Raw genomic sequence first — 70,261 nt, 5'->3', positions numbered from 1 at the left:
AGTGTGAGTTGGGGGGGTCTCCCCATGCTAGTGGTCACTTCACCCCACAGCCTCCCCTCACAGGCAGCTGCCCTCCCACCCCCCTGCCTGAGCAGGCAGACCGTGGAGTCAGCCCACACAGCCCCATCACACTCGCTTCTTTCTGAGCTTGCTGTAAATGGCTCTCTGTAACACGAGCTGCATTTCTGCCATAGTCCTCTCCAGAGTGCATCTGTATTTACACTGGGGCTTTCATTAGCAATCTGGCCCTTGCATTGCCAGCAGCCTGCAGCCCTCGCTTTTCTCTCCTGCCCACATGCTCTGTGAGTGAGACCAGCACCCTGGCACCGCTGTGCCCGAGGAGAGGCAGGTGACTGGCAGCTGGAGGAATCCCTGAGCCAGCTCCTATCTGGAAGAAGTGCCTTGTCATGTTGCCTCTCGCCTGTCATTCTGCAGCAACAGGGGAGCTGCCTGCAGAGACTCCCCAAAGCATGGCTCGCTGATCCCTGAGCCGATGCGGGGACAAGCTGGTTTTGCTTTGGATTATCACTGGCTCTGCATGTTATATTCTTCCTGCTGCTCTCATACCATTGCTGCTGCACCTGGCTTCCAGCTGCAGTGAGCCGAGCCCATGATCTGGGGGGACTGCATCTGGCAAGGTAGGAGCTGATCCCTTCCATTTGCTCTGCTAAAAGTAATGTGGCCAGTCCTGCCCCTGCCTGGAGAGCATGCTTCCATTAGTAGTGTGTATGTGGTTCTATTTTGCATTGTTCTGTAGCTCTGATGAACAGTGAGTATGCTGCTCAGGCTGTAGCCTCTATTACATGGAAATAAAATTCATATATTCATTTTCTTTTTACCTACACACTGGAAAATCAAACTGTGGCTCCCTTTCTACTCCAGGATGGTGTGCTGGTGCTCCAGAGCCTGTCTTCTCTGTTCTCGTGCAGCATCCTGTGCATGTTCTGCACGTTATGTCACCTGCTTCTGCAGGAGATGTGAAAGTAGGGAGCAGTCTGAATGTGTCTTGGGAGAAAGGGGAGGGAGAAGAAACTCACAGAAGACAAAAATTAAGGAAGTTCAATAGGCACAGAAGTGGCTTTAGAGAAGTTATTTTTACCTCAGAAAATCAGACAGGGGAAGAGCCTCCTTTCCCTGGATAGTCTCAAAAGGGTTGGGTTTTTTTTTTTTTCCTTCAGTGCCTTTGGGCAAGCTGTTTTGATATGGAAAAGCCTGAGGCTGCTGTTGTCCCTAGGGTTGAAGGAGAGTCAGTCTTGTTAGTCTGGTGCCTTCCTTCCAGTGAACCTCACTGGTATCTAATGCTCCACCTTCCACCGCCACTGCACACCTTTACTGGAACTGTATAGGGAAAAGACGTGATGACCAAGACGCCCTGCTCCTGATGGATTTCCCTGGAGTAGCCAAGGACATAAAAATAGGAGGGCAGCAGCACTTTCTTCTGACCTAGCTGGTCTTTAGGCACAACAGTTCCCTTTTTAGTCCACAGCAGCTGGGATGTGCCTGCCCCTGTGCACACAGCCGTCCATCATCCCCAAGCTTGCTGTACCTGGGCTTCCCTCCCACGTAGATGAGAGTCTCCTAAACAGGACAGACAAGGATATCAAGCCTTCTGCAGGTGGTGGTTCACTTCTGAGAACTAGGCCAAACAAACCATGTTTCAGGGCTCCCCTATATTCCTAGTTGCTAGGCTGTGAGGAGGGAGGGGGGTCCTCTAGCTTTCCCTCCATAGCATACCCTGCTGTGCTGCCAGTGGGTGTATAAATAGTGCCCACAGTATACTATTTTGGTGACAAGCTCTTCCCAGGATTCATCCAAAGAGTTATGTGAGCAAGTGTTAAAAATAACACCAAGCCCTGCCCAAATGCTGGCATCATTTCATTCAAAGTGTTGGGAATCTTCCATAGAGAGCAGCCTTGGACCCTTGGGAGGGAGCAGCAGGAGGGGGTCTGGCAGGGCTCCCCATGTTTTCCTCTTCTTGCTGCCCTGCTGACCACAGAGGACGCTGGCCCTCGGGTTCAGCAGATGTGCTGGTCACGAAGAGGATGTGAAACTTTCACTTCTAATTAGGTTATTTGCTACTGAGCTTTCCCTGTGTGTTCTGAGTATTATCGCTAGGTCTAATGAGAGGCACATGAATTCCAGGAGGGGTTAACCTGAGCTTTAATCTAGCCTGCTGCCAGGTCCCTGCCAGTGGCCAGAGCTAGCTGCTTCTCTAAAAAGTTATGGGCTGTAGCAATGGCATATGGAGGGATTCTGGCCCTGTCTTAGGTTTATCCCAAGGACTGGTAGCTGGAGATAAGTTTAATTGTGGAAGGCATATCAAATCTGTATGTTGAATTAATAGCTATAGGTCTAGACATTCTTGCTATCCATATAAACACAAAAGTTATTCCAAAATTCTCCCCTTTTCATGGTGTGGTCAGTGCCTATAACTGAAAACTGGACCACACAGCAGAGATTGCTGTGGAGCCATGCTCCTTGGGCTGTGTAGCCAGTGCAGGATGCACCATCCCACTGTGGAGCTGGAAGCTGCAGTTTGTTTCCCTCAGGCTGGGTTTCGCCTGGTGTTGGTCAAGTCCTATGCTAGGTATGCAGTTCAGCTGCTCTCGTGCTGCTGCAGCTTCAGCCCCTGCTGTGTGCTGCAATTCAGGAGACCCCACTAGAAAGCAGCAGACCCCAGAGTACTTGTGTTCAGTGTATGGGGCCTAGAGCTCACAGAAAGGCTTCTCGGAGGGCTCATGCTCATAGAAGCCCCATCTGAAGACAGAGATGATCCTTCCTGCAGGTAGATGATGTGGCTCCACTCTTGCCTGGTCTAACATGGGATGAAGGAGAAGTTACCCTGTGGGACTGGCGCACCCATTGCTGTTACATGGCTTAATACAGAGCCTTGCACACAGAAGAATAGGAAAAGAGCCAAGATGTCTCCTGTCTGCGAACTTGGGGAGAATGCTTGGGCTTACCTAGTTGCTTAGAGTTGAAAGCAGCAGTGTCATGGGCAGGGGAGACCACACTTCTCTTTCAGATGCTGGGGTTCAGGACTACAGCATTAATCCCCCTCTGTAGCTCCTTGGCCTCCACCTTTGCGCCCCCAGATACGTCTGCGCTAGTTTCTGGCTTTGTACAGGGAGGGCCAGATGCTTCTGCAATCTCCGAGTACTTTACTTTCAGAAGGGCTGGATTTATTTTGAGCTGATACAGAAAGTTGCTGTGAAAGCAGCAGATGTGCAAAAATTGCTAAAAAGGTCACAAGCCCTGTTTGGTGCTTCATGCTTCACCTTCTCTGATAATGGGATTCCTAATTCTGGCAGATGTTCCCAGGGATGGAGAGCAGGTCCTCTTAGAACATCATGACTGAGAGTTTTCTCTGGCCGTTGCCCTGAGAATGAGTGAGAGCAGAGCAGGCACTCATCTTCTGGCTTGGACTGTTGCACGTCACATGCTCAGCCCTTGCTAGCCTTCCTCCCTATCTCACCATTTAGCTGGTCTTCTCTTTTCCTTGCTGTGTGTTGAGGGGCACACGCAGGGTTTGTGCACAGGACAGAGTACTTTCTTAAGTGTGTATTGAAAGCACAGACTTCAGAATTGTCCAGAGATGGAAACATGTCATGGAGATGAAAAGCATGTTTCTGGTTTTCCAGGAACTTGCTCTGGGCAATCAGTCCTTCATCCGGGGCTTCCTGCTCCTTCCTGCTCCTTCCCGCTCCTTTCCCATGTCCAGCCAACAAAGGAGCTCTCTGAGTCATCATCGTTGCTGCTTATTAGGCCTGAGCCAAGGCTCTGTGTATCATCATACATTACAGAGCTTCTGAGGGCTCTTTCAGGGCTCTTTCCACCCTGGCATGCTCTTGTTCCCCTGATCGGAATGTGTCTGGGGTGCATGGGGACACATGACCTTGTTTGTTGCCTTTGAGCACCTCTTCACTGGATGTTTCTCAAGAGTCTTCTGTGTGGTGCCAGAGCCCCAGACCATGGTTTCCAGCTGTTCCTGAAGTGCTGAGATGTCTCCACGGGGAGCCCCAAAGAGCAGTGTGTCCCAGCGCTTTCATCTGCTTCATATGAGGTTGAGCCCTGTTTCAGTCTGTCCAGCACAATCTAAGCTTGGCGTGTTTGTCAGGCATCTCCTGTGACCTGCTTTGACTTTGTGGCCTGCCTCTGCCAGCTTTTATTTTCTATTTTAAAGAACATGGCAGGATTTTCTCCCACGCACGGATCCCCTTTATCCCTACAGCATTTCCTTCACTGTGGGTCTTTCTCCAACCTGAGCAAAATTGTTGCAGGCAGTCAGCAGGCACGTACTTCCCAGTTTTCCCTCTGTATGCCTGCCTCCGTACGGGATGGCTGCCTGTTGGCTGAACATGTCTTTTGGAGGAGGTAGACCTTGCACAACTGGCTGCACGGCAGCTAGGTGCTGCAGATCAGACTCTTTGTGCCAATTAAGCATACACCAATAAGCACATACAGCCAAAAGGTTGTTTAATCATGGGCTGACCTGACATGGAGACTTCGAGTACAGCTGACTGATGATCCAGGACAGCCTGCTCTATTAGATGGGAAGAGGTTAATAATAACCAGAGAGAAACTTAGAAGGGTTCTCAGCTGTGGTCAAGGATCATCTTCAACAAGACTGAATTAATGAGAAAAAGTTTCTTCACTGTGGTGGGTGAAAGGAGGATGAATCCACTGGCTGAAAGCTGGTGCTAAGCATATTCCATTTAGGAAGAAAAAAAAAAAGGAGTCTGCTTTTAACAGCCAGGTGGATTAGCTACCAGATCAGCTGGCATGGGATGCTTTTCCACTCTCAGGCTGTTCCTGTAGAGTGTCTTGGCTGTGTCTTTACAGGAGTGTGTTTCTGCTTCTCTGGGTATTCTGCCTCACAAACTAAACTGCTCTGAGCTTTTAATCCTGCATTAGAGGCTTCCAGCTCCTCTGAGTCAAACAGAAATCATACAAGAATAAGACCTCCAGAAGCTATATAATTACATCTCCCTGACTCAGGCATAGTGGACTCGGGCTATGCCATTCCTTTTGTTTCTTCATCTCTCTAGAAGCTCGCAGTGACTGGGACATTATCTGCTGCATCCTGCTTCTTTGATCCCTCTATCCGTATCTCCTGATGCCATGGCACTCTGGGTTGGCCAAGACCCTAAGATGGGCATCTCTTCAGCAGCAAAGCCAGAAAAATAAATTTCCAATTTCTGACACTAAGGGCCTGTGAAAATTAATAGGAATGCATGCCTCTAAATAAGTAAAGCAAAGAGCTGTTAAAACAGACAAGGCCATGCCAAGTGTTAAGAAAACCAGTCTTACCTCCTGACTACTGTGCTTTTTTGGTGGAATAATGAACGGCTAGTCTTGTCTGTTACACCTTATGTCTAACCTAAACTTCCCTGGCTGCCCTTCAGGGAGCTTATTCCTGTTGTTGAGGATATGGAGAACAGCTTATTCACTTGCCCTTGGCAGCAGCCTTTTACACATTTCAGAATGGCTTTCATGTACCTCCTAGTTTTCTACAGAGAACTAACCCGCTTGCTTTGCAATTTAGTCCTTCCTGGTTTTCCTTGCTGTCTTTGAACTCACACCAGTTTGTCCATATAGAACATGTCCGTGAGGCATGTGCCAGCGTTGGGCAGAGAGGAAGGATTACTCCACATCTTGCATATGACATGCCTATTCATACAGCCCTACATACTGTTTGCCTGCTTCGGAGCAAAATGCCCCTATTACTCAAGTTCAGCCTGTGATCTACGGTAACCACAGATCCCTTCTGAATGAGCAGGTCACGCGTGATGATTATGGGTGGGGATGTGCAATCTGTGCTGTGTGAGGTGTCATGGTGATGATTATAATTTATGTCACTTTGCTGTTTATGTATAGACCTTACCCCTTCAGCTAACAGTATCGGTACTGTAGACAATACAGGTGACAAGTAAAAAACTGCTCCATCTGAGAGCCAGCAGGTTAAATGCAGAAGTGGTGAAGTGGTAAACAGGGTCTCCAGGATTTAATTACAAGCCTGCATTACAGAGGCTTTTTAGCAGAAGTTTTCAGTAGTCCTGTTTCCTCTCCCCTTTGCAGGTTTTCTAGGTGCCTACTGGGATGTGGGTGCTCAGGAGCACAGGCAGTCTCTTGGGTGGCACTGGAGTCCTGCCAATATTGTGCTGTAGCATTGGTGCTAGTGGGTGGGTTTTCAGTGTCCCTTCAATAGTCCCTTTTAATCATAGAGTGCTTTGCAGAAGCACAAGCTGTCTAGACATTGCTTTATTTGCCACTAAAACATAGCCAGCTGGGGCAGGTAACACTGCAGAGCAGCACTGCATGTCCAGTTTGGGTGGTAAATGGAGAAACTTAGAGGAAAAAAATAAGTGTAAACAACCATAATTAATATCACATGTCTCTAATAAATCAGCTGTTGGTTATGAGCTCCCTGGGCTTCAGCTGCAAAGGTGGGAGTGTTTGAGAACAGGGAGGTCTGCTAGGAACTTGCTTTGTGGTGAGTTGACAAATCTCACTGCTTGACTTTTGCTGTTGCTCTGAGCAGTGATGGCAGGTAAGTGCTTTGGCATGCACAGAGGGAGGTGAATGTGGGTTTTTCTGTGTGAAATCCAGAGCAGTTTTCATACTTGCCTTGGAAAGTATGAAACTGCGTGAAATCCAGAGCAGTTTGCCTTGGAAAACTGGAATATTTATGACTCAGTACTGAAGCAGGAGGGCAGGAGGCTTTTTCCATTCTTGGATGTGGCCTCTCTTGTGTCCAACAGTGGTGTTTTTCTTCTCGTCTGCTTGCCCCTTTTCTGCTACATCCCTTCCATTGCAGTCTCCATGAGCTGAGGCTTGTTTGCAGTGCAGTCACCCTCACTTTCAGTCAGCCAGGCAATGCCCCTGGAGTGAGAAGGGAATGTCACTTTGGTATACATCATGGGAACCATAAGCAGTCACCTTCCTTGAGCAGTGCGTGCTGTGTACACAGCAGTCTGTGGTTGTGCTTAGTATCTAGACAGTGAACCATTTCAGGGCTGCAGATTCAGCTCAGCCCTGCAGCTTTTTGGCTGCTTAGTTGGAAATACATAATTTTTATTTGAGGTCAGAATACAAACTGGTGAATACAGCAGAACTGCGGCTGCTAAATTCACCAGCTCCAATATACTATATAATGTGGCAATTTAAGGCTTTCCTCATGGCAGTGGGGAACTATTAAGTTATGGTGAAACTAATGATTTAGGTAAATTGTGCTGTAGAGGCAGCATTGATCCCATTTTGAAAAATATTTTTAATAGGAGTGAAGCCAGTAACACCTTAATATCTGCTGTTACCATGGGCTGCTCAGAGCAATTGGTTGGTGGATTAGAAGGCATTATCTTTTTTGTAATAATACCCTTTCTGCTCCTTTTGCCAAGGCTTTGGTGAAAGAGTTTATATTCCCACTCAGCTTATCATCAATATTTGAGTGAGTGCTTGAAGAAAGAAGGTTGGTGTTAGAGTTGAGCTCCTGCCTCAAACACTCTGAAATCTCGGGCTGGATCAGCTATGTCCAGGCTTCACTTTAATTCGAGGTCTTCTGTACAGCTTTATGAGTTTGGTTTATCAGACTGAAGCCGAGGCTTCAGGCATGATTCAGTAGATGCTGTGTTGTTTCTGTCCTGATTTCCCTCTGCCCAAAAATGTTCAGCTACTGCTTCGTGCTATTGCTTGGGCAGAACTAAGTATTAGGGCTAAAAGTTGGGCACTGGAGTTGCAGGATCAGCTCTCCCTTTCCCACAGCCTTCCAAGTGATTCACATCTCCTTGCTGCTCCAGACTCCTGCGTGTAAAATTTTGGTAGCAGCACTTTCCTAGAAAAAGAGTATGAATATACTGGAATCCTGGGCTGGAAGGGACTGGAGGCAGACGGCTGGTTGTGGGCTGGGTTTGGTTTCCCTGTAGATGTCTCTGTATTGTAGGGGTATGTGGAGCCCTGCCCAGCCCTGTGGGGAGCCTTGCCAGCACTAGCCCTATCTGGTACTTGTGACTTTTTATGGAGCTTGCGAAAGCCTCTCTTCTTGGGCAGTGAGGCATCAGCTGCTAGCATTAGGAAAGATTTGACCTTAATACAGGAAGGTGGAAATCAAGATAGTGATAAGGAAGAAGCAACCACCTTGCCCAATATGATTTTTCCAAAAGTGGTTGCAGGTGGTCAGCTAGGAGGGGGAGCAGGGCAGGCAGGTTTCATATCCTAATAATTTATTTTTTCCAGGAGATTTGCTACGTCTATTATATTTATCTGTTCAGTAAGCTGAAATGGATCTCTCAAGTGCTTGTCCTGCCTCCCTGTGAACCCATGTGGACTTCTTCCATCCATAATACCTTTTGAGAACTGAGAAGCAGTAAACAGACTAGAGGAAGATAACTGGAATGTTGAAAGAGGAACTACTGGTCTGAAGAGAAGTTGTTTTTGTAGAGTAGCCTCAATATGGAACCTATTCAATATGTCAAATAGTGCTCTGAGCATTAAAAAGTAAGATTTTACTAGTGATGTTTCCTAAAGACACAAAGCTAGGAAGCATCATCAGAGGCAGTTCAGGGTTATTCAGCAGGAAGAGCTTGGATGTCCTTAAGGGGTAATACAGATGGGAACTGGATAGTTCAAAATTGCATAGTTGTATGCATGAGAAATGAGCAAAAAGTTCAGCTCCAGCTGGGAGCTCACTGGGGAAAGTGAGAGAGACGGGGGAAAACCCAGGGTCTACCTGTGATGTGCAGGATAACTATGAGCAGCTAGTATGAGGCAGCTATGAAAAACATAAATGTCATCTAATGTTACACGTTGGACAAAATATTTGTAGCAGAGATGGGGAAATTTTAGTGTATTAAGGTGTCCTGGTTTCAGCTGGGATAGAGTTAACTGTCTTCCTAGTAGCTGGTACAGCGCTATGTTTTGAGTTCAGTATGCGAAGAATGTTGATAACGCTGATGTTTTCAGTTGTTGCTCAGTAGTGTTTAGTCTAAAGTCAAGGATTTTTTCAGCTTCTCATGCCCAGCCAGCGAGAAAGCTGGAGGGGCACAAGAAGTTGTCACAGGACACAGCCAGGGCACCTGACCCAAAGCGGCCAACAGGGTATTCCAGACCATGGGACGTCCCTTCTAGTATAGGAACTGGGAAGTGGGGCAGGGAATCGCCGTTCAGGGACCAGCTGGGTGTCGGTCAGTGGGAGGTGAGCAGTTGCCCTGCGCATCATTTGTACATTCCAATCCTTCTATTACTACTGTTGTCATTTTATTAGTGTTATCATTATCATTATTAGTTTCTTCTTTTCTGTTCTATTAAACCGTTCTTATCTCAACCCACAAGTTTTACTTCTTTTCCTGATTTTCTCCCCCATCCCACTGGGGAGGGGGGGAGTGAGTGAGCGGCTGCGTGGTGCTTCGTTGCTGGCTGGGGTTAAACCACAACATAAGGCATGGTGAGACCTTGCTTGGAAAACTGTGTACATTTCCAGTCTCTCTCTGAAGGCTGTATGCAAACTGGGTCAGGTCCAGAGAAGGGATACTGGTATCAAAGAAATGAAGAGCCTGCCTAATGTGAAGTGATTAAAGAACTCAGATGATGTAACTTTAAACACAGACTGGATAAATGCTGACGTTAAAGCTCATTTTTGGAACATAAGTGAATAGGGGTGAGCTGTGCATGGATAAAGATAAGCTGGAAATTTAGAGGATGTAATTAAACATCAGAGGAATTTATTTGGGGAATTAATTCTGTTGGAAAACAGTTAGCAAACAACAAGGAATGTCCAATTATTTTTTTTTTAAAAAACAGCAACAGCTTTCTCTTCTCAAGCCATTTTCTTCTATGGAGGAGTGACTCCTGCCTTGGGTTGCTGGTCCAGAAGACATCAGTACTGCTGCTCTGGGCAGTGGGCAGGGCTTGTTGGGGCAAGATCATCATGGGGGGCTGGTGAATCCTGCTGTTTCAAACATGTCTGCAACTGGCATAACCCCACAGACTCTTGTGCCTCTGTCCTCAGATCCCCTCAGAAGGCAGGCTTAGTGGGGGGGATCAGTTAGTGAGCCCCTGGGGAAATGTGAGGACTGAGGGCAGGCATTGCCACTAAGCTAATGTGTGCTTTCCTCAATCTTCTTTGATTCTGACCCGTCATTCAAAAATTCCCATATTTGCTCCCACCAAGCAGAAAAGTTGTCAAGCGCGTGTTGGTAACGATCAGCCTGTATTGATCTCTGTGTGTTTGAGAGAGGGATGTTGATTGACCTTGAAAGGCAGAGTTGGCAGGGATGGGGAATGATTTTGGTTTTTCTTTCTCGGGATTTTTATAAAGTTTTCAGCACCTCCTGCTTTCCTGATGGCCTCTGTGTTCTGGTGCCCCCTGCTCTAGTCGAGCAGGACCGTGCTCTTAGTTCAGCTCTGACCGATGTCCCTCTCTCTGGCATTCCTGAACCGGTCTCAGCAGTGGTGGATGGGCTTGCCGTGTCTTGAGGATTCAGATTTCTACCTTGAGCAATCAGTGAGTGAGGGGGAGAGGCACTGAATGTCTCCCACCTTGCTTCTGAGTGGTCCAGCACATGGGAAAGAGTGATGATGTCCACCCCTCCTGTGGCCGTGCTACAGATGGGGTCATGATGAGCCAGAAGCTGTAGCCTAGGCATGTTTGTGTTGTTTCACCTGCAGATAGCAAGGCACAGATTGTCTGCTGTGATGATGAGCTTGCTGTTGCTTGTACCGCTTTCTGTTTGCTTGAGAGGCATGGGCATGCTGCAGGCAGTGAGGGCTAGGTCAAAATATCCATCCTTGAGGAGGAGACTGGGTTATAGCCATGAGCTGCGGTGGAGAGGCGGCAGCCCTGGGGCTGTCTGGCTGTTGTGAGGGTGGGTGGGTTGTGCATCACGCCTGACACTGAGGAGTGAGTACAGACCTGTTTCTGTCTGGTGCTTGGTGTCAGAGCAACAGCCCAGGCAGCCAGCTGGGATCTGGGGCTGAGCTGTTTCCAGTTCACGGATCACCAGAGCAGATTTGCAGCAAATAGCCTGGGCTGCTGGTGGGTGATTTTGCTGTACAACTGCAGCAAAAGTGGAAAGGTTTCTTCCTTCTTCTATGTGGGGGCGTGCTGACCTTAGCAGCCAATTCCTGCATGGTATGTGAAGGCAGGAGCCCAAGGCCAAGACAGAAATATGTTTGGCTTTTTTCCGCCTAGATGATCTACTTGTGTCCTGGTTGTTGTCAGCAAGCGCTCCAGGTATGCACGCTGCTTGTGTCCAGTGTGAGTGCAGCGTATGGGGCTCCCCCAAAGTGGTGAGCTCTGCTGCAGCCCGGCGCTGGGAATGGGATGTGCCTCCTTACTGGAATTCACAGGTGGGAGAACGTGTTGTGCGTTGAATTCTCACACCCTTGGAGCAAGGGGGAAGGAGGCGACATGACAAAAACCTTGCCTGACACCCGGCATGCCTGTGAGTAATGAGACTGACGTTGCTTGATAAGCAATTTTCTCCTGCCAAGCTGCACACCGCAGTGCTGGGATGTGTGGGAAGCACCTGTCCCTACCTCTCCAGGCCAAGCAGAGCAGGCACCCCTGTTATTGTAGGGGCAGGCATGTTCTGGCACCTCCATCTCCCTCATCTTGCTTCTCTGAGGAGCACAGTCGCTGGCCTGCAGTATCCCTGCTCCCCTCCATGCATGAGACTGTGGAGTCAACATGCTCTGCTTCTTGCACCGACTCATCCTTGTGATCAAAGAGACGTCATCTCCTAGAAGACAGTCCCCAGGAAAGAGCTTTCTTCTTCCTCATTAGTGCCTGTAATCTCTTACTACCTATGGAGCTTTGGGACAGCCCATCAGTTTTTAGTGCTGTTGCTGAGAGGGGCAGATCCTGGGAGGGAGATGCAGCAAAGGGGTGGTTGCTGCAGTGGTGCAAGGCTGCATGAGCTTGGGGTGGGGGGAGCGGGAGGAACGTGACTTGGGGAGGAGGATACAAATATTTATGTTGGGAACAGATAATGTAAATAGGCATGTTTCTCTGGGACCCCGTTGTCTGCTGCATTGCTCTAATTTTTAACAAAACGGCCCCCTGACTCCATCCGCTCTGGTGTGCGTGTCTGCTACCCAAGCCAGGCATTGCTGTCAGTGAATTGGTTAATGCCAGTGTCCTGTGGGGGGGACAGGGATGCAGGCAAGCACTCAGCCTGCCAGCATTTATACCTCCTGGCGTCAGTGTTGGCAATGCTCGTGGAGGACTGGGGAGGGCACCGAAATAGTTTCCATTCTCCTCTCTGCTGTGGGAACCAGTCTCCTGGGTAACAAACGCTCCTTGTTCTGCACAGAGCTCCACAGCTGAGACTCTCTGTCTCCTTCCTCGCTGCTGCTCCCCGGCTGTCCCAGCTGAACAGGCCAGAGACGTCTGCTTGAGCCTGCCTTAATTAATGCTGACAATACAATGGGACTGGCCGTACGGGGGTCCAGGGGCTGCACGCTAATGGGAGTACAGTAAATAGTCTCATTTACTGCAGCTCGGGTGGAGCAGAACCCAGCAGGACTAGCTTTCTGCTTGCTGTAATGGCCAGGCGTGGAGGAGGTACATCCCTCTCTCCTGCATCCTCCCTGGGGCTTGTCCCTGGTGCTTGAACAGGACCAGGTGGTGGTGTGGGTCCGAGCATCCAAGGAAAGGCAGGCAGTGGGCTGGGGAGCGTGAAGTACCACGGATGGGGCAGATGGATCGGCCCCTTCGCGAGGACCTGCGGAGCCTGAGGTTTGGGCTGGGCTGAGGGATCATGCCCCAGTGTTTTGGAGGTGAGTAGCAGAGCCGTGTGGATGGCGGCTCCAGTGCATTGCGGATGGGCTGCACAGCCCACAGCCAGCCCAAGGCCCTTTCTCTTTTTTGGCTGGAAGGGTCTCTCTGCACCGGGGGAGCGAGCCCTGGACTCCTGCCTCTGGAGCCCTTGGTGGGAGCCACCCACCAGCCACTGGGTTTTTAGTCAGAAATCTGATTTGTATGTTACCTGAAGAGATACTTCAAAGGTTTCTAGTGGTCTGGGATCCAAGACAATTGGCAGCCACTTCCAGTAATGGGTCTAGTATTCTTCTGGCATAGCTTTTTATGTTGGCCTCTCCAGAGGCAGAAGCTTCTGCAAAGTGTTGTATTGTCTGGGCTGTTGTATTTGGTTTATTTGGTTGCTGCTTTGGGTCCATCGTGGCATAGAGCAAAAAGTACTCGGGCATGTGACGGCTCTTCATTTCTTTGAATTATGTGTCTGTGTGACATTTTTACCTCTTCTCTGACTTACCCACTCCCCATGGAGCCTCGGTTTAGGCAATGGGGTTTGGTTTGGGCTCCACTTTCTGAGCTCTGCTTAACTCATCACAGGGCAGGGTCTGTAGGAGCGTGGCTAGCTGATAAAGTGCAGTAAGATGAGTGGTCCCTCTGGGATGGTTGTCTGAAGGCAGCTGCTTCAGCACTAGAAACATCTCCCCTGGCACAGCCTGGAGCATGACTGAGTTTCTGGGGTGTGTGGTCGTGCCCAGACTGTGGTAGAAAAACAAAAGTAGCCACAGGGGTCCCTTGGCAAAGCTACCTGTGCCCTGTCAGGAACTGCACTGACTTGCCTATGGAGCAGGTTGCAGCTCAGCTGCCTCTGGTGAGAGAGGGTGATGGAAAAATCCTTTCACATGGCCCCAGGATAGCAAGAGAGCCTGGGCTTTTGCAGGTGGTGATCCCTTGTTTTTCAGGAAGGAGGGTCTGCCATGGATTGCTTTGCAGAGATGCTGGGATTTAGTCCAGGTGATGGGCAGCAATTTAATCACAAGCTGTAAGTTAACAGTTGCTGGGATCTTGATTTGAGATTCCCTGTGACAGCAGGGACTTCAGCCATCCTGTCCCTGCCAGGTGTGTTTGGCCCCAGGGGAAGTGCTGGTGGTTGCTTCTCGCTCCGGGGGTGGCTGCATTTCAGGGGTGCTGTGTAGATACTGTTGGTGAAGCTCTTTAGGACAAGGCACTACAGAAATGTGAAAGAAGCTTCAAGAAGCTTCTTGTAGTTTTCCTGATCTCTCGGTAATAAGTCCTCCCATCCTTCTGTGCGTTGCTTTGCAGACTAGCATTTTATCTCCAAGGGCTCTGGCTGCCATTGTCAATGGTAGGAGCACAGCACTCCAGGTCCTTTTGCTTTCCTTTGCAAAGGCAGGAGAAGAGATCAGGTAGCTTGCAACCACACAGCGTCTGAAACCCAAGCTCATCACAGAAAATGATGCTGCAGCTCTGTTTTGTGGCATGGGTTTTAGTCTTTTTATTTCTCCTCATGCTACCTTGCTCATTTCTCAGTTCCTGTAAGAATCAATCCTCCATCTTCCAGCTCGACTTATCTCCCCTCCTCTCCTTCTCCACTCCCTCCCATCCCCTGCCTTGTCTGAGGTCCCGCAGGGAGTGATTGCAAGCCGGAGCGGCGGTGCTGTGGGCATGCTTGCTCCTTCACACGCAGCAACGTCACAGCAGCAGGAGCAGCAGCAGGAGCATTGGAGATGTGATTGCGCAGACCCTCTGCATTGCCAGGGATGCAGCTGTGAAAAAAAAAAAAAAAAAAAAAATTTGACTCTGTGTTTCCCACAGCATCCTGGTGAGAGAGGACAGAGCCCGCTGGAATCTGAGTGCTCAGCAGTGCCGGAGCAGTGTGTGTGCAGTGAGAGGAGACAGGGAACGGAGGATCTGTGGAAAGGTGAGATGGAGAAATGATCGGGGTGGGCGTTAGTCGTACTGATGGTTTTCAGGCTGTTTGTTGTCCTGCAAAGTGGCTGGTTTGTTTTTGTAGAGATTGCCAGCTACCCAGTGAAGCTTAAAAGATTTTAGGATTGCTTTGTCTCTTCAGAGGCTGCGTTGCTTTGGAGCTGCTGTGATTATAATGGATGTAAGCGAGTGGAGGCTAGTGTTGCTGCGCAGAATGCGTGTTTGTCTGTCGTAGCTATGAAATAGCGGTTGTCATGTCCGGGACTGGTTGTGCAGAGGCGAGCCGTGCTTCACCCCGGCAATGCCGCACAGCTCTCCATTGTGCCTGCCGTGACAGCCAAGCCCACACGGATTGTTTTGGTCCCGCCAGCTACCATGCTCTCTGTGCATCCCTGGTGGTGATGCTGCTGTGCAGCTCAAAAGCTGTTTTGACAGACAGCGCTTCCATGAAAAGCCAGAAACAAAGGACGCAGACAGAGGAGAGGCTGCTGTCAGTGTGGCTTTTGGCTTTTTTTTTTTTCTTTTTCCCTAAATACTGGTAAATCAATTGCTCAAAAGGCATTAGGATAAAACATTGTGGCAGGTAAAACCCTGATCTTCTGCTAAGAGATACATGGGCTCTGTGCAGGAGGTAGTTCTTTGTGTTGCCCAGGGTGTGTCTGTGCTGGCTGTGTAAATGGATGCTTTCTCCCCACCTCTTTTCACAGATCAGATGAGAAAGGTTGTCTAAGAATGGAGGAATTACTACTTTTAATTACTGAAATGAGGGGTCCAGGCTGGGTACCAGTTACTAGAGCTTAATTACATGGTCTTGTTATAGCCAAATCCCTCTTTTCCCTCCCTGCCTTCCCTCTTCCCTCCCCCACGCTCTGCACAAATCCTTCCATCAAATTGCCTCTGCAAACACAAAGGGAGAAGGGCTTGAACAAAGAGAAGGGTATATGTAGGATAGGGGTGTAGATGCTGGAGAGACGATGTTCAGGATGACAGTCAGTGAGAACAATAAGGCAAAGGTATGAAAGAATGAGGTATCAGTATGTGTGGTACAGTGATGTGGCTGTAGGGGAATGTACACACAGCAATGTAGTAGCAAAAGGGATAAGCAAATAGCAGGTGCAGTGTTTTGAGGTTGTGGAAGATGCTGAGCATGTGGGGTTGCAATTGCAGGTGTTTTAGGGGAATGTGGTGTTAATGGGAGTTACATTAGCACTGTCTGTTGAGGAACAGATCATACAGGGTTCAGACTGATGGGTGTCGTAAAGGCGTATGGAGTATGGGGGAAATAAAGATCTGATTTTTTACCTCCAGTCACCTACAGCCTCATATACCGGTGTTGCTGAAGAGCGAGCTTGGCAGATCTAACCTATTAACAAAAGCTTTCTGCAGTTTTCCAGTGACCCAAGAATAATTCAGATAAAGCATCTTTAGGCCTTTCAGGAGCAACAGGATGGTAGGAAAAATGTAGATAAAATGGTAAATGTTTGGCAGAGCTGTAGAGGAACCATGAAGCAGAAGAGGCAGGTGTGAGGGGCATTGCAGAGCTGGAGGAACAGGGGGTTGTCGGTCAGAGATCAGTGGTGGAGGGCACAGAGGAGGAAATTCAGGGCTGTCATTGTCAGGGAATGTAAATGTGTCATTTGTACTGTCATTCTCCAGCCTCTCACTGTGTTCCCTGGGATGGTCAGTGCTGTGTGCAGCCCCAAGGGGTTGGTGGAGGTGGGAGCGATCCTCAGCACAGCCTTTTCTGCAGCGGTTTTCTGAAGGAACCATTTTGCTCTGCAGGTTCTCAGTTGGTTGCTCCCCCTCTATCCCTATGGAGTGGCAAGGCTCTCTGGCCTTTACACCTGGTGGAGAAGGTAAACCCAGAGTTTCAGTGCAGCGTGCCAGGGGGAAAGGAGAGGGCTTCCAGCAAAACCACAGAGCAGAGTGCATTCTGCTCGCAGCTCTGTGACAATGCCCTGGAAGCACCATAGGGCTTCCTGAACTGCAGCTCCTTCTCATCCCTATGTTGCCCTGGGACCTGGGAACTGTGTCTCCAGGTCTCCGTCCCATTCCACCCGATGGTAGCGGGGAGTGGGATATGCTCCTGTAGGTGTGTACCAGACCGTGTTTGTGGTGCTGGTGCAGAACAGGCTCCTGCAGAAGCTTGGAGGGGTGGGCGGTAACAATAGCGTGTGTGTGTGTTAGTAGGTACATTGTGGGCCAGAGGACAGGACGTGCAACAGGACATACCTATGCAGGATACACATACTTGTATTGGGGTGTGGAAGAAAAATTGTGTATAGTTTGTCTGTACAATGCTTGCCTAAAGGAAAAGGAGGTGATGCAGCCTTCTTCGCTGTGTGGGATGGGAATGCTCCCCAGAACATACAGGCTGTGCCTAGCTAGTAGGTGCCACTCTTACAAGAGCATCTGTTAAGCAGTGAGAGTGCACAGATAATCTCTGCCTTGAGATGCTTAAAAGATGGGCAAGAGCTTCTGGCGACTGGAGCTGACCGAAATGATTCACAGGAAGGAGATCTAATCGCTGCTGTGTGTCTTCCTTGCTGCATTGATGCAGAACGCTGGAGATAAAGTGCAGCTGGATCTCTAGATCCAAGGGACGTGGACCTGCATTGCAGAAAGTGCAGGTGGCCCAGGAGAACATGCCGTGGACTTGGGAATGGCCTGCCCATGGCTCCATTACTGCCTCTCAGGTGTCTGAGGCTGTGATAGCAAGCAAAGAAAGAATTCTCTGTCCCAGAGATCTTCATTTTCTTCCAGTCTCAATGCCAGTCAAGATCTCACTCTGGTATTATTGCTGATAGCCAGACAGTAGCCCACCTTTTGCAATCCCGTTTTCTGCTTTGCCCCATTTTTCATTCATTTCCCAGTCTTATTATTCTTTTCCAATGTTTTCTGAAGCCTTATGTAGTACTAAGGGCAGGTTGATAGCTAACATGGGTCACTTTCCTTCCTCTTTCAGAACAGGTACAGACTTTATTATTTGCCAGCCACACAGCATCCCCTCCTTTCTCTCTTTCCCCACAGGTGTTTTTTATCAAAAGCCCTGTTGCTAGCTGCGATCATGCAACTATTCTTGCATTGTTCTGGGGTCAAGAATATCTTGTCCCTCTGACTTGAGTGCATTCATCTTCTTGAATTTGTTTCCACTTCAAAAGATCATTTCCTTTTCTGCACCCTCTTTCCTCTGTATTATCTAACCTGTCATGGCCACAGCTTCAGTATTCTTGCCAAAATGGCACCAAAAATGCTGTTTTACTTACCTCTAATACACTTCTCGGTGTGGTTATTTATTCAGGTTGGTCAGGAGCCCTGCTCTTCTAATTTCCTCACCTTGCTTGGTGATTCCATTTTTTTAAATTTTTTTTTTACTTACAGTGTACATTCAAAGTCTTTTCTGCAGTACTTCTCCAAGGTCTTTGTTCTTGTTAGCTTTATAACTGTTTTCCCTGATACACCAGAGATCTGCTCTTTAAAAATTAAAAAGGTTTCATTACAGAGCTGTTTGCTTTTTACCCTTGTCTTTAATATAAGCTGGGTCAGCTTGAGATATTCTGTCCAAAGCCACTTCTGTATTGTAGATGCTGGGTGATAACTCATCTCAGTAGGCACAGTTCTGATGGTTAAACCCAAGAAAAGCAAACAAAGTGAGACATGTGGAGGTCTGTGCAGGTGGTTGAGCGGCAGAGGATCAGAGGTGGAGGTGCCTCCTTGTCAGCTGTGAAATCACAGGACAGTACTGTACAAGAAGATTTTTGTCCCCGTGTTTGTGGAAGCCATTGAAATCCGACTGGTAGTGGGAAAGCTCACTTGTCTTCTACCTTGCTGCTTTGTGGGAAGAGTTCTGATGTGGATAAAGTGCTTCTGGCAGTTCAGTCTTTAAGTCCAAAAGAGCCAGAAGTTCACCCCGTTCCAGAGCTATGTGAAAGGCAGCAGGATAAGGTTTGAAGGAGCTGAGAGATCTCAGCTGGCAGGGGGTGAAATCCATAGCAATGATCAATGACAGATGTGTTGGTAACCAGCCTTAGCAGGGATTTGTCATGTTATCTGCTGAGCAGGTTCCCTGCGTGCCCTAGTGCTCATCTGAAAGTTGGTTACTCTCCAAAGGGAAAGAAATGGGCTGTCAAAACGGCTCTAGTCCCTGATTCTGCTCCAGTTTTCTCTCTTGATGAGAATTATTTTAATGTTCATTTACTGAAGGAAATGGGTCAAAGCGGGGACGTACCAGTTAAGATGAGTACAAAAGCAGGGTCATCCACAAACTCTTCCTCTCCCCACTGCAGTTGTGTTGCAGCCTCAGGGTCACGTAGACAATGGGTTTTTTTCTATCCATCAGACACATGCAACTGTTTCTTACTGGGCAAGGCTGCTAGTGGTTATATCAGCAGTTAGGAGAAAAAAAAAAAAAAAAAAAAAAAGACTGCAGTTCCTAACTGTTTTCAATGTGAGGGAGATGGAGGGCAGAGCTGTAATGTAGGTGAGTGGCTGTAATGTAGGTGATGGCAACTTCTGGCTCAGGCTCACCCTCTGAGTTGAAACTCTTGGGACAGAGAGCATGTGTTGGTCTTTGTGCAGTGGTGAGGGTGTGGGGCTGGCAGTACCTTTGAGTAATAAATAATAAATATTTGAGTGATGGCAGCAATGCTTTTTACTGACATTTGGCAAGTAATGGGAAACTGACACTACCACCAAACTCTCTCTCTCTCTGCTCCAGCATAAGATGCTTTCTGGAAGTAGAGAGCAAGTGTCACTGCCCTGTTGTTGTGCTTTTTGGGCAAGTGGCACAGACATCTCAGAGTGATGAGAGCTAGCAGTTCCTTCTGACAAGAGGGGATTTTCTCTTCTGGGAGTTACAGGAAAAAAAAATTGCAGCCTGTAGGGAAGACCTTGGCAAACATACAGCAGATTTTCACCTGACACTTCCTTTGGACCCACTGTTAACCTCAGACTAGACAGTGCTCTGTTCTTGGGAAGCGTGGGACACATGGAAAAGGAATGGGTACTGGACTCGGAGAGTCTTCCTTCCTCTTGGTTCCGATATGTGCAAGACACTCACCTGAGCATCTGTGGCTCTGGCAAACACTCAGGAGCTCTCCTGCATACCAGTGCCAGAAAAAAACCTGCATACAGTTGCAGGAAAATGAGTTTCTCACAAGAACTCAAGTTGTGATGTGAGATTTGAGCTGATGAGCTGCACAACAGTGATGCAGTCAACCCTGGGGAAGATCTGTGGTCCTGAGTGTTGGCTAACACAGACTCAGTTCAGCAACAGTTAGATAATCTCTGTCAGCTCCCGCTGACCCTCAGGGAATGGGCTTTTTGGGTGTTACTCTTCAATGGAGCAGGGAGTCCTTGCTCCTTACATAGTTAGACTAATCTCATCAGCTTAACTCCAGAACTGCACCTTATTCTTTGTAAACTGGCACCAGCTGCCATCACTTCTGGAAAAGTGTGAGCTAAATGCTCTCAGTGGGCAGGCTCTTCTCTGTTCTGCTCTGCCTGCATTGGTGCAGGACCAACTGCATGCTTACTTAGCCTCCTTTTGCCTAGTAGGTCCAATTGACCTGAATTGTTTAGCAGGCCACCTTCTTTTGGTCCTTCTCTGGGGTTCCGGTGGTGAAGAGCAGGGACGTGTGCCTCATGCTGCACTGTCATGTGTCTTCGGTGTAAGCTCAGATAGCATGGCTGTCCTTACAGATGTCCTTCTCAGCAGGGAGAATGACCTGTCTGGACCATTGTGCTAGTGCAATTTTCTGTTCTTTGTAGTGAGGCTAGTTCCAGTGTCTGCTTGCATGGCATTTTTCCCTATAGTCCCACCTTCAGACCTTTTCCAGTAACTCAGGTGGCAGATTTATAAGCCCACATATGAGAAAATCCAGTGGGAGGTATAAATAATTCATATCTCTGGTCCCAAAATATTGTTGGCCCACACAGCATATCATCCTTGGCTTTGCCTAATTCATTCTAATGATTGATACCCAGAGTGACACATCTGCCCTGGGGTTTGGCTTACTCTGGTTGACCTCTCCTTCACCACTTGTTAGTATATGAGTTGTTGTGGCTTCTAAGGGATTTCCTGCCCGAATGTGGCTTATTGCAGGCAGTGATTGTAGCTTGACCCTTCAGAAGAACAGCAAAAGGATTTCAGCATGCATCTATGCTTAGCCATTTTCTACTGGCAACAAGCTGTTCTCTCTTGTCCGCAGTCAGTGGCACCTAACCTAATGTACTGCTGAGATTTATCCTCCAGCTGCAGGTCATAGTACTTGAAATGACCATTGAGGAGAGCATCTTCCTTACCAGATGTCTCCTCCTGCCTTCAGCTCCATGTCATATGCCTCATTTTCATTTCTGCAGGCACTTGCTATTTATAAAGCACTCTGTATTTATAAAGCACTCTGAAGGTGGTGACTACTTCTTATTCAGTAAGCCTGACAGCCTTTTTATTCCCATGTGCTTCCCTTCTTTGTTTCCTCTTAGACTGGCTGTTTTTGAGGGAGGGCTGGGTCAGCGGAGAGGTGAGGCTGCGTGGAGCACAGGGAGACTTCAGACATCCCTAGAGGTCTCTAGACCGTAGTGCAGCAGGGCTAGCCAGTTCATGGCACAATAACAGAGGAGGAGAGGAGGAACTGCCAGAAACAGGTCTGTCGCAGCGCTAACAAGCAACGGCACGAGGGTGGGTAATGCACAAATGTGGCAATGCTCTAGTGACATGTCATTCAGTTTATGTTTGGCCATATCTTGTTGAGACAATGCTAGTAGTTGTTGATCGATTGGGGTTTCTAATACCTCTGCTTCTGTTGGTGACTTTGCATAAGCTTCAGAGACCCCAAAGAATGTCTCCATCTCCGTGAGCCTGATCTCTTCCAGGGTGTGTGCTGCTGACATGATTTGGTACTGCAGGATGGAGAAACACCCCAAACTGAAGCAATGCGTTTGTATTTGTCCTGGAGGCACTGAGGGGTGGTTCCCCTCTGTACCAGAGCATGTTCAACAGCCAGTATTTTGGTCTAATGCTTTGTTGTCTGCTTTCCCCTTGGCACAACTTGAGGTTGAAAAGGAAAACCACAACATCTTGGCCTGCCCATCAAAATGGAAGGGTAATCTTTTTTCATGGAAGCAAGCCACCAGACCTACTGTTTTAATGAGGCAAATTCACCAGGGAAGATATCCTTCAGCCCAGACCTTAGTCAGACATTGAGGACCCTCTTATCTCTTGCGGGACCACAAAGAGAATTTGCATGGGGATGTGGGAAACCTCTATCCACAAGCCTACACCAAGAATTTGTGCAATTTGAGGGAGCAAACCTGCCTAAACCCATACTCCACAGACAGGGAAAAGAAATTCCTTTCCTCAGAGAACAGATATGTAAGAAAAATTCCCTGGTTTCTTCTAGGCTAGTCTTGTTGTAAACCTTGATTTTTTGGGCTTGATGCTAAGTTATGTAAATGTGTGTAACAGAAGATAGTCACAAAAGTACACTTTGTCAGGTTCCAAATCATTAAACTGATTAAATTGATTCCAACTCATTAAAAAGATGTCATTAAACTGCAAAAAGTACTTGGATGCCACCCTGGTCATAACAGACTATATTTGGTGAGCGTCTACATATGAATGTTAAGGTACTGTCATGGTTTAACCCCAGCCAACACCTAAGCACCACGCCGCCACTCACTCTCCCCCCTCCCGGTGGGATGGGGGAGAGAAATGGGGAAAAAAAGCAAAACTCCTGGGTTGAAATAAAGACAGTTTAATAGGACAGAAAGGAAGAAAATAATAATAATAATAATAATAGAATTGGAATATACAGAACAAGTGATGCACAATGCAATTGCTCACCACTCACTGACCGATGCCCAGTTAGTTCCTGAGCAGTGATTCCCCCCCAGGCCAACTCCCCCCAGTTCATATACTGGGCATGACATCACATGGTATGAAATACCCCTTTGGCTAGTTTTGGTCAGCTGTCCTGGCTCTGTCCCTTCCCAGCTTCTTGTGACCCTCCAGTCTTCTTGCTAGCTGGGCATGAGAAGCTGAAAAATCCTTGACTTGTTGGTAAGTAGTGTTTACACTAACTGAAAACGTCAGTGTGTTATCAACATTATTCTCATACTAAATCAAAAATATAACACTATACCAGCTACTAGAAAGAAAATTAATTCTATCCCAGCCAAAACCAGGACAGGTGCATAAGAAATGGAATGGTAAATTATGGTACAGAGTCTTCTAATGTTGATACAGAAAGCAGGAACATCCCCCCGTTGATTGGGAAACTGTGTGCAATTAGTCACCTCAGCTCAGAACCATGACTGCAGAGTTGGAGGGAACTGAGAGACTGCCCAGAAAACTACAAAGTCCTGGAAAACTCTCGTAAGTGGAGAGACTGAAGAAATGGGAATTATTTGTGTTAAATGGGAAACTGTAGGGTTAGTGACACGAAATAATGAACAGCCTAGAGAAAGATGATAATGATTTATGAGGTGTCCTGCTTGTAACGTCAAAGTATTCCAGGAAATGAAGGGGGATTATTTGAAACTGGTAATAGGAATAAGTTTCACATACTGTGATTAATTAGTCCACAAATCTTGCTGTCAAACTTCAAAGCCCAGCAATATTCCCAAATGGCTTGGCATTTGTGTGAGTAAGACTACTCAGTGTATTTATAGTACATGTTCAGAAGTTGCAGAGTTTTGAAAACTCCTGGGCCTCAACTCAACCATCTCGGTGCAAGGGCTTAGGAGAGGCAAATTCTTCCTCACCGCTTGTTGCAGGTACTTGTTCTTTTCTCTGATGCATCTGGTACAGAAAGGACACGAGCTTCAAGAAGGGAGGTGTCCTAATGTGAGCATGTCCTAGCTGGGAAGATCTGGGAGCCTACAGTCTTAAGGTGTCTCCTCAGCCCTCTCAAACATCCTTGAAGTGATTAAAAGCAGAGTGGTCATCCCTCCAGTAGACTTGGTGTGTCCCCTGGGACTCTGACCTGCTCTTCCAGTACAGAGCCAAGGATCATCCCTGTTCGCCCTCCTTTTTTCTCCTAGCGAAAAGGTTTATGCATCCTCTGCAGCCCAGCAAGACTTTCCTCAGCAGAAGACCTTGGTTAATCCAGGGTTATCAGATTTAGTTAGTTAGACCCTTAATGCTCTGTTGAGCCCAGTCATTGCAAGCCTAATTAGCACATGAGCTGTCTTGTGGAGTGATATCCTAAAATAAACTGTCCCGAATAGAGCTTTACAAGCTGAGTTTGGTTTGGGTTGCCAGCACCTGCAAGGGATAAGTTTCTCCTCTCAGAATAAAAGTATGTGTAATCATTAGCAGAGCCTGGTCTGCTTCATAAGTATTTTATTAAGGTTCTGGCTTGCCTTTTGTTGCATGGAAAATACTCTGTTACGTAAATTGATGCTGCGGTTTCATCCAGATCCTCTTGAGTTCTGCCTTGCCGCCAGCTATGTGAACATACATCAGGATGACACTTGGAGAGATGTTGGCGACCAGACCAAGGATCTGGGAATACTCTTATATGTGAGCGGAATGAAAAGCTTGGGACTGATCAGAGGGGTGGCAAATGTAGTAGAAAATATGATGCTCTCCCTGCCCTAGCCCAAGGACAAGCAATGAAGTTAAATGCCCACATGTTCAAAAGGACTGACAGATAACTACTACTATGGTGTGTAATTTGGTGTGGAACTCACTGGTTCAGGAAGTTACAAGCCCTAAAAGTTGCAAGAATTCAGAAAAAAAGGGGACACTACAAGGTATGTCAAGAATATATAGCACTATGATTGTATAGGCTCCTAACTTTCTATGGGAGGGTCATGAAACCCATTTCTAGATGTCAACTGTTTTCATATGGAGGAGGCTGCCTGTGACCTGGGGGAAAATGGAGCAGTCAAGTCACTCATTTGCTCACTTTGGGGTTATTACACATCATGCAGAGCATCTGAACTCTGCTGGCAAAGATGGAGAATGGGGCTTTACCCATCTGATTCAGTCCACAGATGTCTGTGTTCCTGTGCTGAAATCAAAACTTCCCTGTAGCAGTTGATCTATGAAGACTAAATATGTTCATCTTTCCATTGCATCTTTCTCCCCCCTCATATTTCTGAGCTGGTGGAAACAGTTGCCCTTGATTTTTGTCTTTCTTGAGAAAAGCGTTCTTAATAGACTTGTTTTGGCCAGGGAGGTCATGGCAAGACCTTCTGTGTAGTGCAAAGGGCCATTTCTAATCTTGCACAGTCTCACTATGGTCCAAGGATTTGTTCCCAGATCCTCTTGTCCCATCATCCTGGGAATCATTCTGCCTTTTTTTTTTCCCACCCTGGATTCTGCTGAAGTGAGATTCAGACAGCATTTGGACATGATTGCAGAGGACCTGTTTGTTCACAGACCTAGCCAAAAAAGGGTCAAGAAGTGCACAGTCTTAACAGTGATCAGGCAAATTCCCTTTTCAAAACTGTGTGCTCCAGGATCCTTTCCTCCAGCTATCTTCGAGGGATTACAAAATCCAGCCTGTGGTCTAAAAGCAGTTAGATCTATCAGCAGCAGAAGTGTATGTGGTCCTGATGTCCTTCAGAGGCCAGGATAAATTTGATGCATTAGTCTCACCAGATGCTGCCTTTATTGGGCTGATACTCAGCCTTTTGGCTTTGTGGCATGCTATCATCCATCCCTAATCAGGGTGGTGCCAGCCTCCAGGCCATTAAATTGCTCATTGCATATTCCTGCCTTGGAGAGACAGAAAATTTTTTCCTGTGTATCCAGTTATTGCTTCCGGTCTTGGCAGAACTACCTAGAGCTAGGAAGGGTTAAAATTCCTGCAGTCTTAGCAGGGTCAGCTATTGGACATAGCTGCTGTTTGAAAAACCATTTAGATATGCACTGTGAAGAGGAACATCTAAAAAAACGGGCTGCTGCTGGGATGTTTTCTGTTTGTGCTTGATTTTGGAGCTTCTGATCTGCTTGCACGCAGTGTGTATTAAATTCCGTGTAGGATTGCATCATTTACAAATAATACAGCTCTGCAGATGCAGGCATCCTGGCTCTCTGGCAGAACCGATGCCCATCACAGCTAGGAAATGCCATATGTGCATTGCTTCTCCTATTCACTGGGACATGGCTACCCAGTCCTGGTAGCAAACCATTGCACCACCGCTGTGTTCAAGTCTGAAAATAATTCTGCTGGGGCTTTTTGACATGTCTAGGTGCTTTATTTATGGTAGCTTGTGGAGTGATGCTTTATTTATTTCAAGAACTTGGCCCTGATGTGGTTTTACTTCACTCTCCCATAGCTACCTATGCTGGCTGTTCTGCTTTTGCTGTGTTGCTACATGAGGCCCATCTATAATCTTCCATCCCAGAAATGTTTGTTTTTCACTTGATAGTGAGTGATTCCTATATATGTGGAGCTCTGGGATAAACAGACAGTAAACATGATTTTACAGCCTTTTTGAGCGAGTTATTTTAAGACTGAGTTCCTTATTTCTTGGGCTTTCTCCAGTGGTCACTGATGCACTTGCTGTCCAGGGAGGGTTCAGGATTGTTTTGCTGCTGTGATTCCTGCAGCACATGGTCTGGACAGAAATGCAATGCCAGTTTTAATCTGGATAGAGAGGAAGCAATAGTGAAGATATGCAGCCATGGAGTGGCTGGAGTCTGTATGGGTCTTCTGACCTGTACTGCAGTGAGATCTGACTCACTGTGAAGACACACCTTTGCTTTTAGAGCTTAGCTCATCTCTTTTCCCCAAGTCATGAAGTTGATAGGGGATCTAGGACTATTGAGGTGGAGCTGTCTTCCTCTGCTTTTTCTTTGTGCAGATGAAACTTGCTTCTGAAATTATCCTCCCATAAGCCTTGGATAAGCAGGGCCTCTCCTTTGCTATGGTCTGGGCAACACCAAGTTGTCTGAAGCCAGATACCAGTAAATGTTAGGGAGGAAAGTCCTGAGGGCCTAGTGGAAGTGATTTGTGACCTCTCATTGAGAGGTCTTTCCAAAGTATAGTAATTCTAGGGGTGCTACAGGTCCCCAGCAACTTCTGAAATCTCCAGTGCTGTTGAGAATATCTCCATCCATATGAAGCATCCGTGCCCTCTCCACCCCTTGGTATTCCCTCGGGAGCCTTGGCCCCTGCGGCACACACCTGAGCAAGAACAGCTGCTCATTCACCATTGCGTGTAGCCATATAACAGACTTCGTGAGCAGCTTTGCCATCTTGTATGCCTGCAGCGCAGGTCAGTGAGCCAGCTTTGATTCACAAAGGTGCGCTGAGTTTGATGCCCAGCTCCCTCAGCAGGACACTTGCCTGTGGCTGTTGTGGTGGAGAGTTTTGAGCTCGCAGCTCCCAGGCATAGAAGTTCATGGGAACACCTTCAGTCCGCACTGCTTCTGGCTTTGACTCTGGTTCACCCACAGCTGCTGGCTGTGGTTTTGTTACTACTCAACTGCAGCCTCTGCTTCCTAGGGTCCTCGGGCAGGTCTGTAAAAGGAGCACGTTCATGAGGCAGCCAGCTGACAGCCCTGCTTTGCAGCTAAGCCCTGGCCAAAGCTGTGCAGTTAAGGAGTTAAGCTTGGCATCTTCAGCTACTGATTCTGCCCAGCAGTTTCATTTGCTTATAGGATTTTTTTTTTTCTTTTTGTGTGGGTTCTTGAGTGCTCTGGGAACCCTGCAGCAGCCAGGCTCCAGCACCCAGGCAGATCCATGTTTCAGAAAAGAATTGTGTAATTTCTGCTCTCATAAGATCTTCAGTTTGCTTTCAGAGTGCTCAGGCAGAAGGGTGCTATAAAAGCATAGCCCCTCCTCCTGCTGCTGCTGCTACTAGAGTGTCTGTGATAAGAAAGGATTTACTGTGTCTGCAGTTCAATTCAGCAGCAATGTCAGTGTGATATTAACAGCTAGAAACATCAGTCTTTCTCTCCTCTGTGGATTTGCATATAGTAATTAGGAGCATATGTGGTGGGGGCTGGGGCAGAGGATGGCCAGTGGGGAGAAGGAGGAGCAGGTTCCAGCCCAGATCACCTCGGTGGATGGTGGATGCTTGTGAGTCAGAGCCTGTAAGTGGCTCCTGCCGAGTGCCACATGCCAGATGATGAGTCACGGAGCAAGAGAGCACAGAAATGGGAGAAACTGGTTCGGTCACTGTCCGGCTCCTGTGTTAGCTGGTATAGATCTGTTGCTTGAGCTATTTCTGATGTCTTGTGTAACTCAAAATGCCCAAAGCGGCTGGGGCTTCTTTTCGTCTGACTGGGAGGCAGTACCTGGCTCACGCTAGTTGTGTTATCAGCAGGAATACACATACTACCTATTGCTTATTTTTGTCTCAACGCACCCCCTCATCTCTGCTGGCAAGCCCCTCATCCCTGACCTGTGCAGCAACTTGGTGCCATGCGCGCAGGGGCTGTGATTGATCGTCATGTGCTGCAGTTTCCATTCTGAACACATCATAATCCTATGTAGTTCTGGGATGTAATGATACATTAATCACGGGCTTAGTCAGGCTGTCCTGGAAGCCACTGGAAAAAGCCCTGGCCCAGGCAGCACCTCATTGTGTAAAGACAAGGGAAGTGGTCTTTTCAGGAATCACTGTTTGCTCAGCACCACAAGAGGAACCAGCCTGAGCTGAGGCAGAAATTTAGGAAGTATTTAGTCTTTCTATCTTGCTGCACCCCCCTTTAAACACTGAGTGCTGGAATATTAACCCTGGGACCAGGCAGACCACCCTCAGTATGCTCCCTGTTCCCTGAGGCAGGGAAGGAGAGCTGAGGTTTAGGATGAGTCAAACAACTAGTATTTCCTTTTACACCTTTTCTTTCATTAAATGTGCTGGATGATTTACTAAAGCATTTAATGAAGGCGTGAATTTGGCAGAGATGTATTAGCTGGTGAGAAATAAACAGATGTCCAAACAAATACTACGAGCTAGTCCTACCCTACAGTTTACAGGCTTCCTCATCTCCACCCTCTTCTTACTCACCCCGATGGTTCAGACCCATCGCCAGGCCACTCATCCCGTGCCCCTCACCCCGTCCTCTTCACTGATCCTTCTCCCTGAATGCCCTCCAGCTTCCTGGAATTTTATTCTTAAGTTTTTTTAAAAACCATTCAGTACTTTCTGGCAGCTTTTGGAGTGGCAAGGCTGGGGCAGGGACAAACTGCATTACTGGGGTCCTGGAAACCGGTGCTGGAACCAGTGAGCCCTGAGATCCCCCACACTGTCTGAAGAGTGGCTTTCAGTTTGGATTCATCTCCCAGCCCTTTTGACAGGAGGTAGAGTTACAGGGACTAAACTGAATATATTCCCCCGCCCGTGGAGCAAAGAGGAGACGTCTGTATTGTGCCTCTGTCTGCAAGCTCACACAAACCGTTGCTTTTTGCAGCATTTCTGCTCGTGCTTGTTTTGTAGAGCTGTGTGGTTTCTTCAGGCATGTTAATGCAAATGCTCTGTAGGAGTCAGGGATTCACATGGAACAACCCTCAAAGAACAAGCAGCTCCAATACAAAAGGATTTTTGCTGGTTCATCTGTGAAACTGAATGCCCAGCTTTTAACCCTGTTTTTCTATCTTTCACCCTTGAGTGACATGATGGATCTTGTTCTGTCTGAGGAAGATGGTGATGACAGTGATACCATAGCCATTCAGAAAGAGGCAGCAAGAACCCTCACGGTTAAAGGTTGCCATTGGGCATTCAATTTCATAGATGAAGTGACTGAGATTTGTAGAAACAGTAATCTGTTCAGAAAAGCCAGCCTCCAAAAAGCCAGCATCGCCTCCAGGTGACAGTTCTGATGATCTTGCTCCTGCGTCTTCATCCTCTGTCCTGTATGTGCAATCTTTTTCTATTAAATCACATTTATTTCTTAAATCTCTGCATGCCTCCCCTGCTATTGCCTTACATTTTATGACGAAACTTGTGTTGCTGTGTGTTGAACCCCATCGCCCCATGTGTGCAGCTGACAGTGCTGAGCAGAGCTCAGGGTATTAAGCAACCAGTGATGGAACTCCAAAAACCTGGCCAGAGTGGTAACAGACAGCAGGGTATGCCTGGAGGTGACCACCACACCTAAGGCATCAGCACTTGGAGGCAAGGCTGGTGTTTGCACCAGCCCCCTCTAATAGAAGCAGAGCCTTGCAGCCCAGTTTGGAGCCAGCTCTGATGGCTTCTGCCTCTTCTCAGCAATATTGCAGAGGCAGGAGGTTGTACTCCAGAAGCCATGGAGCTGCACTGACCACCCTTAAATTAGCACAACGTCCTCAGTCTTTGAGGCTATGACAGAGGAGGGGTTTGGGGGCCTCTGTGTAGTGTTCAGCAAGGACTTAGATGGCATGAAGTGGAGAGCCTGAAGGGCTCAGCTCTGCAAGGTGCGGCATGCCCATGTTACCTGCAGCATGCTGCCTCCTTTCTAAAGCACAGACACGGCTTGGTAGGTGGCTCTTGGATCAGTTGCTGAACCATCCTTTGTTGCTCTGCACTCATCTCCTTCTACTTACCTAGAGCTTTGCTGCAGCTAAGGAGTTTTTGTCATGTGTATATATATATATACACACACATGGGGGTACAAGCGTTCTTGAGCAATTCCACACCACAACATAGGTGTCTCATAAAAAGCCATCCTTCTCTGCTCTGTATTATCTTGACTGGAATGAAGCATCCGCAGGTAATGAAATGTCTGGCCCTCGCCTTCTCTAGGTAACCCTTAGCACCTCAAGAAAGAGCTGACTGAATAAACAACCCATATCTCCCATGTAGCAGCAGATGGTGTCAGTATAGAGAAGGCAAAAAAAATTTGACATTTGCAAATAAAATGGCTTTTGTACTGATGCATCTAGAGTCATGGTTCTCCCTGCATGCCTCCTTGCCTTGCACTGCCATGGCATGCTTTTCTGGGCAGGGATTGTTCCTGGATGCTCTGTTTGCTGTTGTATGTGTAGGATTGAACAGGATACAGCACACTGTGGGCTTGTGCTATTGCAAATGATAAGAGGAATGAATTGATTTGGCAAAAAGTGTTCAGGTGCAGACTGCCTATCCACATCTGGCAACTTCCCCTTGCAAAGGGGTGTGAGGGCTTTACAGAGAGCTGATCAAAGCCAGCAGAATCTTGCTTGCTGGACTTTATGCCCCAGTATCAATCCCAGCCTACCAGACCCTGAATAGGAAGAGGGAGGATCCTTCTATAGTCTTCTAGAATCTGGGAGGCAGAGTCGAGGGATAATACAGCCACAGGGGATGCTCTGGTGTTGGGAACTGAATAATCCCTGCACTGGCAGTGCCATTGTCCTAAGACAGGAGGAACGCAGGAGAGGGGTCCAAGGGAGAGAGGAGGGGTAGCTAGGGCACAAAAAAAGTCATGCATATCCCTAGGGAAGCTGTCAGAATGGCTCCCGTCAGGGGCTAGCTGTGTGCCACCTGTGATATTGGACCTCAGAGCCTTGTGCTAGGAGCAGGCCGTGGGTGCAGGCAGAGTGGGCATCCGTCTGCTGCAGCATCTGTGACAGCCAGTGAATCACAGTCCACCTGGGGAGCCTGTGCTGCCACTGAAACCAAATAGCTGGGCAGAGTTGAATGTCGCAGCCAGAGCTCCAGAGAGACAGCTGGGAAATGGCTGTGTGTCAGCTCTCTTGACATTTTGTTGTCAAATGTCAAAGTGTGCCTGTGTGTTCTGGTTTTGGCTGGGAACTGACTGGGCATTGGTCAGCGAGTGCTGAGCAATTGCACTGTGCATCACTTCTTTTGTATATTCCAATCCTTTTATTTATTATTTTTATTTTATTTTTGTTATTATTAGCTTTATTATTTTCTTCCTTTCTGTCCTATTAAACTGTTCTTATCTCAGCCCACAAGTTTTACTGTGGGTTTTTCCCAATTCTCTCCCCATCCCACTGGGTGAAGGGGAATTGAGCGAGCAGCTGCGTGGTGCTTAGTTGCTGGCTGGGGTTAAACCACGATGCTGTTCAAGCCTTGTCCTCCCACAGCAGCTTCTGCAGCAACATGAAGTATGCATTGCTCAGCAGGGCTTGTCAGCAGATTGGTGCTGGTGCTGGGAACCGGCTCCAAGCAGCCATTTCCCAGAGGCAGCGGAGACCCGGTGCTTCAGCAGTGAAGTGTGCTCTCATCGGGGTCTATATCCTCAAAATGATGCTTTTCAAGTGGTTGCATTGTGGCAACACTCAAAATATAGCAAAGCCTTATGAAGAGATGTGCTCTAAGCATTACAATCAGCTACAGAGGCAGTAACAAGGGCAGGGTAGGCCTGCATGAGCAGATAAGCACTGGGGGACTAGTTTTTTTCCCATAATGCTGGAGGGGTGGGGGAAGACAGGATAAACGGGGGCTCCCGCTGCTACATCTGCCATGATCAATGATGCACAAGGTCCAAAATGGGGCACGAACACTGTTGCAGCTGTTGAACACCACTTCCAGCGCGTGCGTGTGCTAGGCACAGAGTCAGGAGCTGCTGTTAACCACGGTGGTTCCTGAGCAATGTGATCTTGGGAATCCCTGATGTAAAAGATCTCCCCCCAGGAACTGGGCTGAGGACAGAGTCATTCCTTTCAGCCTTTGTGGCAGCAGCTGTAGGAAAGGAGCCAGAAGCTTGTAAGACAGAGGAGTCACTGAAAGGGGAGTGAAGGGAGATAGAGGGCTTAGGGAAGCTATAGGTGAGGGAGAGTTTAGGGCTGCACAACAGTCCAGCTGGATATCGTCTAAGTGGTCCAGGTGACCTCTCTACTTCAGAGCCTAATCCTGGGTGAAACATCCCAGCAGAAGCAGAAATGAGGGTGAGTGTTCCCCTCATGTAGGTCTCGTGATGATCTCTGGTAGAGTCTACCAGAAGGCTTGTCTGTTGACTAACAGTGGTGTTAGCATTAACTTTTACATCATTGGGTGTTTATTGTAAATGCTAGGTCCATTTCTATCTTTGTATTTTTTTTCCTGCCAGCAGCATCCTGTGTCTGTGAGAAGCACTATTAAGTGTGGGAGGAAAGTACTTCTTTTGATGATTTTTTTTTAGCATCTTTTAATTGCTATTCTTATGCTATGAAGCTGAAAGAGCTGAAGTTCTTGATCTTTCTGTGGAGCTGTCTCATTGCTTACACTGTTGTTCTAACTTGACTTATCCCACATTTCTCAATTTCCCTCCTGGCCTCGCATGTGCCTTTGCAGCTCTGCTTCAAATCCACTATCATCCCATTGTCACAAATGTTGGGGTAAGGTAGGTGAAAACAGATCCTGTGAATGCCACTTTCTGGAGTCTGAAGGTCAGTGGTGGCAGCCAACCCGGGGTCCTGGGGCCCAGAGCAGGATCATAGTACATGGTGTCAGGCTGCTGTGAGCACTGAGGATGCCTGGATGAGATATGGGATGTAGGTTGCTGACCAAGGGTGTTTGGGCCAGGGTTGTCAGAACAAGTGGTGTATCTGTGAGAGCACTGGGTCATTTTTTAATCCCTCAGGATCATCCTGGATCACTGTTGTCTTTTGTGGTTTCTCTCTCTCCTTGCTGCCTTAGCTGTCACTTCTCTGCATTGGCTTCTCTGATGTGTAGAAGGGAAGACAAGAGGGAAACACATTCCAGACTGTCCTGGAGGCACTTGCAGGCTGGACGTCCAGGTTAGATGGGGAAGGAGGAATGAATATGTGCTCTGTTCTCCCATATCAAATGCTGGTGAATATCTTCCTCTAGCTTTATGAGAACCTGCTGTTAAACGAACTCTGAGGGAGTGGGGCTCAGTGCCCTGCCTGTACGGCTCCTGGGACTGTGGGCTGTGGTAGTTGTACTGTTGTGAAGTGCAGCAGGTAATAAGCAAGTAAGTGCCACAGATAATGTGGCAGAATGTCAGAGAAGTGTGAACGAGGCACCCCAGACCACAAGAGGAACCAGTTTGAGCTGAGGCTTAATAATCAGCAAAAGGTCAGCAGAAGGCAATGTGCTGTATGGGACCTATTTAACCATCACCACTGGTTCCTCATGGCCCCACTGAAGTCATCCGCTCCTTTTCACATGAGAGGCCCTTGTGTGCATAAGTAGTTGCATACTTTGGCATGCTCCCCTGGCACCATTAAAAGAGCTCAGGAAACTCATGGGGGCTCCTGGATTTTGGAGAGGAATGGTTGTTGTGCTTTCCTGTTCCAGTCTGTTCCTGCTTTCCAGTCTCTGCCTGGACTTGTGTGTCTCTAATGTTGCACGGCCTGGCAGTGCACTTTAGTGTTTGGTTCTTAAAGGAAAGTTCAAGGTACCTAAAGGGAGACAAAGATATTTAAGCCAGTGGGAGAAGATGGACTGCTTTCATCAGAGTGCAGCACATTTTTTCAGACCCTGTGCTGTCTGCCTGTTTTCCTGTGAGCATGCAGTGCCATCCGCAGTGAGGTCTTCCTTTGGCCCAAAGCCTGTGCAGCCCTTTGGCCACTTGAGTGAAATCAGTCACTCACTTCACATAAATTTGAGAGGGGTCAGACGGAAGCACAAATGTTGTCCCACAAGTTTGTCTTACATTGTGATGCTTTCCCTGAAGAAGGACAACTCAGGACCTTGTGTTCAGGTATTTGTGCTGACAAGGACTAGTCTGTTTGGTCCTTGTCAGCACATGAAGTGTTCAGTCAAACCAAGGATGCTTTAAATAGTCACTGCCTTTCCTGAGAGGTGACTTCCTTTGTGTTTTTGTCTCTATTTAGGTATCTGAATTCCCTCATGAGAAGTGTCCTCCCTGCCTCTCATGTGCAGCCCTATCTGTCCATGGGTAGCACCAGCTTAACTGATGTCCTGAAGAGCATTCCTCACCATGGATAGTCCACCCAAACTGACTGGTGAGACGCTGATTGTCCATCACATTCCCCTGGTCCATTGCCAGGTCCCCGATAGACAGTGCTGCTCCGTGAGCAAAAGGACCAATCCCTTCTGCCAGCCAGAGCTCAGCATTACACGGACCTCTGCCCTTCCAGACAGAGACCTTTCACAGACTGACTCCTTGGTGTACAGCAGCTTTCTCCAGACCTCCGAAACCTCAGCAGAGGCCTCAGACAGGAAAGAAGGCAAAGCAAGGGATTTGATTGTCCCTAGTGTCAGCAAGCGACACAACCCTTTCCTACTGAGTGAGGGTGAAGACCTCAGCATCTTTGGGGATGACTTGGGTCAAAAATCTTTCCATCTTCACAACTCACTTGTGGCTGGCAAACCTCCCTTTCATCTGCACGAGCTGGCCTTGCCCCCTTTCCACCTCCACGACTCCAACCACATTGTGAAATCCTGGAACATGGCTAGCCGGTCCGGTGTGGTAGACGGGCAAGAGGACAAAATCAGCAGTGACGACATCCAGAAGAGGAACAACGCAAACAGGTGTCACCACGCCTCAGAACGCATGGAGCTGGATGAATGCAGCTGCCATCGTGGCAGCTCCTCCAGCTTCTCCTTCGATGGTGGTGACCAGGAGTGGAACCAGAACACTGGTGAATTGCTGAGGAATCAGGATGCCCTGCACAGCCGGACGTGCAGCTGTTCCAGTTCGGAGCTCCAGCACTGTCGCTGCTACAGTTCGTCAAGTCAGTCTGAGGTGATTGACCAACAGATGGGCTACATCAGTGACTCTTCCTGCAACAGCTCTGATGGGGTGCTGGTGAACTTCAGTGCTCTCTACAACAAAATGAATGGTCAGTCTCGATCTAACCTGAATTCAGCCAACCTGTCCTGTGACTCTTCCTTCTGCAGCCACTCAGACACAGGAGCTTTTTACCTGGATTTGCATTCATCACCCACAGAATCCAAGATGTCTTGCGAGTCGCATCACCCAGAGAGTTCAGGGAAGGTGTGTGGGTGTCAACACTCCTCCTCACCTGTCCTCGATGCTAACTGCAACTCCTACCACCTCCACTGTGAGCCTTGCGCTTCAGAGAGCTCAGACCTCACTGCCTGCTTACAGAGCCAAGCACGGCTTGTTGTGGCTACTCAGAATTACTATAAGTTAGTCACATGTGACTTGTCTTCCCAGTCATCCCCCAGCCCGGCAGGATCTTCCATAACTAGCTGCTCAGAAGACCATACCAAAGGTAGTCCAGCCCAGCCCACTGAATACTATCTGTTCAGAAGGCCTGACCTGAGACAAGAAGAAAGCAACGTGGAGTGCAGTGAGCAGGAGGCAAAGGGAGAATCCACCCAAAACATGATTGAGGGTCAGGTCTATGTGAACGTGTCACCACCTAACCTCAACACAAGCCGGCAGCGCTCCAGGAGCTATGACCAGAACCTGGACAGGAGTCCCAGTGGCAGGCTGGGCTCCTTGGAGCGCATGGTGAGCTGTCCGGTCAAGCTGAGTGAAAGTCCAGCAATACCTATCCAGAGTTCTCCCCCGAAACGAGTGACGTCTTTTGCTGAACTGGCTAAAGGCCGGAAAAAGAATGGCACCTCCCCACCACTCCGGTCCAGTGGTGACTCCTCCTTGGAGTTCTCCCCTATCCCTGAGACACAGCGGGATTGCCCAACCTTCCTTGAAGAAAGAGCTCGCCGCAGCCAGAGTCTTCCACCCATGCCTTTCGTCCATGGCCTGAACCGGAGCTGCGAGGGCTTCTGTTTGAATCATGCTTTTGGGGACAGCCAGGCTTTGAGTTCCACCAAAGACTCAGTCTCCGGTGAGAAGGTCCCCAGTGGGCATGGGGCAGGTGAGCAAGCCTCTCTCTCCCTGCTGATGGAGGCAGATGCCAGCTTCTCAGGTGGCTCTGCCAGTGGCCACGGACAAAGAGGTGCTAGAGCCCGAGCAGACGGTAAGGAGCCAAACTAGGCAGAATGGAGAAGTAAAAAGAAAGGCTGCTCTTTGGGACATCAGGGGAGCAGCAGAGGAACCTGCATGGCAATGGGAGACCAGTGCCTGTGCGGTTTGTTTCCTGGTCTACCACTCCCTGGGACAAAGACCTGCTGTGCTTATTTCAGACCCAGATCAGTGCAAGAGTCTTGTCCTTGTGTTTCTAAAGCCTCTTGAGGTTTTGTGGAAACCTCTCCTATCATGTAAGGGAGGACATGGCCTTGGCACTTAGGGTCTGTGCAGCTTGGAGGATTGTCTCCCTTCCAGGGCATTGTACTCCCCCAGTCCATGAGAATCACCTGCCTTTAGCTCCTAAGATAGAGATGTGAAGATGCTCAGCAGAGTCACATTCCCAGCAGATGAAGGGAAGGGAACCATTGACGAGTTTTTGGGGCAGAGGTGGAGAGGGAAGAGGCATAGCCAGCAGTCTCCTCTCAGGGTCAGGGAGCTCACACATTCTCTGCTGGCACTTACAGCATGAGTCCTGAAGAGATTAGAGGAGCTGTGTGTCTCTGCTGGAATACCCTGGTCATATCCTCCACAATGCATTGGATTGCAGCAAAGGTTCCTGTGGAGGGTAATTGTCACAGTTCCCTCTGCAGGAAAGCCTGTAATACATGAGTTGCTTTCCACCTTGACATTGCTGTCACTTGTCCTGGTGAGGAAGCTATGTGACAGCCCCATCAGAGGTATGGCCATTTCTCCAGCATGGCACAGGACCTCTATTACTGCCCTAGACAATTCTCGTACCTGCTTCTCAGGTAGGAGCCTGTCTAAAATGCCTCTGACCAGACTGCTGCAGTAGGTAGCTCCTAACATGCCAAGTCTCCATTTAATGCCCTGAACATTTCTGGCAGGAGATAGGAAGAACATGTCGTTCATTGCCATGGCAGGTGTGGGAGAGATTTTGGCCTTTGGAGCAAGAGCTTTTTAAGTATTGTGCTGTTTGTTTATTGAGTCTTGAATGTGCACTCGGTGTGGGATGGCAGGGAAGGCAGGTCTCTGCTGGGAGAAGGCAGCGTGGGAGCAGCCCTCTTCGTTTGCAGAGGGAGTGCTTGGAAGGAGCAAGAGCTGCTCAGGGAGGAGGGGGCAGACAGGAGCTCTCAAGGCAATAGAACCCAACAGGTCCTGCACCCCCTGCTGTGGTCCCTTCGTCCGCACTGTGACAGCAAGGCAGGCATTAGTGCTGCGCAGAAAGCTCCTGCCTGCAGCTGGAGATAAAGGCAGAGCTGCTTTGCTCCAGCTGAGAACAGCATGTAAGCCTAGAGGGTCTGAGAAGGGACTAGAGGGAAAGCAAGCCCTGCTAAAAGCTAGTTATAGAGACAAAGGCATTGCACACCCCACAGGCAGCAGGTTAACACCAGGGCTGTGCTTGGGACAGGTCCTTTGTCCCAGGATTTGCTCTGGGCTGGAGGAGTGGGGGGTGGAGCAAGGGAGAAGGTGCCACACTGTGCTGGGATGTGGCGTGGCTGGTGATCAGGGATCCCAGTCAGCCAGGTGTGTGCATCCAGTGTTGTGTGTTGTGCAGAGTGCAGTGTGTCATGCTTCAGCTGTGTCCGTCAGGACATTGTAGCCCCACCAGGAGCTGGAGGCATGCACACATAGGAAATAGCCCAGCACACTTCCTTGGAACATCCCTGTCCATCATTTGCTGGAGCAGACCTGCGCTTTCCAGGGTTGGAAGCTCTTCTGTTTCTGCTGTGGTCCTGATTTGGCTGGGAACATCCTGCTTAGGTCTGGTACAGGCAGGGGGATGAAGGGAGCTATGTGTTCAGAGGGGGGACAGTTACAAGAGAAAGAGGGAGGGAGAATGGGAAGCAAGCAGCCTTTCCAACAGCACCAACTGTGATGTGGGATGCAGTTCTATTGCATGTAATGCTTGTGCTCAGCTGGGTAAGTTCTCAGCACATGTGGACAGTCCTTCAGGATAAGAAACCTTGCTGTACCACAGTGCGTTGGGCCATGTCTTTGTGGCACTGCCTGGGCAGAGGCAGGTTGAGGGCAGGCGCTTGGGGCCATGACTTTGTGCTGTCCTAGGAGCGAGGTTTGCTGAAGGGATGTGAAGCTGGTGACCCTACCAGGAGAGACAAGCTCCTGGTGCAGCACTGTACTCTTCCAGACAGCTGCTAATAGCTGGAAACTCTGCATTTAGGGCCACATGTCTTTACGCTGCCAGCTCATGATGTATGTAACCAGTTCAGACTTGAACCACTCTGCCTGTGTCTGGCCTCTAGCTGTCCTCTTCCACCCACAGCTAAGAGCACATTCCCTTTTGCCTGCGATCTGCCAGGCTGACGATGATTGTCCCTCTGCCCATCCTCACACTTTGTCCACCTTTCTCTCCCCAAAGGTGGTGGCACAGACAGCAAGCCTGTGGTACGCTACAGCAAGGACCAGCGTCCCACGACTCTGCCCATCCAGCCCTTTGTTTTCCAGCACCATTTCAGCAAGCCACCCAAGGCCCGTGCCCTGCACAGCCATTTTGCTTCCAGCCTTTCCCAACTCTACAGCTTGTCCAGCAACCGGTCTGCCAGCCAGCAGATCTCCTCCAATTCCCAGTCCTCAGCCTCGGCCACCTTGGCAGAGCAGGCGGTGGTGGCGGGGAGCCAAGCCCACGGCACGCTCCTGACCCAACGTTCAGGGGATGGAGCTGCCTCCCGCAATGATGGCTGCATTAAGAAGCCTGCACCGGAGACAACCCGGCCATCCCCCCTGGGGAGTTACTCTCCTGTGCGATGCAACGTGCCTTTCTTTCAAAGCGTGGACTCCTCTTCCTCACCCACCGCGGAGAGAGCTGGAGAGAGCCAGCCCCCCAGAAGCAGGTCCTGCCCCATCTCCGCCAGCCTGCTTCCCACGAGGTCTTCCCCAGCTGTCAGTGCCATGCAGCCCTCCCAAGCCACCAAAGCTGATGCCCTGAGGCAAAAGGAGAACCCCAAGCCGGTTCCCAAGAAGGAGGCACCGCTGGAGCCAAGCCCACCACTGTCTGAGTACCGGCTCCACACTGGGTCCCTCCCACCCCTCTCGGTGGGTGGTATGCCTGTGAGCAGAGTAGGAAGCCACACAGATCCCCACTGGAGAAGTGGTGGTGAGACGAGCAGCTCTGGTCCCTTGAGCAGCATGGGAATACGGCCCCTCAATGGTAGGTACCCATCTGCCAGGACGTGCTGGTCTGGAACATCTCCAGCTCCCTATGGCTGTGGCTGTTCCCTGTAGCACCACCCTCTCTTAGAGGTACAGCCCAGGGCAAAATTGCATCTGGGTACGGCAGTGCCCAACAGCCCTTACCATCACTTTGCCTTGCAAAAGAAAGTCCTACACTAAGAGCATGTGCCCCCAGTCCCAACTCCTACACTGTGTCTCTGGAGAGGGCAGCATGGGCTGGGCTGCTGATCTTACAGCACCCCATTGCCAGGTGCTTGTGCCCCAAACCTGCTCCTTCTATGCCTGCACCTGCAAGGCCACCCAGGTTCCTGCCCTGCTCTGCCAGGCTGTGGCCTCCACCTCCCTATATGTATGTGTGCTAATGTCCTGAAATGCTGCTGGACTTTAATGTGCTGTTTCTCTTTCTCTGTCCTTCCTCTTTCTCGTCTTCTCTCTCCCTGTTTCCCCTCCACACGCTGCTGTCTGCTCACATCCTCCCGTCTGGTGCTCACTGCCTGCGGCATCCTAGCGAACCACCTCTCTCCCCAAGCGCTGAAGTGGCGGGAGTACAGGCGGAGGAACCCCCTGGGTCTGGACCGCATTTCGGGGCTGCCCAGCTTAGCAGGCAGCCTAGACAGGAGGCAGCAAGAGCCTCGGCTGAACCGGGGGAACCCCATCTTTGAGCTCCCTGGCACTCTCAACACCAGCCATTTCCACTGCAAGCTGAACGGTGCGCACCACCTTTCTGCTGGGGGGTCTTGGGAGGTGACCCTGGGGCTCAGGTTCAGCCTGGCTTCATCACTGCTCTGCCGGCTCTGAGAAGGAGGGATGATGCATCTGCTCACAGCAGGGCTGAGGGGTACAAGAGGAGGGTGAAAATTGCCTCACTGGTCGGCACAATCTGTGTGGAGCCTCCCTTCTGCATGAGCTGAGAGCAGACAGGTCCTGCTCTGGGCTGGATTGAAGGGGAAAATGAATGGCCCAAGAGCCTGCTCAGACCTCAGCAAGTGTTTCTGGACTGTGTCGAGCTTGCAGTTCAGTTCATGTCTCACACAGGAGTTGTGGCCCTTGGAGGTCTTGTGTCAGTGCCCCACAGTGTCTGCCCATCTGCCCCAATTCTGGCAGCATGCTAGGTGCTGGGCTGTAGCTTTCATGGGGCAGCTGGCAACACTGTAGGGCTCCATGGGGCTCTGTCTTCTCCATGCTTTGCCCTTAAGGTCTTTGCTATCCTCCAAAACCTGTGCAGGAAGGGCTGAGAGGGACAGGCTGCTTTTGGCTGAACATTTGAGAGTCCTCTGGGAAGAGCAGTGTGGTCTCTGTGGGGGGGGAGAGTGTTCTTCAGGTCAGCTTCAAGTCCCAGAGGGAATTCCCCAAAGCTCTACAACTCACTCTGCCAACCCAGACAGTTTCCCCATCGCTCCTTCACGGGAGAATGCCTCACAAGAGAGCTGGAGAATCAACCAGATTGAAATTGAGCACATGAAAGAGCTCCTGCAGAAGTCACCCCTTGAAAACAGAGGCCATCCCGGGGGACAGGCAGAAGATATGTGGTTTGTTGCCTGTGCGTGCCTGTGTGTGACAAGTAGGGATTCTCTCTGTGCTCTACTTTTGACCCCACTTGCCGGGGCTATCGGCGCAGCAGCCCTGAGAGTCTCGTGCAGCGAGGTTTCCCTTAGCACCAGCCCATGAGGGTGAATCTCCCACAGCATCTCCCAGTGCCTATGGACCCTGGTCAAGCTGGAGCTAGTTGTTGGGTGAGCTGTGGGGTTGAACTTACAGGCTCACATTGCAAACCATTGCTGGGAGAGTAACAAGCCTGTGGCCTTGCTATCCCAGCCTTGGACAGGCTGGGGTGAAGACTGCTGCTGACGCAGCATGCTTCTGGGAAAAGCAAACAATGTGGGAGAGGCTTTGGTATAAGGGCTTGGGGCTGATCCTTCTCCCCCCTGTCTTGGCCCTGCAGGACAGTCTATGAGGCAACTCCAGCTTACCTACACTGACTTCTTCCCTGACTACTTCTCACTAGCAGAGAAACCCCCCGCTGAGTTCTGCCTCTCCCCAGATGGCAACACAGAGTCCATCTCCATCGACTTGCTGCAGAAGAAGGGTGAGTCTGTGCATCTCTCATGGACAAGAGTGTGGCATAGCACAGCATAAGGCGAACAGTGCTTCTCTCTGTCTCATCTCATCTCTGTTGACATAATGGTTTCTTTCCCTGCCCTTCTCTACTTTAACGTCATAACTATATGTCCCCCTGGACATATCACAAGGCCTGTGATTGTACCTGAAGTGTGGGAGGCAGGTCCTTGTGGTATTCAAACTCTCCCAAAGTTTTGGAGTGGCAGTCTGGGACAGACCACAACCCATCTCCCTTGTGGAGCCTAACTGTTGGGATGGAGTGAGCTGTTTCCATGGCAGGTTCTTGTGTTCTCTGCACCATGCAATGTGCCACGGAGTATGTTTGAGCTACTCATCACAGGAAGTATGATTAGAAAGAATCTTAAGTCCACAAGAAAGGGCAGAGAGCAGACAGGCACAGGAGTATGACCCTAAGGCAGGGCATGCTGCCACCCCTGTCTCAGTATACAAGGGTGGATCTGTGTGATGTTGCAGATGTGCTAGCCTGAGATTTTGTAATTTAGGTAAAAGGTCTGTTGGTCCTACATGGTGAATTGTTTATATGAAAGGGTGGGAGAAAGGATTCCAAAGCAGGACAAGATATGGCTGTGATGAGATCCATGCTAGAGGCAGGGTTGGGGACTGGATTGTTGACAGCTGCCTCAGTATCATTTTAGAGGCAAGAGATGTGCAGAAATGTTCCCGTGCCTTTGCCAGCTATGTGTTGGTGATTACCAGATGGCAGCTTTCCCCTCTATTCCACTTCTATTCTTGCATCATGCTGATGCAGATGTCAGATTACCCACCACTGGCTTGTTACTCAAAGTCATTACATAGCTTTGCCAAAGGTGTGGCTTCTGCCTTGCTGCCCTGTAGGATCAAAGCAGCAAAAGACTCATTGCCTCAGACCCCATCTCTGCTCCCTCAAGGGATGGTGTGTGGAGGTGATGGTCCATCTCCCTTGGGAATATTGACAGGGTATCTTATGCTTCAGCTGCTTCTAAAGGTTGTCCTACTGTTGGGCTGATAGGTGAGTGTTGGAACCAGCAGGGCCAGATTTGGTGAGGAGTTAGGAGGGGCTCTGCATGTTTTTGGCTGAGAGGGCTTGTGTGCTGACATGGGCTTGAAATGCCCCTGCCTGATTTCTTTGTGAAGTGTTTGGTCAGGGTCTCTGCTAGAAGCCCCTCAGGCAGCTCTCTGACTCATTCTTTCCCTCTAGGTCTGGTGAAGGCAATCAACACTGCCGTTGACCTGATTGTGGCTCACTTTGGAACCAGCAGAGATCCAGGGGTGAAGGTATGTCTTGCTTTCAACATCATGTGTGACATGGAGAGGATGGAAAAAGATTGCCTTTCTATTCTCGTCCAGTCAAAAACTACAGGGTATCCAATGAAGGTGGTAGTACCAAGAACAAACCAAAGGCGATGGTACGCCATGCAGCAGATAGTAAATCTGACAATTCTTGCTCCGTGATGCTGGAGGTACTGAAGGAGTACATGCATTTAAGGGCAGATCAGAAAAACACAGGGAAGAGAAATTCATTGAGGTCTATTAAACACATAGGAATAATGTCCAGCTTAGGTAGTCTCTGAGTTGAAAGTAGCTGTAGGCTGCAAAAATATTAAGGGCAAGAATTATATATGTTTGCTCTGGTTTGGGTCTTTTTTATGTACTTACTCATGGCTCTTTATAAGAAAGAATACCAGGCCAGCTGGACTGCTGATCTGATGCAGTACACCAGCTTTTTTCTCATACAGTGGGGAGTTGTGTCTCCCTCCTCCACATGTCCCGTGACAGCGGGTGCCAGGACACAGTGCAGTGTCCCCAGTCCCTTGATGTGTCACAGGGCTCCATAACAATAAAGAAGTGCATCAGTCATTGCCCATTGAGGCAGATGGGCATCCCCTATAGCCCTTGCCATGAACCCACTAGCTTCAGAGTGCATCTAGGTTGCCTGTGGAATTGGCTGCTTTTGGCCTGTGCTCCCCTCATCTCCCATTTCTGGAATAACACAGAAGCAGAAAAGTTTGCTTCCATTTGTACCAGGCAGTGTTTGCAGTCCTGTGACACCCAGCATGTTTGTGGTTCCTCCTGTCAATGCTGAATGCTCTGCTTCAGTCAGGGGACTCTGGGGCAGCAACGTGACACTATTTGGACATGACAACTGCCCTGGAGTGCCATCCCCAAGGAGAAACCTCACTGGGACAGATTCCGAGCCCATTCAATCTTACCTCAGAGCTCAGGGTAATTTGCCCCTAATTACAATTGTTGATGATGTAGAGATTGCTGTGCATCACAACTGGAGCTGTTGGGATTCCCACAGCTTCTTAAGGCTTCACTGTGAATTTCCTATTCTTGCAGTATTGGTTTGGGGAATAATTGCAACATTCCTGCATTACTTTACTTACCAGACAACCCTGGTAAGTAAAATGCTGGGGTTTTGTTATGCATCAGTGTGCCAAGGGATGAGCATTCACCTGTCAAAAGGCAACACCCATCCCTGATGCTCCCACGCTCAATGAATCTGACAGGATTATTCCTGACCCAGAAGTTCAGTCTCAGTTCAGGGCCTTTGTGGACCCATGCCAACTGGCCAGTATAATTCCAGCTCAGCTGGTAAAATCTGTGTCCTGAACACAACTGCCTGGGACCACCAACATGATGTGCAAGGCCTGGGGCTGACCCCTTTGCATAGACCCCTCGGCAGCTCAAAGACCGTATGCAGCAGAGTATGTCCCCACTCTGCTGATGCTGGGCTCTTATGTGCTTGTCACCTCAGCCTGAGCTCTGTCCATCCATTTTGCCCTCACCCTGTTTATTTATAGTAATCCCTAGGAATTATAGCTCCGCATGTCACTGAGTTAAGTGTTCCTTAACCCTTCGGTGCTGGTAGTTCCTATGTGGCTTCAGGCTTCCTGCTTCAAAAATAGCAACAAGAAAATCTACAGCAGCAGAAAAATTCCATACTCTTTTCTTCCTCTAGCAGGACAGCCTTTTTATACCTGTAGGCAGAACTAGGTGTACCTTCTAATTGGGATATCGTCTTCCCAAATTGGGATATTCTCTTCCCAAGCTGTTGCTTCATCCCAGCCGGGGGCAGACCTTGCAGGGAGCAGTCCAGAACTGGTGTATGAGGCAGCAGGGGTGAAGGGGAAGAGACTGCCTAATTAAGGAGCTGCTGAGCATTACCGTAGCCTGGATATTGCCTGCTGAGTGTCCGTAGTAGGCAAGTGGGGCTGGACTGTTTGCATGCGTCTTACCTTGTATAGCAGTTACCAACAATCACCCTGTTACCTGTTGTCCCTTAGGCCAAACTTGGGAACAGCTCCGTGAGCCCCAATGTGGGGCATCTCATCCTGAAATACCTGTGCCCTGCTGTCCGGGACATTCTGAGTGACGGGCTCAAGGCTTACGTCCTAGACATGATCATTGGCCAGAGGAGGAACATCCCCTGGAGCGTGGTGGAGGCATCCACCCAGCTAGGTATGGAGGATGTGCAACGATATCCATTGCTCTGCGGTACTCCCGTGTTATGGCTGGGGGGTGCTGGGGAAGGCTGACTTTAAGGACGGGAAAGCAGAATAATACCCATCTCCCTGCATGGAACGGAGTGCACCTTGCCCTTCTCTTGCAAGACAGAGGAGCCACTGCTCTATTCTGGCCAAATATTTATTGTCATTTTCCCTGAAATTTCCAAATTCTCCTATAACAGGTCCTAGCAATGGAAAAAAGAAAAAAAACCCAAAAGAATGCCCCTTTCCCCCCTCTAAGATTCCAGGGTGTTTCTGGACCTTCATCTTTAGCCCTGCACAGCTACTGTATAAGGCAGAGCTGTGCTTTAGCCTGGTCTGTAAGAAAATTTGCACTCACAGCTCACTTGGCTCAAGCATGCCCACAACACCTGCACCTCTGCTAGTACCAGTCTGCACCCTGGATTGTGGCAGTGGCTACCATCCAGGATAACTCCTTTCCAAGGTTACAGATGGCAAGGCCACACTGATTTCTGCATCATGAAGAGCTTACATCCAGGGCTGGGAAGTCTCCTAGTCTGTTTGTGGCAAATCTCCAGCTCTGGGGTTCTCTCTGTGATTCCAGACACCCCAAATTATAACCACCCACCACAATATTCTGTTTACCTGCTGATTTTGAGCCAAGGCCTGTGATTGTACCTGAAGTGTGGGAGGCAGGTCCTTGCAGTATTCAAACTCTCCCAAAGTTTTGGAGTGGCAGTCTGGGACAGACCACAACCCATCTCCCTTGCGGAGCCTAACTGTTGGGATGGAGTGAGCTTGTCTTGGTGTTTGGTGGAGAGGCACTGCACACACAGGCATGGACACCCAGCCAATGTCTGTCTTTGCCTTGATGCTCCTTCTCATGGTGCCGTTTTGGCTTTGCTGACCACAAATCAACATTCTGCTTCTTTTCCATAGGCCCCTCTACCAAGTTGCTGCACAGCCTCTATAGCAAGATCAGCCAGTACATGGAGCTCACCAACCACACCATGAGGTTCAACGCATTCATCTTTGGCCTCCTCAAGTAAGCAGGCTCCGTGGTCTGGCTGCATGTCACTGTCCAGGGTGGGCAGTGGGTGCTGGTCCTTGACTTCAGGCAGGCACAGTTGCCAGTGAAAGGATGTAAGAAACTGGGAAGCCACTCCACAGCTCTAGGTGGAGGAAGGAAGAAGCTGTGAGCCTTGGAGAACTCCAGAAGGATCAAATCCTACCCTACCAGGCTAGGACTGAGAAGGGGTGGCTGTAGCCCACTGAAGAACATTGTCAGCTTGTTTTAGCCCCAAAACATTAGGTGGGAAGAGTCTGTCTGTCAGGGTTCATGCAAGGTTAGACATAACATATGCATAAATTACTCCTGGAAATCCCTGCTTAAATCACTGCTTCCTGGAGCTGCAGTGAATCCTAGGGCATGAGGCTCGAAGGAGAAATTTCCCTGGTCCAGGACTCAAGGCTGGCCCTTCCAGGTTGGATAAGGAGCATGCACAATACATGCAGTCAGTGTTAAACAGAAGAAGTCAGCGATGTCTTTTTGCCAGTGAAGGGATAAGTGCTACTAGGATGGTATTTCCCTGCTCCTCTCCAGTGGCTGGCAAGAGCTCTGGCAGTGGCGACAGAGTCCCCAAGATCTCCAAATGTTGGAGGATCCCTACAAGCATGAGCAAGCTCTGTTCTGCTCTCCCCTGCTGGCACAGGATACCAGCATAGTTTGGGCCAAGCCTGCAGCAATGATCTTATGTTTGTAGATGATTTGCTTCTTTCACATGAGCCCCTCTCGGCAAAGCTAAGTTCTGCCAAGGACATAGGAGCTAAATGGTGAGGAAACTTGCTGGAAACGTGGTTGTTAGGGGTTACAGTTGTATGATGCCTCATGTAAATCAAAGTGGATGGCTCTGAGACAGGCTTGGTGTCTGTGGTCAGTGCATGCTGATGGGAGTGAGCCACTGTCTTTTCAATAGGTCTTGAGGTTCAGAAGTTCATGCTGTGTAAATGCCCTTTTCCAGCCACACTTCTTTTTGTAGAACAGCAAGGATGAAGAGGGCGAATTGATTTTCACTCTTTCTTTCTTTCTCTGCTTGTTTTCCCCTCCTGCAGTATCCGGTCCTTGGAGTTCTGGTTCAACCACCTCTACAACCATGAAGGTAGGAGCCTGAGGGCTGTGGGCTGCGGTGGGGACCAAATTCTGCACACTGTAGAGCATGGGAGGGACATGCATTTCTCTTGCTGGTCTCTTAGCCTAGGCTGCTCCCCTCTGCTCTGAGCTGAAGGGCTAGACTATACACAGTCCCAGTGTACCAGGGAGGTCCCAAGTGGAAGTCCAAGCTCCATGCAGCTCCTGCCACCTGAGCCTGGCCAGCCACGTGCTTCCCAGCTGCAGGTAGTACCCAAGGCTATCACCTCCAACACAGATCCCTCAGTCTACCCACAGGACACGAGATCTAAGCCTCTGCACATTTCTGTGTTCCCTGCCCAGTGCCTGAGAGCTTTGTACAGCTGGAGCAGTGCACACTTGGCTAAAACTGTTCAGGAATGGGAAATGGAAAGAAATGGAAAGGAAAACCCCCTGAGACACAAAAAGCAGATTTTACTGGTTGTATCTGTTTTTTCAACAAGAATTGTTTCTAGAGTGTGCAGATAACCCAGCAGCAGGATCAAGCTGCCTGATGCCTAGAAGCAGCATGACTAAGTGCTAAGTGCACAGTGAGACAGATGCCCTCGACCTGCTGGATCCCCCGAGAGTGCTGCTGGCTCAGCCTGTGCTCAGCCCAGGGCCCCATACAAGAAGTCCAGCCCAGTGTCTTCTGGCAGGTTTGGGGGCTGACAGCAGACATTTTCCAGGTCTGCATGTGCAGTCAGCACTTCTCTCTGGAGCAGCCAGGAGACCAGACTTGCCTTTGTACTGAGCAGTGTGGCAAGAGAAAGCATCCTGGTTTTCTGGAGCAGAAGACGACCATCTGTTTCAAGCCATCATTAAGAGCTGGAAGTGTGAGCAAAAGCTAGGGTTGTCAGGATGATGAAGGCTAGGCAAAAGGGTTGGAGATAAGGTGCAAGTTCTGTCTGTGGTGTAAGTTTGTTATCTCACTGGGACCAAATGGCCACAAATCCTATTCCCAACTCTCTCCCTGGGAGTGAGACCTGACAGCAAAGCTGGGGCGGGGGGGGCGGGCACTGTGGATGTGGCCAAATGAAGTGAAGAATGAATGCTGCAGGTAGAAATGTTAGTCCATTTTCTGTTAGGATCCACAGTTCAGCCCAGCCAGGTCCCTGGAAAAACTGTATTCAGCTGTCTCTGACACCTCTGTCTGCAGGGGGGACTGGTGCTGGCCAGATCTGCAGCTCCTTGTTCATCTCCAGGAGGTGTGGAAGAGAATTTTAACACGTGCCATCCCACTGATTCTCTTTATACTCACCCCACCCCCACGATATTTTGTGGCAGAGATCATCCTGGTGTATAGTCTGATGGGCAGGTCTGGGCTGCAGGTGCGTCTGGAAGCAGGACCTGGGCCAGCTCGGCCCAGAGCTCACAGAGCATCTGGTGCTCCCTGACCCAGTGCTGAGCCTCGCACTGCAGCCACAGCTGTGACCAAAAACTAGTGTCCAGCTCCTTTCCCCATAGCTTCAGCAGCTTCTTGGTGGCTCTCCTGTAATTAATGTCTCTTGCCCTACAGATATCATCCTGGCACACTACCAGCCAGTGGGCTTCTTGTGCCTGTCTCACAGCGTGTGCCAACCTCTTTTCGAGGAGCTCTTGCTCCTGCTGCAGCCTCTCTCCCTGCTGCCCTTCAACCTAGACCTCCTTTTCGAGCACCACCTGATGCAGATGGGCAAAGAGCAGCAGCAGCAAAAGGAGCTGCTGCGTGTGAAGCAAGACCTGCTGCTTTCCGCACACTCCACCCTGCAGCTGATGCGGACGCGGGGCAGCAGTGAGGATCCCGACGGCTGCAGCACTGCCCCCGAAGCGTGCAAAGCGAGTGCCAGGGATGGTGACATCTCACCAGGCCACAGCCCCCAGCAAGCTGCGAGCGAGAGGGTCAAGGGGGTGGGTGCCTCCTGCGGAGATGGCGACAGGGAGGAAGAGGGGAGGAAGACGCAAGAGAGCGCGTGGGAGGGGAAGAAGGACAAGCAGGCAGGCTGGTGGTACCAGCTCATGCAGAGCTCTCAGATTTACATCGAGGGCTCAGCTGAAGGCTCGAAGTTCGTCCGCTATGAGAAGAAGAAGGCTTTGAATACTGTGCCTAGGTCAGCGGAGACCCGCAAGGCACCACCCCCCCGCGAAGGGGTTGTGGAGGGTGCAGAGGCTTGCCCCATTGCTGAGGGCACCTTGGAGGAGAGGCCCAAGGCTGCCAGCAAGCCAAGTCCTGAAGCCATGGAAGAGCCCTTGGAAAAGCCCCAGCAGGTACCGGTTGGCGAAGAGGTGAAGGAGCGGAGCTGGCCCTTCTGGATGGGCAGCCCCCCAGACTCGGTGCTTACCGAGCTGAAGCGCAGCAAGGAGAAGGAGACTGGGACTCAGCAAAGAGTGGGAACAGCAGCAGCAGCCTCCCGAGAGGAGAGCAGCACCAGTGCATCAGAGGGCAGCCAGCCCATCAAGTGGGGACACTTGTTTGGGTCCAGGAAGGTGCAGAAAGAGCACAGGCAGCCTAACAGGTAAGAGCAGGGATGGTTTGGGGCTGGGGAGGGCTGGTTAAACCTGGGGTTGCAGCAGTGCAGGTGGAAGTCGGGCCAGTAGCCGACTGCTGGGCTACACCATGGTGGTATATCAGAGGCAGTGTGTCAACAGAGAGGACTGTCACCCCTGGCCAGCCCTGCCAGCCTGCTGGCCTGCCTTAATTCCTCCCACACCACCATTCCCCTTGGCACCTACCCATGTTCAGTCCACCTCATGGGCTTTCCTCTTCTGCCTGAGCAATAACACTGCCCCAGCCCCTAAGCCCCCTCTCCGGGGGAAGAGCCCCTGCTGCGTGGCCCCTATCACCTCATCCCTCCCAAAAACACATACTGAGAAAAGAACATGGAGCCACCCCTGTTGTGCACGACCCATGAGGAGAAGGCATGAAGTTGTCCTGTGTAGCTGAGACCTCCCGCTCTGCTTCTCCTCCATCTGTACCCTTACTGCTTCTATGGCCACTGGAAATGTCCTTCCCAGTCTAGGCCATGGTGTGTCTGGAGGATGCTGAGCCCTCCCCACCAGAAGACAGCCTGGGGACTGCAGTGCACGTTGTGCATGGAGTCAGACCTCTAAGGCGCGAGATTGCCACGAGAGCGGCTGCTCCTTGCCCCCAGGTACGCTTCCCTGCCACTACCTGCTTCTGTCTTCTTTTTGCAGGTTGCCCTCTGGCTGGCTGAGCTTGGACAAGTCTGTCTTCCAGCTGGTGGCCCAGACGGTCGGAGCAAGCATGTGGCGAGAAGCAGCTCCTGAGCCGGAGCGCCCCCGGCCAGAGCCACCTGAGGTGGACCCCGCGGCGCAGCCAGCCCGGGGGCTGTCTCCCCACCCTCCCTGGTGAGTGGCACCATGTGGCTGTCCTGCAGGTGCTGGGACGTGGGTTGGGGTTGGCAGGGCTCTGCCTGTTGCAGTTCGCCTGGTCCCCTTTGTACTCATGGACCAGGGGACAATTCGGGGCAGCGATGCAGCTTGTGCATCCATCCACCCCAACTCTGCAATCTGCAGGTGAGGGGCAGCTGGGGACCTGGCTGGGTGGGGAGACAGGGGTTGTTTTCCTTGCTCCTCTGTGCCCATGGTGCTCCCTGGGCTTCAGCAGGGTGAGCGTCCTGTGGCAAGCTAACCCTTCCTCCCTTCTCTTTGCCTGCAGTGAGGTGAAAGCTCTTTGCCATCACATTGCCACCGAGGCAGGACAGCTGAGCTTCAATAAAGGGGATATCCTGCAGGTCATCTCCAAAGTGGACGGTGACTGGCTGCAGTGCAGCCTCGGCTCCGAGAAGGGACTGGTGCCCATCATGTACGTCACCCACCCAGAGGACGAGGACTATTGACGTGGCTGGGAGGCCAAGCACAGTACCGTGGGCTGCTGAGGCTCCTCTGGGGAAGCCCACCCTGCCAGAGGAACAGACACAGCTTCTTGCTAGTTTCTTACCTTTCTTGCCATTACAGAATACAGTAACCATAGGTGGTTCCTTCTTGCTCCTCCTTGTGCAGCTGCCAAAGGCCAGCTTGGCCCCTGGGGTTTTCTGCGAGCTGCACCTCGTATTGCCAGGCACCGCCGTGCATGCAGCCACATTGGGGACCACCTGAGCCCCCTCCACCCCACGCCATCTCCAGCACCTGTAGGCTGTAGACTCGTACATAGCAGGAACCCAAGCAGTCCCTGCCAGGGTAGCACTGCCCCATTGCCCAGCTCAGTATCACAGTGGAGGGCGCAGGATGCTGGCTTTCCCCTCCCCGAGGGTGGCAGTGCAGTCTGCAGCCTTCAGCATCCCTGGCATCATCAGCCACAGGAGTGGGAGCACCGTGCATTGGCAAGGTCCCTGCAAGGCTGGGCTGATGAGTTGCATTGCAGCTTGATGGGGGCTGCGAGGTAGGTTCCCCCACGCTGGAGCAGCCCTGTCCTAACGTATTATAGTTGTGCCTGGTGGGTTGTACCATGCGGCGGGGCTGGGGCTGTGCCTGGCCACGGCCAGGGGAGGGGGAAGGGGTATGTGTGGAGGTGTGGGGGGTCATGAGAAAGGGGTGTGGATGTTCAGTGTTATGTAGGTCCGGGATGGGTAGCGCCACCCTGTGCGGAGATGGGTGCTTTGGGGGGTGGCCCTGTGCCCTCCACGCTGAGCAGGGAGCCAGTGCCTGGGAAGCCCTGGGATGCTCAGTGGAGGGGGGTTGGAGGGGAGGTGGCGAGGGCAAGGTCCCTGACTGGGCTAGAGATGCTCTTTGGAGTTGGGGGCAGTGCTCCCGGCAGGTAGATTGGGGGATGCTCCCAGAGGGAGCTGGGGAGGGAGGGGTGGTGCTCCCCTTGGCATAGGGTTTCTGGTCTTGCTGAGCAGTGCCGTGGGGTGGGGGGGACAAGTGTTGTGCACAAGCACAAGGGGATACTGGGGGTCCTGGGGTCCTTGGTAGAGGCAATGCCAGTCAACCCCTTCCTTGCCATGTTCATGCCGCCCACTGGGGTGGGATCTTCACCTGCCTGTCAGGTGGGGAACAGTGTTAGTGAAAGGCCACGCCAGTATTTGGTGCCTTGGCCGGGTTGACGCTGCTCGCAGCATCGTGCCTGGGCTGGCTTCCCCATGGCAAGGGGCCCTGGCCTTGCAAGGTTACCTCCTGCTTGTACATCGCTTAGCGGACATTGCACCGTATTTAATTTGTATTTCCCCGTTAGAACAAGGTGTCTCGCCTTTATTTATTTCTTTATTTATGATGCATATTAATAAAAAAGGTGCTGATTGAGCTCCCTGCTGTGCAGCCTTGTGATTTCAGCCCATCCCTGGGAAGGGTCTCAGGGTTACCTGTGCTGGGACACTGCACTGCAGGCTTTGTCCTGCCTCCACGACAGCCAACACCAGACCTTCAGAAGGAGATAGGTTGCCCACAGCTATCAGACCTGTCAGTTCAGGCTGGGGGGACTATATCACATCATCAGATGATGGTATGTCTCAGCGAGGCAGTGTTGTTCAGGGTTCCTTGTCTTTATTCCTTGTGCATGCCGGTGGGGAACCAAGCAGGTTTCAGACAGGAGTTCGCACCATTTCAGTCTGGCATCTGCTTCCCCAGGGTGCTCCAAGTGTTGTCAGTAAGGTGCCAGTAGGTGCGGCCAAACTGGAACTTGTCACCTGTGTGCAGTGGGAGGAAGTCCTGAGCAGTGTGAGAAGGAGGGGGTGAAGAATGGGTTGTGGGGCTGGGACCCAGAGCCTGGGACAACCTGGGCATGAGGCTCAGTGGCTGCAGGTCACTTATGAGGAAAGGCTCCAGGGCTTTTAAACTTAGACTCACACAAGCATTGAACCTCAAGTCCCATCAGGAATGAGCCCCAAGAGCCCATCCCTTCCCTTTACGGCTCAGTAGCTCCCAGGAAAAGGGAAACGCTCTTCTTGAGGCTCCAGCCTTTGCTGCAAGGACACCACACTGGAGTTTGTTGCAACCACGTGGACAAATGGCCTGCAGTGGTGGAGTCAAAGCAGTTAAAAAAACAGAAATGAAGCAGTGTAAGCCCCTGTCCTGACTTGGAGAGGGCTTGCACATGGGCTGCATTAATTAACCACTCAGAGGGGGTGGTAGTCAGGGCTGTTGACAAATTACATGGAGCCAGGCTGTTCCTGCCACGTGCACCGGCTGGCCCAAATGGGGAAGGGGACTGTGTGCTGGCCAACAGCCCCGTGGGGTGCTGAGTCAGCCCCGGGCTGGGAAAGGGGATTTCCAGCTGCCTGTGCTGCTGGCACTGACATGGAGCGGCTCGCTGGGTGCTTGCTGCTGGGGCAGCCTCGGGTGCGGGGGAGGCATGGGGTGGTTAGGGTGTCAGAGGCTGGGTTTGGGGTTGCTGCTATGGGATTTGCAGCTGCTGAACTCTTCTTCGGGGTCATCCGGCTAAACTCAAGCAGGTCCTGTTGGTGGCTATCAGATAGCCTGTCCCAATCGGGAACTGGCCGTGGGGCAGGAAGCCCATGAAGCCTTGCAAGGCTGGAAGTCACGCAGCAATGTGTATGGGGCAGTGGCTGCTAGCCCTGCTGCTGTGGCTGGGTGGCCCTGCTGGTGGCCTGGTCCCAGAGGTTCAGCTGCAGGATGCTGATGGGGACGTGGGGACGTGAGTACTGCCAAGCGCAGGCTGAGCAGGGACAGGAGCTGCGGGATGCTGCTGTGTCCTGGAGCTGACCCTGGTCTGGGGAGGGCAGCTCAGCCAGCCCCCAACACACGGAGCTCAGCATCCCTCAGCACCCCTTCAGCTGGGACACGGCAGCAGAAAGGTGGGTGCTGTGGGGTGTGGGTGGCGATGGAGAGAGGGATGGGTGCTGGCCCACAGCCTTGTCAGCACCTCCACAGTAGATGGGAGCAGGTAAGGTGGTCATGCTGTATGGTCATGACGACTCCTGGGTGCTTCCCTGCACCCAAAAGCTGCAGCAACCCTTCGCTAACAAACAGTGCAGGTCCCTGGCCTCATTACTGCACAAACTAAAGTCCCTTCCCAACCTCCTGGTGTCAGGCTGCCTGCCAGCCCCAGCCCCATGTCCCCCTGCCCTCCACGGGCACAGGGCAGAGCAGTCACCAGCCCCAGCAGCAGTGTCACCCCAGCACCAGTGCCAACCCCAGCACTGATGCCCACCTCACATGTCCTGAGGTGCAGAGAGAGGCCAGGGGCAGCTCTGGACCAGCACCAAGATGCACCGTTAGTCCTGCCTGTCTCATATCACCTGTGTGGGGTCCTGGAGTAGCATCAGTGTCCTCCACTCCTGCTCCTTGCAGGCAGCTCTTAGCCGCTGCTTGGCAAAGTTGTTCCTGATGTCCTTGTAGATCTTGGAGTAGGTCTTAGCAAAGAAGTCCTGGGCTCTGAGGATGAACCCTGGGAGCAGAGCATGTGGGAAGCAAAGAGGAGCCCACCTTCATGGTACAGGGGTCTGCTTCGGAGTGGTGGTGGGGGACTGTGGGACCCAGCGGTGGGGGACATAAAACCGTGGGGTGACAGCATGGCTGGGGGGTGGGCTAAGGGTGCAGTGGGAGCCCAGATGCACTTGACAACCTGAGGGACATGTGAGAGATGGAGGCATGCTGGCGCCAAGTGCTAGGGGGTCCTGGCAGGTCCCCTTGGACCTTCACTGTCCAGGTTGTGAGGACCTGGCTCATCTTGAGGGCAAAGGCTGTGACCCGTGGCCCCTGGATGCCTGCCGGGGCTGAAGCAATGTTGGCAGCTCTCAGAGGCTGCTGTGGGGGACTGGGAAGGGAGGAGGTACCTGAGCACCAGCAAACTGCCAAGCTGCCTTGGGCACACAGGTGGCTCTGACACCTCTGCAGCCACTGCTTTTGGGGACATCAAACTGTGTATGAGCTTTTATTAACCCCTGAAAGCTTTGGCATGCTCGGAACAGCTGAACATCCAGCTTTCAGTCTAGCCCAGCTGCAACGCAGCCTGGGGACCCGCCAGCTCCCTCCACAGTGGCTGTCCCAGCCCTGGATCATGGTAGCTGCTTCCCAGGTCCCTGGCTGGTGTGACCCTGCTCATGGTAGTAGCCCAGGAGTGCTGAAGCAGGACCAGATGCTGTGGCACAGCCCAGTTCCCTTTCAGACGGAGGAAGAATAGTGCTGTGGTTGCAGCACCGTCCTGGGACTCAGCACTCACATCAGCGTGTGCCGTGAGGACTTCCTTCCTCATCCCCTTCGCTGACTCCCTCTCTGCCTCAGTGCCCCCATCTGTACAATGAAACCCACGAGGTTTCCTCTGAATGAACTTCGGTGGCAGCATTGCCCACGAGCAGCTTTCACAGCCCAGAGCCCCTGTTTCCCCTTGCTGCGATATTCATGGGGCAAGAGGCAGCCTCTGTGCATCAGCAGCTGCATGCAGTCCATGGGTGACAGCGCAATGGAGATTTCGGTGAGGACCGGCAAGCCGGGTGCTGCTCCTGGAGAGCATCATGCAGGAGAGTATTACACATGGGTGCAAGCACCGACTTCCAGCTGCAGGCAGGAGGCCAGGAGCAGGCAGGAGCCCTTTCTCCAAGGTGTGGTCCCCACGTTAGAAGAGGGATGCAGACCTGTTTGCACCACAGATACACCTTTGGGAACAGGGATCCCCACCAAAAGAAAGAGGCAAGGTATAGTACTACTGCTGTTGGTCTTCAAGCATCCTGATGGCTTGTTTGCAGTAACAGGCAGAGAAAAGCAAGGCGTTGGTGTGTGGCTCCTCCACGTATGCCACAAGGCCAAGGATGAAGATGGGGAACTGAGGTCTGTGCAGGACTGGGCTGAGCATGTGTGCAGGAAAGGGCTGTCCACTGATGACAGCCACAATATGCTTCATTTCCATGACCCTGTGTAATCACCAAAGATTGAAAAGTCCACTGTCATCTTGTTCGGCTTCGGAAAGGGGAAATGCATGAAATGAGGAAACTTGGATAAAATGAAGCTAAAAGAAGCAGCATGGTCACACAGTGTCCAGCAAGCTTGCAAAGATTTAAGGCAACCTTTCGAGGCTCTTGCTATCAAAAGGCAGAGAGGAACCAGCAGGGCGAACCACCAGGGCCAGAGGTTATTCAAATCAGAGGGGGCCCTTCAAATAGGTGAAATCATGTCTAGATGACAAAAATAGCATCAGGCAGGTAAGATGTAAAAGCTCAATAGGACAAACAAAAAAGAGAGCACAGAATGGCCTGTAGAAGCAGCCAGCAGTCCTTTTTGCAAACACTTCAAGAGCGTCAAATCTGCCACAAAGTCTGTAGGGTCGATAGAAGAGCATGTCCTCACAGTGGAGGAGTGACGCCCCCCAGGGTGGCAAGACTGCTGCAAAACATGGCTCAAATGTCACTGCACTGCAAGGTCTGTGGAAAATGGGACACGTCCGTGGCAGCATGCCTGGACCCTGGCATTGCAGCAGGATGTGGCTCACTGCCTGCACCCTGCTGAAATATGCTCTTGCCCATTGTCCTGGCTGTGCCAGATCTGCTGGTTTGCAATGGGGTGACACTGGGAAGGCAGTGGGACCTGCCTGACGAAGAAACCCAGGGACACCTACGTCCTGTCTTGTTGCAGACAAACCAAAGCTGTCTTTGTGGTTTTGGGTTTGCCGTGTGTGACCAGAGCACGTAGCTACTGGACATGCTGGGGAAGGTGGCACCAGCTTGCAACACCTCTCCGTCCTCTGTGCAAGAGCCCAGGTTACGCTCAAGGCTGGATTTTTCCGATGTGGAGCAAGGGGAAGTGTGAAGAGCGAGAACACAAGCGGGCTTCCTGGCAACTGCTTGGGCCACACTTCCTCCATGGCTTTTGAGGTTTCAGACAGGGTAATGAAGGGCTTTTGTTGATCCATATACTGTTAACATAGGAGCTGACAACCACTGTGCTGGGACTGGTGCACAGAGGGACTGGCAATGTGACTTTTTTAGGTTTGTTTTTTTTTAATTTATGGAATTTCTCTACTCATTTTCCAAAGATCCTCCATATGAGGAACCTATTCCTACTTATATAGTTTCCTTTTGCAGCCCTTTATTTCTTGGAAGACCCAGAAGCACCAAGGGGCAGGGAGAGGTGATGTCTGAATTACTGCTGTTGCTGAAGGCAGAGGAGCAGTTGCTTTCCACCACCCTACAAACCTGCCACCCAAGGCAGAGCACAGCTACCTCCCAGGCTGTGCCCTGCTGTGATGCCAGGGTCCTGAGTGTGCACTTGCAGCCCCAGGGCACTTCTGCCAGGGCAAGCATGTTTGAATATGGTAAACTCACTATGGGTGAGCTTCACATCTGAGCAAAGGAAATAAAAAGGCACGTTCCTAGGGGGGATCACTGGCCCTGCCAGCTCTGTTGCAGGAAGAGATGAAACACAGACAAGGGAGAAGAGGCTAAGACTGCCTTTCTGAGCATAGGAGGGCACAAGGAAGGTGGCTGGGTGTCGTGGTTTAACCCCAGCCAGCAACTAAGCACCACGCAGCCGCTCACTCACTCCCCCCCCCGCAGTGGGATGGGGGAGAAAATCGGGAAAAGAAATAAAACTTGTGGGTTGAGATAAGAACAATTTAATAGAATATAAAAATAAGAAACTAATAATGATAATGATAACACTAATAAAGTGACAGTAGTAATGATAAAAGGATTGGAATATACAAATGATGCACAGTGCAATTGCTCATCACCTGCCGATCAACACCCCGTTAGTCCCTGAGTGGCGATTCCCTGCAGCCCCAGTCCCCCCAGCTGATGTACTAGGCATGGTGTCCCATGGTATGGAATACCACATTGGCCAGTTTGGGTCAGCTGCCCTGGCTGCGTCCTGTGCCAACTTCTTGTGCCCCTCCAGCTTTCTCACTGGCTGGGCATGAGAAGCTGAAAAATCCTTGACTTTAGACTAAACATTAGACTCATAGAATCATAGAATCATTTAGGTTGGAAAAGACCTTCAAGATCATCGAGTCCAAACATCAACCATGCCCACTAAACCGTGTTATGGAGTACCCCGTCTACGTGCTTTTTGAGTACCTCCAGGGATGGTGACTCAACTACTTCCCTGGGCAGCCTGTTCCAGTGCTTGACAACCTTTCAGTGAAGAAATTTTTCCTAATACCCAACCTAAACCTCCCACAGCCATTTCCTCTTGTCCTATCACTTGTTACTTGGTAGAAGAGACTGACACCCACCTCACTGCAACCTCCTTTCAGGCAGTTGTAGAGAGCGATAAGGTCTCCCCTCAGCCTCCTCTTCTCCAGGCTAAAAACCCCAGCTCCCTCAGCCACTCCTCATAAGACTCATTCTCTAGACCCTTCACCAGCTTTTTTGCCCTGCTCTGGACACACTCCAGCACCTCCATGTCTTCCCTGTAGCGAGGGGCCCAAAACTGAACACAGGACTCGAGGTGCGGCCTCACCAGTGCTGAATTACTATTGTTACTATTACTATTGTTGCTATTACTTAGCAACAACTGGAAACATCAGTGTTATCAACATTCTTCTCATACTGAACTTAAAACATAGCACTGTACTAGCTACTAGGAAGACAATTAACTCTATCCCAGCTGAAACCAGGACACCGGGCAGACTCCAACTCTGTCCCTGAGAGGCAAAAGACTGCTGGAGTATCTTCCCTCAAGCACCATAATTGCAGGGGGAAAAAAACCCAAAACCAAAACACGCCCCCCCCCCCAAAACCCAAAACATCAAAAAAAACCCCACCCCAAAACATAAGACTTCTACCACATTTTGCTCAGGGTCAGATTTTTGGGGTGGCTGTGGAGAGTGTATTTGGAGAGGGCCACCACACACTGGCCTGCTCAATGCTGCTGAATAAAGGTGTTACAGGATGTGCAAATCAAGCAAAGCATGTACATCAGCAGAAAGCAGAGCCTGGCCCCAAGCTGGGGAGTACCGGGCATTGCTGAAGAGCACAATAAAGAGGAAGGCCATCACAAGGGGCTGCAGTTCTGCTGCAAAGCCTCAGAAAAGATTTCAGGGCTTGTTTTTCTCCCAGCTGTGTGTTGCAGCTGGGACGTGGGCCAAGCACATCCAGCAAGGGCTGCTGGCCGGCTGGGGAAGCTGAAGCACAAATTCATTGACTCTTGCCCTGGACAACCTCTGATGGTCGGGTCTGCTGCCACGGCCAGTGCCACCAGCCTCCAGCTGCACAGTCAGTCTCACCGACGGCCTCTTCCCTGCCCACCTCTGTGCCTGTGCCACCTCCAGACCCCTTCATGGTCATTCCCATTCCCAGCATGTGTTGGCAACACAGCCTGCCACAACACTTGGGCTCCAGGACCCCAGGGCTCTGGTCAGCTTGTTCCTGAGCCCAGCCTCTCTCAGCACAGTCTTGAGCACCCAGCCACTTCTGCCAAAACCTTGGCTTTCCTGCCCATGGCATGCATTGCCAGGTAATTAAGATCACCAGTGCACTTCAGAAGTCCTTTTTATCACAATCCTTATCAGGCAGTAACAAGGTGAGGGTTGTCCTGATGTAGTCTCTGCTTGACTTTACTGTGTGAGTATGGAAGCTACATCTTCCTGCAAAACCCCAGTCAAGAACCAGCACAGCTCACAAGTCCTTCTGGGACAGCTGAGATCTGTTCTGGGAGAGGAGGCAACCCAGCTGTTGTGTCTAGTAGCTGCTCCTGCCAGAAAGGCTGAAAACTGGTTGTCAGAGAAGAGATCAGAGAGCACCAAGATTGCAAAGGGGCGTGAAGCTGCCCCGGTGCACAGAGGAGAACGAAAGCAGCGCTGACACTGGCAGAGGTTCTGTCTCCAATGAGGAAGCCTCTTGCACCATATGTGATTTCTCTGCGTGGCTGTTTCCTTTCTGTGCTTGCACCTCTTGCAATCAGACGGCTGTGCTGTGAGGCAGCCAGGGGGGCTACGACCTTAGTCCTGCCCTGGGAGCATAAGCAAACATGGCCCTGCGTTGGACATTTGTCCTGGTCCTCACACCTCTGCTGGCAGCACAGCATCAGGAAGAACCGGACCCCAACACCTCTGGAGAACCCCAGGGAACAGGTAAGAAGTGCTCGCTCCTCTCCCCACAGGAGAAGGTTTCACTGCTTTCCTGCTGCAAGGTTGGTGCGTGTCTTTACCACGTTCAGGATGCAGTAGCTGTATCAGAGAGAACTGGAGCTGATGTCCACACCAGCGCCCAAAACATCTGGGCATCAGTCGGGTTGTGGTGGGGTGAAGCTCTATTTGGGGATGGAGGACAGCAATCCTTAGTGTGCTGGGAAAGCCTCTGCAAGGGCCATCAAGTTCCTCCGCAGAGTGGGCAGTGTCCCTGGGAGCACCGGGTGGCCATGTCTCTTTGCACAGTGTGCAGATGCCATGTCCTCACCACAGTGGAGATGGGTACTAGTGCCCAGCAAAGACCTGGGGAGCCATGAGCTGAGCCCCAGGAGACCCTGGGGGTGGGAGTTATGGTGTGCTGGGATTGCTTTTTAATGGGCTTCCTTTGTGCTGCAAGTCCAGGACACCCCCAGGGCTCTTCTGGGCTCTTTCTACACAAGCTGCATGCATCCAGCCCAGCAGAGTCAGTTGGTGGGTATCTGTAGGCTCACGTTATCTAACCTCCCTGGAGGCTGCACGGTCCCGGGTTTGAGCTGTGGTCCAGGGGCTGTCACCTTGCGTTGCTCTGCATCTGTCTGAATTGGAGTATTTCTCTAAACCAATCTTGCCTGAGCCAGGTGATAAAACTCATTAAACTAGCATCTGATCATTTTGTCCCAGTCCACTGTGGGGATGTGTCTCGGCTGACATAGGCTGGAGAAACCTGATAGATTAAGTACCCTGGCTATGATAGAGGCCAGGGAATGGGACCAGGATCTTTAGTTGCTGATGTGAAGTGAGACCAGGGTCTGTACGGTGTGGTAGGGGCCATAGGAGCCCGTTCCCAGGGAAAATGTGTCCCTGTGGTTGCAGGGAACATGAGCACAGCACTCTGTCACTCAAAAACCAAGGGCTAAACCTGCAACAGAGGATATCCTCCTGCCCAGAGTGGCTTCTCCTTGCCCAGATCCCCCACTGAAGCTGTCCTCCCAGGCCAGCACATGCAGCCATGCCCAAGCATTGTGTGGCTCTCCAGTTTGTTTGCACAGTGCACGCTAGGGCCAGGACCTGGCCATCCCGTGTGCGGTGGGATGTAGTGGGGACCCGGTGGCTAGCAGACTCTTGGTGCACTCTGCACATCTCAGTCACCCAGACATCTCTGGAGGAGTCTGTCTGTGGCAGAGATGGAATTGCTGAGCTTGCACCTTGGTGTTTGTAAAAAGAGGAACCAAGACAAAAACATTTGGCAGCCGCACCCAGCAGTGCGGGCAGCCCTGCCTGCATCCTTAGCAGGTGGCCTCATCCCATCCCAGGACCTGTGCCGAGGTCCCCACCTGATGGATAGCGGGCCTTCTCTAGCTGAGGGACAGGACAAGGGGGATGGCCAGGGTGTGGCAGGAGGGTCCCTCCCATCCCCATTAGGGTGGAATGGGCCCCTGTGGGGCAGACAGTGGCAGTGGGGCAGGGTAGAGCTGTTGGGCAGAGATGGGGGACATGGGGACAGGACATGACCCAAGGGTCCCCCTTCCCAGGCATCCCTGAGCATCTCCCATGACCCTGGCAGATGTAGGGTACAATCAGGGAGAGGGAACAGCCCAGTGGGGACAGTGGACAAGCTGCTCCCACTGCACATTGCTGTCCCCTTCCAGGCACCCACAAAGCCCCGCCATGCTGGGAGGACCAGAGTACCAGGCAGTGTGGGCTGTCCCCGTTCAGCAGGGCTCCTGCACGCCCAAATCACTTTGGCCAGCTTCCCCCACCCCCCACCCTGTCCCCCACCCCCAGCATTGAGCACTGGCAGCACCGGTTCCTGCAAAGCCACAGGCATGGCAGTAATTTTGGGGAAGGGCCGTGGGCCACTGGGCCTGGTGCTCGCTGAGGAAATGAGGCCAGATGGCAGAGCCGCATCCCAGCGCTGGGCAGGAGGTGAGGGCACACGGGGTGCTGCTGGGAGCCGCAGAAGAGCAGAACAGCTGCAGGCAGAGGATGTGGTCAATGCGTGTGGTACAAATGTGAGCCAGCGCAGCACTGCTGCTCTGCTTGCCCCATCGTGCACTGAGCAGGGTGCATTGTCCCATTGTCTTATTGTCACCTTATTGTCTTGCTGTGCTGTTCTTAACAGGGTTTTTTCTCCCCCCCTGAGATACCACATCTGTACAAAAGCCTCATCCCCTTATGGTCCCAGTGCACCTGGGAGGCAGACAGAGAAATTTTTATGGGATGTTTTCCCTGCAGACGCAGGGTCTGTGATCCAGGTTTGGCCCTGGCTCCTTTCTCATCAGCCTTGCTTGACATTACGCAGTGATTTAGTAGCAGCTGACAAGAAGCCCTAACTAGGGGCATAGCTGCAAAGCCCAGTGGGTGGGAGGGTGCTAGGTAAAATAAGGCCACACTCAATCTGAAAAGTTTTGTGTCAGTGGGACTCAAATTTCAAACAGTGCCTAGAGTAAATACTGGGGGGAACACAAACACTAAGAGATGCTGCAGAGGAGCGCCTTGGGCCTTGACACCCTTGGGGCTGTGAACTTACTTTCCACTGTGCCTCCATTTCCCATTACCAGAGTACGGATTCTGGAAACAAGTATTTCACCTCCTGTTCTTAAAACCCTGTCGGATGGCCTTTTGCGTGGCAGAGCCGTACAGGTTAAAGTGCCATCCTTTCCCTGCTCTTCCCGCGGTGCCTTGTTCAGTGACCTGCTTCGCCACCTCCCTTCCCTGGCACCGCTCCCAAGCAGAGCAGCCCTGAGGTCTCTCTGCCCCTTTGCCACCCTCACACTGCCCATTGCTCTTAAAGACCCACTCGGTATCTTTGGCTGCTAGCAATAGGTACAGAGATGCTTTGAGACACGTGCACGTCTTCTCCATAGCTGGCAATACCACTTTCCACTGGTGGCAACAGTGGTTGCTTTTCTTAGCTCCTCTCAGCAAGCACACGGCATCAAACGCAGCGAGACTCCAGCACGCTTTGCTGTCACCTCTGTTAGCTGCTGAGCTGCCAAGGGAAAAGGGTTGAACTTTGCCTGCTGCTTCTTAGATTTCACCTTGTCTTTTATTCTTTGTGTATGGGATAATATAATGTAAGAAAGTACATCTTTTGCTGGTAAGCAAGGGGCTGAACCCAGGAGCCTGACCTGAATTACCAGCAGAGCTATTTCTCTTTTCTCCTGATCCTCCCTGACATCTGCTTCTGGGGCACACTGGGGCTTTGTTTTGCCTGCCAGACTCATAACTCCTTTGCAGAAGGGACAGGCAGTCCAGATATTTCTGTAAAATGCTTTCTATATTCATGGGTATTGAACCATATTAACAAGTAGGGTATTCATTGAATAGCATCAGCTGAAAAAAAGGTAACAGTTAATCTCTGACTACATGAGGCAAATAGACTAACCTTTTGTTACCACTCCTGCCTAGGCATTCAGCATCCTCCATTTTGCAGTGAGCACACATTGCACATGATAAGAGGTGCCTGTTTGGTCACATCTACACCATATTTTCCATGCTGAAATTTCACTTGTCTCAGCCTCTTTCCGATAGTTGGGGGCGGAGGGCCTGTGGGTGGCTGCAGGGTGAAAAACAGTATTTGATGACTGTTTCTTTACTCGCCCGGATGCTGTTAGTTCCTACAAGGCTAGAAGCTGAGCATTTCTTTCTCCTTTCTCTCTGAGCACCCTCCCTTCTCCAGCAGTGCCCCATCCCCCTGCACACAGGCATGTGCATCTGTCTCCTTTGCACAAGTGGTGAGCTCCAACCTGGTGGAGATCCAAAACCCTCTGACTCACGTATGCCACACAGCTTCCCATGGCCACCACTGAAGCACAGAAACAGCCACCCTGGGTTAGAGCAAAGGCTCCTTTGCTCCAAGGAGCTCTTTTCCCATGGCAAATGTTACGGAGTGATTGGGGAAGGAGTGTAAGAACGAGGGCGAGGACAGCAGTGTCCCCCGTAGCCTGTGCATCTCGACTGCACCCAGCAGTCACAGATTAGTTTCTCCCTGTGAGACTCAAATCATAATCACATGCCTGCTAGGCTTGGGCTTATTGGACAAGTGAAGTTGAATTGGATTGTATTCAGCGATGTTCTTGAGACAAAAACAGATGTGGACTGAAAGTGTCTTCTCTTCCCTCTTCTGTGGGGAAGCAGAGAGTTCTAGGCTTTACCTTCAAGCATTCATCAGAAAAGCCACCAGGAAGGGCTCTGAGCAGCTGCAGATGCCTGAATGCAGATGGTGTCAGTGCTGTGGCACCCTGCATGTCTTCAGCTCCTCTACAGCAGCAGGGGTGCATGTAGGAGGCAAGCCCCAAACCTGGAGGGGATGTGACAGCATGGGCGCTGCTAGCAGGATGCTCTGCGTACAAGAGGTAAATAGGCTTTGGCAGCCTCCCAGCCTGTTTCACTGGTGTACACTACCCCTTTGGAAGGCAAGCAAGCTAATTTTGTCATACCCGTCCCTCTGTCAGACAGCATTAATTCCCAGGTTAATTTCTGAGGCTGGTGCATTCCCCTAGAGCAGCACTCTCCAGGCTCTGGCTCCTCTGAGGATGGGGATGAGCTGTGGGCTCTGCCTGCCTTTTCTGAGCTCTCCCATCCAGCCCTCAGATTCTGCCCGGCACGGTCCATGCCTAGCCTGGGTCTGCGTGCTGTTATCAGCCCCTGCCTACCCCGTGCATGAGCTCGGCAGGGCCACATCTGGCAGCCCAAAGTGCACAGGGGAGCCTGTGGGGAAGAAAAAAGTGGGCCAAATGACCACTCCCACAGGTCAGAGGGCTTGGAAAGAAAAGGACAAGTTGCAGAGGACTGGCATCCCGATGGTGCTTGCAAGCGGCTCTGCAGCCACAGCCAGGTACAAGGAGGGAGCAAGAGGGTTTGCCTGCAGGACTGCTCACCGGTGTAGTCCTTGTGCCCGAAAGGCAGATGTGTCTTTGCAGAAGCATGTTTCAGCCGTCTGGCCTTGCCTGATGCCACAGTGGAAACCATGCCGGATCATAGCAGCTCCCCACCACCCCCTCCTAGCAGACACTGACAGGAGGACTGAGGAACACCTGGAGCAAAAATGCACCACTGCCAGCTCCTTTTCACCTGAAAAAAAGAAAAGGGCAAAGATGCTGAGATGTCTGGCAAAGCATTAGGGCTGATAAATCCCCAAGTTTAAGAGAAGTGATTCACTGGAGTCCTGATGAAGATGGCCAGCCTACTCAGAAATGTGTGGCTGTTGTGACAGCTCAGTCCAAGGGATCCCTTCACACCTGCTTCCAGCCCGGGATCCTTATACAGCACCTATTTACTTGTACTTTAGCGAACCGCCCATAACTAAGGGAAAGGCTGAATCAATCACAAGTGCCTGTCAGTAATAATTAGTATAATGCTGAATACACGTAATTTCAGCATGCAGAAGCTTCACCTTTTAGTAAAAAAAAATCATGAACTTCAAACAAAGACTAATTCTCCATTGTACTACAGTAAGTCTGCACTGTATTACACTTCTAAAGCAGCAACCATGAGATGCGACCTTTTTAAAAGTCGTGTTACCCCTGGCCTCCATAAGGAAGCACCATACAAGGCCAAAAACCTCTACAGAGTTCATTCATGGTGCAAATGCTTTGCTACAAAAAGGGCACTAGAGGTTTTGGTGTGAGGTTCATGGAGAGCTGGCAGCAAGGCAGAGATCTGGCATACAGCTGCAAGCACCCCTGCCAGCAAAGCATTGGTGTTTGTAGGAAGGCGCTGTCCCAGATATCTCTTGAAATCTGCACCTGTGTCAGCAGGTTGCACACGAAGGAGACTTTCCTTTTTCTTCTTTGTTTCCTGCCCAGCAGGTTGCCATGTCCTGTGCTACCAGTGGGTTTTGTGTCACTGCAGGGACTGTAACAGCTACCAGGAGGTATGGAAGCACTTAGAAAAGGAAAAGCAACAAGCCCCTTTGCACTGAAGGTCAAGACTGGGGCAGTCTGGGAGAGGCCAGCCATGCCCGTGAACACTCGTATCTCCCTCGGCTCTTAGGGCTGTCTCCACTGGACGGGTTTCACTCCCTCAAACTGCTTTGTGCTTGAGGTCAGGCCCCGCAAACCTCTTTTCAAGCAACGGTTGTTCATGTTTCTGCTGTAACTCTAAGCTAGAAGGATCCCGCATAGATGAATAAACTTTGTACAGGCATGATTTTGGGCCCTGAAATGCAAAATGAAACACTGGAAATGCCTTCATGAGTAGCTCTCACCTGCCTGAAATAATTGCTGCTCAATTTGCCAGTCTGGTGGGATTTTACTCCATTTATTTGGCAGGGGCTTTGTTCTGGCTGAGATGTTACAGCTGTTGTGGTCTGTTGGCCTGCTGCACAAGAAGTGCAGAGTAATCATGGTTTCATGGTGAGTCCTAATGCCATTTGGGTTTGTTGGGAAGCGGTGCCTGTGCCTGCCTGGCTGCATCCTAGTAACTTGGACAATGTTTACAGCTGAATTTGTTGGATGAAGAGATCTCACAGAGCGGTACATTTCTTATTGCATGAAAATTGGTATCTGATCAGAGGGTAGAGACGCAAATTAGTGCCATGCAGAGAGACAGCAGCACTCCTGTCTAGAAACAAATGGAAAATGAATATGAAGATTTACTTCCATCAATTGCCCAATCTACATGTTGCAAAATGCAACTAAACATGCAGCTGGTTAAGTACGTACCTGCAGTCCCTGTCGAGTCCTTTCTGCCAACCCAGATATGGGGGTGTTGTCCCTCCTGGGTGAGCATGGGAGGAATATGGGACAGGAGGTACCCAGTCCTAGGATCCAGCAGGTATTTTGGGCAAGAGATGGGGAGGAGAAAATAACCTGCAGAGCAAAAGCAAATTGGCAACTTGAGCGGGCTTTTTGCTGCAAATAAGCATGCACATGGGTGTGAGCAGGTAGTGCCCAGCAGGATGACAGGAATGCGGGTGAGTGGTGCCAGCAGAAACTCACTGGGTCTGGTGCACTCCCACAGCCCCTGTCTCTGGGGAAGAGAGCGCAGGAGAGAGCAGCATCCACTGGGCTGCTGGATCCTGCTGGCTGGGATCCCTCCGCAGCACGTGAGTGGGCAGCAGGGCCTGCAGGTAACCCTCCTGCACTGCACCTGAGGGTGCAAGGAGAGTTAATGTACCTGGGGTCTGGGGCCTCATCCTGGGAGGTGCTCATCTCTGCCAGCCCTCTGAAGTGAGGGGGACCAGCACCCCTCTGGACACGGCCTCCTCACCCCCGAGGATGCTGCCGGAGCCCAGTGATCCTCAGGGCTCTCGCTCCTGTCCGTCGCACACAGGGAGACGTAAAGCTCCCTCTGACTGGGACCCCAAGCTGCAGCTTACCCCAAACCAGAGCAGCCATGCCTTGAACAATTTGGTGCAGCTGAGCTGTGCTGGGGAGTATGTGCCATCGGTCCCCCAGCTCAGATGCATCTCCAGTGGGACCCAGATCTCGTGGAACGGGACTGCCACCTGCAAGGGTAAGCACAGCCCCGCATCACCCTGACCTTGGGGTCCTGAGCTGGTGGCAGACCCTCCGTGACGTGGTCGTGCTTCAGCCCTACCTGGGTGACGGTCCCGGCTCAGGAGACCTGGATGCCTTGGCTTTCCCCCTGTCCTGGCAGTGCCGGGGCACTTTTTGTCTCGGCACCTTGCTGCTGTGAGCCCTGTGCCTTCAAACAGTGCCTGGGCATATGGCCGAGGTGGTGGGAGTGGAAGGACCTCTGTGTGAAGGCTAGGGAGGAGCCCAGTCCCTGGTCAGCCTTACCCAAATGGAGCCTGAGTGGGAAAGCCTACACCTCTGTAGGGATGGAGGGGACTGCTCTTGGGTGGCCTGCTGCCACCCTTAACTCTGCTCTAGGCTGCAAGAGAGGGATTTGCAGTCCAAAGTGGCAACCAAAGGAGCTGGACAGTGTCAAACTCAGGGCACTAGACCCCACAGCAGGCACCTTCCCATCCTGCTTACACCCGCTCCTTCTCCTCTGTGCAGAGAGATGCCAGCAGCCCCAGTGGGACTTGAGGCTCCACTTTACCCCAGAGCAGAGGTTTTACAGGTTCAGTGAAGAGGTGACACTGAGCTGCTTTGTGGAGGACCCTCCTCCCCTTGCTGTGATCAGATGTGCAAACGGGACGTCTCCAGGTTGGAAGGATGCTTGGGAGGTGAAGGACATTCAGGGAACATGGCATGTGGTGGCAGAGAGCCTGACCTGCACCACAGGTAAGTGGGAGAGCAGTAGGTCTCCCCTGCTATATGCGCTTCTCCGCAAGGAGGGACCCTGGGCATCCTGCCGTATCTGACACCTTGGCCACAGCTCAGAGATGGGCCCCAGTTGGGAGCCGCCTCCAAGGTGGGGAGGGACAGAAGCCTTCAGTGTGGGGCAGGTTTTCTCACTGTCCCTGCGTCTCCTCCCAGTCTATTCCTGAGTTGCAGGTCGGAGGAGGCCGGATCCTGCCCCTCAATTCACCTCTCTCCCAGTGTCCTATATCACCACTTTGCCCAGGCACAAGCTCCTTTCCTGCACCTGGGGGCCCTTGGGTTTCCTGGTGGTGTTGAACACTGACACCACAGTCAGTCATGGCAAAGCCTCGGTCCCCCTCCCGCCTGAGCATCCCTTGTCCCCGAGAAGGACTCTCACACTTTCTGCCTGACAGGAAAGTGCCCAAAACCCCAGTGGGATGAAAGACTTTGGTTTCCATCAGACAAACAAAATTACCAACTGAATGAAGAACTGACACTGACCTGCCCTGGAGATCTCAAGCCATCCTTCCCCAAGGTCAAATGTGCAAGGGAATTTCTGCAAGTGAGTTCTGGGGTACCAGTCTATGGAGATGCCTGGTGGGGCAGGAACAGCACAGGTGCCTGGACGCACATTGCGAAGGCTGTAGAGTGCATTGGTAAGTGAGGCGGCAGCAGCTCTCCCATGCCCCCTCTCTATCTTCACGCTCCATAGCCAGTCATGACATTGTCCAGCTGAGCTGCAGGCACGCCACAGTCCCTCCTTGGTGCTGTGTTGCCCCTGCAAACTGTTGAAGAGGACAGCCCAGCCAGGGGACGAGAGACAAGGTAGTGCCAGCCAGGCAAGCCAGCAGCTCCTCCAGTCTTTCCTGAGCACACCAAGCGTGGGGTCCTGCAGATGGGTGCCAGGGCCTGGGGCCGGATCCGGGGCCGGCACCGAGGTGCCCACGGAGGTGGCCTGCTCCTTGCTGCACCTGCAGATGCCACCCTGGAGTGCACAGCTCTGCTTGTCCCCCTCTGCCCGTGTAGGTGAGGGACCCTGGGGACATCTCCTGCAGCCCCAGGAGTTGGAGTGGAGGCGACGGAAGGGAGTCCTGAGTGCCTGGGGCTGGGTCAGCCCCTGGCATCGGGGCTGGAGGCTGTGGGGGATGCAGCAGGGGCAAGAGCAATGCCCTCCCTCAGGTGATGAGGATGCGGGGCTGCCCTGGGCAGGGACAGACCTGTGCAAGTGTGGGGCTGGCCGTGCACGGGCAGCCCGGTGCTCAGGGGAGGCGGGCAGGGAGAGACGATGTGGCAACCTCCCCGCTTGAGGCTGTGGGAGATGGCTATGAGTGTCCACGGACACGGGGTGGATGGGGGAGGTTGATGGATGAGTGATCTCTCACACTTTGGGTACACAAGGAGAGCCCGCTCCAAACACACATTGCCTACAGGTAACGTCGTGGCAGATGGACATGTCACCATCCCTCTGGATGCATTTGGCTGGATGGATTACAGGGGACTTCTCTCCCACCACCCAACCCTGACCCAGCCTGTCACCTCCCACTCCAACTAACACCCACTTTCACCTCTGCCAGAAACTTGCCAAAAGCCGTTGTGGGACCGAAGACTCCAGCTGGCACCAGACCGGGAGAATTACAAGAAAAATG

The 70,261-nt window shown here is 51.0% G+C and overlaps 1 protein-coding gene across 1 annotated transcript; it reads left to right on the top strand.

Moving 5' to 3' along the window:
• Nucleotides 1-34,472: 34,472 nt before the first annotated feature.
• Nucleotides 34,473-51,587, top strand: RUSC2 (RUN and SH3 domain containing 2). The gene is made up of 11 exons (XM_010564210.1): nucleotides 34,473-36,444; nucleotides 38,833-39,621; nucleotides 40,153-40,353; nucleotides 41,587-41,730; nucleotides 42,961-43,037; nucleotides 45,050-45,224; nucleotides 46,172-46,277; nucleotides 47,345-47,391; nucleotides 48,919-49,894; nucleotides 50,574-50,747; nucleotides 51,058-51,587. The coding sequence occupies exons 1-11, from the start codon at nucleotides 34,473-34,475 to the stop codon at nucleotides 51,236-51,238; spliced, it is 4,842 nt and encodes a 1,613-aa protein (XP_010562512.1). The 3' UTR covers nucleotides 51,239-51,587.
• Nucleotides 51,588-70,261: the final 18,674 nt, after the last annotated feature.

This window comes from Haliaeetus leucocephalus, unplaced genomic scaffold (genome assembly GCF_000737465.1).
Source record: "Haliaeetus leucocephalus isolate CR32 unplaced genomic scaffold, Haliaeetus_leucocephalus-4.0 Scaffold176, whole genome shotgun sequence".
Lineage (NCBI taxonomy): Eukaryota > Metazoa > Chordata > Aves > Accipitriformes > Accipitridae > Haliaeetus > Haliaeetus leucocephalus.
Note: the sequence above shows the minus strand (reverse complement) of the source record. Positions and strands in the feature narration are given on the sequence as shown.

What these genes read in the sequence shown, in the direction of transcription:
- RUSC2 (XM_010564210.1), top strand. Translation starts at nt 34,473, where the DNA reads ATGGATAGTCCACCCAAACTGACTGGTGAGACGCTGATTGTCCATCAC. An exon ending in CGACTTGCTGCAGAAGAAGG is followed by an intron (nt 41,731 to 42,960) that starts GTGAGTCTGTGC and finishes CTTTCCCTCTAG; the next exon opens with GTCTGGTGAAGGCAATCAAC. An exon ending in GGAGGCATCCACCCAGCTAG is followed by an intron (nt 45,225 to 46,171) that starts GTATGGAGGATG and finishes TCTTTTCCATAG; the next exon opens with GCCCCTCTACCAAGTTGCTG.